The sequence below is a fragment of the Musca vetustissima genome, unplaced genomic scaffold (genome assembly GCF_032173495.1).
Source record: "Musca vetustissima isolate MV318-11 ecotype Yass unplaced genomic scaffold, APGP_CSIRO_Mvet_v1 utg10220, whole genome shotgun sequence".
NCBI lineage: Eukaryota > Metazoa > Arthropoda > Insecta > Diptera > Muscidae > Musca > Musca vetustissima.
The window spans coordinates 141,891-205,322 of NW_026881786.1; the positions used below are offsets into that span (position 1 = coordinate 141,891).

Sequence of the window (63,432 nt, forward strand, 5' to 3'; positions counted from 1 at the left end):
TAAAAAGTGATTCTATGCATATTCTCAAAAGGAACCATGTGTCTATCTCGTTTCCTTTTGCCTGTTACAAACATATGCACAAAGGCATAATACCCTGTACCACAGTGTGGTGATGGGTATAAAAATCAGCTTTGGAAAGGACTGTCGAACCTTAATAAATTCGATTTTAATGTGCAGAACGAACTTCGCATTGACTGGCTTTTCAATTCATTGCAAAACTTCGATCATTAAGCTCGACTCGAAGGAGAGAGAAAAAAGATAATGAATATATACCGTATGTCAAGAATCAGTTTATAAAAATTATATAATTAATAACAATTTATATTTATAATAAACGTAAACTTAATCTTTTGATTTCTTTTGTAATTGTATACATATGTACCAAACTCACACGCTGAGTATTTGGGCGAGCAGGTGAAGCAGCTCTTGGAATATTTGAGAGAAGAAGACTCCGAAAGATCTACGTGCCGATCCACGTCGACGGTGAATATTGTCATCGAATGAACCACGAGTTTTATCATATATTTCTGGGCATCGACAGTCCGTTCGTTTACTTTGCCAGTAACATTTACTCAGTAAGAATTTTACAGTAAAATACGAATTTTTGGTTTCAAGAGAGAAAATTGCAAAAAGTAAACGAATAAAAAGGTTGTATAGACACAGCTGATTAAAACAACAAAAAATTTGGCGCATACAAAAAAGCAGCATTTTTATTAGAAAAATGGAAAACATGTTCTTCACTCATTTTAATGTTTAATGATACAAAATCAATATAAAATTCACAAAACAATAAATTCTCTTTAGAATAATTTTGTTGTTTGTTTACAAAACATAACAAAACAGCTGATATCAGCTGATGGTACAAGAAAATTTTTACTGAGAAAATGTTTACCTTGTAAGAATTTTTACTGAACTTTTGGGTAAACGAACTCATCTCCGCAGTATATGGTACTTATTCTTAGGATCATTAACCTGATAAAATTTTAAATATGATTTGTTGTCCCTGATGAACCCGAATTTCAAAGCACCGGTTATCAAATGTTTTATTAAAAATCTAAATATTTTTGTGAGTCCATCGTTGTTTCTATAAAAGCTAAGAACTATTAAATTCACTCGATTTCAAATGTCAATTCCATAGCGTACACGTCACCTTAATCATGTTCACAAATCCAGTGGATCGAGTGAATTTCATTTTCCCCAACTGGTTGTAATATATTTGGTTAGGGAAAAAGAAATCCAATATTTTTATATGAAGTATAGGACTTTATTTAACATTCTTCGGAATTTCCGATTTGGGCCAAATATGCACCATTTTGTTGTATGTATGATTTGTTGCGATTTTAAATGCATTTCTCGATCATTTCTCCAAATTTTATTGACATTTTCGACGACCGAGGTGCATCTTTAACATCAAAAATTCCTGAGCGGAATCTACGAAACCGAAATTGCACATAATTGGCTGTTACATAAACATCATTCTTTTGTTTGGCATTTTTAATATATCAAAACGTTCTCTTAATTTGTACAAAATTTAAAATTTTTTAACTTCAACTGTGTTAAGAGCGGCATTCACCTAATAGGGTAAGTGCACCAATAGTCGGCACTTTAAGAATTTTCGCTTTTTAAATGTTTCACCATTCCAAGTGCATCTTTTCCACGATATTGTATTTAGGTTCATCTGTTTCGAAATTGTGTTTACTCCCCGATGGAATACAAATTTGTTTAATTAACTTGTACTAAAGTAGATTAAATTAATAATTATGTAAAATAGTGCCTTTGTGCCAATAGTCGGCACATTTTTCCAATTGTCGGCATGTTATGTTCCAATAGTCGGCATGTCACATTTTAGTTAAACAAAAATTATGTATTTAATTGATTTTTCTGCTATTTTCAATAATAAATTATTACTATGGGACGTTTCCATCAGTGTTGTAGTGAAAAAGTTATATAAAATAATATTATTTATTCAAATATTACAATTATAACACGTGGCGCCGACATTGGGTACCTGTTATCCAATTCTCGGCTGGCTAAATAAGGCATTTCAGAGGCTAAAAGTATTTGAGATTAAAATCGTGTCTTCTATTTTAATAAAACAATCAAAACTAATTTTTTATAAGATAATAGTTATTTATAGGACTTAGTTAACATGTTTTCCCATTTTGAGCCAAAATTATCGAAAAGGTGCCGATTATGGGAAAACCTTAAAATTTTTTGTTCCTAAGGTCGGTATCGATAAAAATGTTATTATTAGAAATATTTTTTAATGATTTTTAATTCTAAAGTATTCTGCTCTATGTTCTTTACAATTATGAAGAATATCCTTGTGAAAAAATATAATTTTAATATAGTTACATGTCATTTGAAATCGTCATGCCCACTATTTTTTTTCTTAAGAAACATAAATTATCGCTAGTGTTGACAAACCTCATTGACAATGTGCCAATTTTTGACTGAGTAAATGAACTTAGCTCGATTAAATTTTATACAGAGATAGATTGCAGTGTCATTGAAGATTATTCAAGGTATTTTTCATATTTAGATATAGGATTTTTTAGTTATTTGAAGTTATATAAAAGAGATGCCAAGTATATACCTCTTAATGCGTATTTTATTTGGCTTATGCGTAATGTTATATCAAGCAATTCTCATACGTAGACATCTGACAATTTTTAAAAACTGATATTAATACAGATAGCAAGTTCGTCTTCGGACAGCTCACAAGAAAGACGCATTTAAAGAGTTAATCACGCCTACGGGCTTAAAACAAATTACAAAATGGCGCTGTGTTAAGCCTTCGCTTAATTTGCCATCGATCTAAACTAAAAATATAAAATGACCTTGTTGCATATGGTGTATGGTCCTATACCTTCTATTTCAATAGAAAGTGGACTAGCTGGAGGAGGACGTGCCTCCAGTATTTAAAGAGGAAAAAATAATAATACAGATTGCCACTTCTTGTACGCTTTTGTTGAAGCATCACCACAGTAAATGTTTACAAACGACGACTACAGCAATCAGCTGATTTTGTATTACAATACGTGTGCACTAATTCTACCGGCTATGGGGCTACGTGATTTCTTAGCCTTCCAAGAGTGACATTGTGTAAACAAATAACTGCATTTGGACTATATATCGCAGATAAACGGAAATATATTATATCTCTAATAAAATATGACATCGGCATTTTCAAGTTCAGATACTGCGGTATTAGAGAGGCAAGCAGATTTGATAGATGTAGAGCAAGATATCTCCTTGGAACAAATATGGGGAGATGCTCAACGTGAAAATTGTATTGAATGGATAAAGAAGAACAACTACAAAAGGGTGAGTTCAAGGAGATGGAGATAGGCTGTTAATAAAAAATATATTATTTATGTTACTTTAGGTTTGTCTACAATTTCCCGATAATTATCTAAAATGTAGTGAAACAATTGCGGCAAGTATTCGACAGGCCTTTTCCTTGGCTGACGAAGTGAAGACATTTATATTGGCCGATACATCCTACGGAAGTTGTTGTGTAGATGAGGTAAGTGAAGTCAAGGATCCAAAAAGACAATAGTTAGATTAAGCGACTTGAGAACAAGTTTAATAATGCCGACCACCCGAGATACTGGCATATGTTACACTTCTAGCCATTATGTAGATTTGGCTCAAGTCAAGTTTAAGTACTGATCATCATTCGTTTTGAAATTTTTTACCATAAGTAGTCCTAGGTGCCGACCGTGTACAATGATGTATGGAATTCTTGGATAACATTATTACATTTTTATAATCATATTCCAGATCCATATAAAATTGATGGCCCATATATCCGGAAATGTGGACATATATATCCCTCCATTGGTTAAACAACTTCTTCGGAAAATATAGGTCCATGTTTTTAATGTCCAAACTGAGTGTTTGTAATTTGAAATTTCGTTATTTCAGAAAAGAGCTCAGATTGATTTGAATGCCTACCCCATGTTGGAGGTTCTACAATGTTATAATAAACTTAAACACATAATCTTTGCCCGCGTGGTTTTAAATATTTGTTATATGTTTTTCAGATTGCTGCCGCTCATGTTGATGCCGATAGTTTGGTACATTTTGGCAATGCCTGTCGAAGTAAAGTTTCACGTTTGCCAGTACTATACTTGTATCCCCAATTCGATATCGACATGCAAAAATTCTACGAATACCTTAAATCATTTATCGAACACTCAACCTCACATGTGGTAACAGTTTATCTCGATATTGGCTACCATCAACTACTCAACGAGCCGATCAATGACGATCTTAAGGAAAAATTGATAAATCTTAAAACCAAACGTCTGGACTTAGTGACTTATTGTGGCGACAAATTTGCCACCATTACAGAAGATGGACAATTTGCCATCACATCACAAGGCGACTACACCAAGGAAGTAGATGAAATGAACGCTGAAAGGATATGCTTATTTATTGGTTCCGATAATCAAAGATTCTTTAATTTATCACTTACCACCAAAGCTGGCAAATGGTTTATTTATGATGTTGCAAGCGGAACGGGTAGGGAAAAGAATCCCTTAACTGCCAATTATATACGTCGCAGATATTTTTATATTGAAAAATGTAAAGATGCCCAAACCTTGGGACTAATTGTTGCCACACTCACATCCAATGGCTATTTGGATGTTGTGAAACATCTACAAACCATGGCCAAGGCTAGAGGCATAAAGACACAAATCATTTCCGTTGGACGCATCAACCCCGCCAAATTGGCCAACTTTTTGGAAATAGATTGTTTTGTACTTATCGGTTGTCCCTTCAACAATATGTTTGAATCGAAGGAATTTTACAAACCCATTGTTTCGGTATTTGAAGCAGAAATGGCCCTCAATCCAGCATGGCATATGCGTTATCCTGAATCGTATGTTACAGATTTTAAAGATCTACTACCAGAGGGACGTAGTTTCCTTGAATTCAATGCAAACGACATAAATCCCGAGGATGTTAGTTTGCTAACCGGGCGTATGCGTTTTAATGGTACTTCCAATGGAAATGACGTGGAAGCAGCAAATCTATCGGCTTTATCCGAACAACAGCAGGCAATTGCCACTCAGGCTAGAATGGAGGTGATGACAACAAATACAGGATTGACATTTGAAGATCGTACATGGCGTGGACTTGACCCGGCATTAGGTCAAACAGAACCGGCAAAAATTGAAAAGGGTTTAAGTGGTATTTCCATTCGTTATACTCATGATTAGAATAAGAATACTTTTGAATAATAAGGGAGTATGTAGAATGAAGTGTGATTGAATGTACATTAATTATGTGTAATTGGGTTGATATGATTTTGATTTAATGCAGGTGTTTTGTTTTTCAGATTTCGTCCAACTTTTGTAATACTTAAGTTTTCCCCACATGATTCTGCCCATATTTTTTAATTGACAATATTTTATAATAAAGTTTTTTTTTATAAAAATAAATCATATTGTGCAATTTCGTATTGAAAAAAATATCTTCAGAAGCTGAGAACCTGAAAAGGTTCGGACCTCAGGTTCTGAGGATTTTTTTTCTATATAGAAAAAATTGGTTCTCAGTTTATGAGGAATTTTTTCTATAGAAAAAAAACGAATTTGGTCCTCAGATTCTGACGATATTTAACCCTTCACCACACAGGTACAGGGTATTATATCTCTGTGCATATGTTTGTAACAGGCAAAAGGAAACGAAATAGACACATGGTTCCTTTTGAGAATATGCATAGAATCACTTTCTATGTCGATTTATGCATGTCCGTCTGTCCATGTTAAATTGTAAACAAAGTACACGTCGCATTGATGATCCGAATTGGATGAAAATAAACAAAGGCCACTTATTTGACCCAAGGTCGAACCCTATTGAAATTGGGAAAAATCGGTTCAGATATAGATATAGCTCCCATATATATTTTCGTCCGATTTAAGGTAAATGGTGCACCAAAGTCCCTATAAATAATGCGTCGCATTTATGATCCGAATTGGATGAAAATTAACAAAGGTCACTTATTTGACCCAAGGTCAAACCCTATTGAAATTGGGAAAAATCGGTTCAGATATAGATATAGCTTCCATATATATTTTCGTCCGATTTAAAGTAAATGGTGTACCAAAGTCCCTATATATCCTCCGGTTTGCACGAAATTTGGCATAGCGTACTGAATTGAGTCTACAATGATGAGTGGTAAGTTTCGGAAAAATCGGTTCCGATTTCGATATAGCTCCAATATAATTTTTCGTCTGATTTTATGTAAATGGTACACCAAAGTCCCTATATATCTTTCGACTTACACAAAATTTGGCATAGCGTATTGAATTGAGTCTAGAATGCTGTGTGGTACGTTACGGGATAATCGGTTTATATTTCGATATAACTCCCATATATAAATATATATTCGTCCGATTTGTTTGTCCGAGGGAACATTGATATATACAATATACCCAAAGTGGTGAAGGGTATAGAACAAAATTGGTCCTCAGCTTCTGAGGACTTTTTTCCTATAAAATAAAAAATCGGTCCTCTGATTTTTTTTTTTAAATTTTAAAGTATGGGAAAAGATTGTTCCCCAGCTTCTGTAAACAAAAATTTGGTCCTCAGATTATGAGGACTTTTTTCTATAGGCAACAATTTTGTCCTCTATCTCTTAGGACTTTTTTCTATAGAACAAATTTAGATCCTCCGCATCTCAGAATTTTTTTAATGAAAAAATCTGATCCTCTGCTTCTCACGATTTTTTCTAAAGAAAAAAAATTCTTTTCTATAGTAAAAAATCGTTCTCGCTTACAATGTATTTTTTCTATATAAAAAGCAATAGGTCTTCAGCTTCTGAGGATAGTACCCACCACTTTAACATTGGTCCCTTCCATATTAATACATTCCATTATCGCAAAAATTAAGTATCAACATTTTATTTTTATTATATTTATGTGTTTATGCTGTGAGCAATCTTATTCCTCGGAAACTTACTTAAATTTAATTCATGAACTCAAGACTTACGAAAATAAAGTCTTTTTTTCTTTCTGATGCATCAGAGAACAATAACGAAATAGCAAAAATAACTCAAACTACTATTTAATGATTAAATGAAGAACAAAACTGTATGTTTGTGTGTATGTATGTATATGTAAAATGGCATGATATAATGCAACGATATAAACGAATGTTTTAACGTTTCTTTGTTTTAACTTCTGGTGGATCAATAAGATTGCCCTGGCGTACAACATCAATGTGGCCCATGCGTATCATTTTCTCTTCCCACACGGCAATTTCTTTCCTAGAAATGAAATAAAAAATTTTTTATTACGACAAATTCTTAAGAGAATATGCTGATGGTCTTACTTATATGTTTCGAACTCTTTGCGGGATTCCTGCATGTAAATATCCTTTTCGGATTGTGACAGGGAAGCCCACTTTTTCGTTGCCGTTTCATGCCATTCACGGAACGTTTGCTTCGGCGATTGTGGTGTACGTATTCTCTCTTTGGCAATGAAGCGTATAAATGCTGATGCTGGCTTCTTGGGACGTCCCAAATCCTTAATACGTTTACGCATCATACGACGTTCTTTAGCCTCGATTTTCTCCTGCTTCAATTCCTTAATTTGATTACGTTGTTCATCGGTAATTTTGGAATCATACTTCATTCGCTTCTCGATGTACTCCTGTTGTTCCTTTTTGTACTCTTCCTGCAGACGCTGTTTCAATGAGGGATCAGCTGTTTCCCATTTTTTGGAAACTTGCTTTACCACCTCAATTAGTGGCAAATTGGGACTTTGCGCCAAAATCTTTGGTCTCAAATCGTTCATAAAACGGAAGTATGGGGTCAATGGTTTCTTTGGCCTTACCGGCAGGCCAACTTGCTGTTCTATCGTCAGCTTAGTACTACTGGCCAATGCTGGGCTACTCAGGCTTAAATTAGCTACCGCGATGGGTCTGTTAGTGTCATTGACATTTAGCAAAGGTGTCGTCGGGTTGGGGGTCAGCGTGGTGGATGATGATGGTAGATTTAAAGTTGATAGCGTTGGGGAATTAGATATGTTTGGTTTCAAATTAATCTCTACATGCTTATTGTTCTTAATTCCTACAACTTGCCTGCATTTGTTAATCAAGGAACCCAAAAGGGTGCCTTTGTTTAGCAAAGGTACTGTTAGTAACATTTTGTTGTTGATGTTACTTGTATACCGATCGAACCAATACTATATACACAAATATTTTGGCAACGATAGTGACGGTGATGATGATGCGATGATGAGAATATAGATTGAAAACAAAAATTTGTTAATGCAAAGAATTGGCGAGAAAAAACGGAAAAAAGATTTACAAGGTATTTACATAAGAAAACGAGGAGCCCAGCTGACCGCCAAAAATGTCAAGAAAGGTAAATAAATATTATTTAGGGTATGTTCAGTGTGTGTGTTTGTTGGGTGCACCATAATTTTGATGTGTGCCAATTGGAATGGTTGTTAGTTGTATTTTGGAAAGAGGTCTTCAAAATCGAAGATATATTTTGGAAATTATATTATATTGCCAATAAAAATGAATATCCTATTTAATGAGAATATAACTGAATCCAAGCTGAAAAATATTTTACTTCATGTTAATTGTTTAGAAAAAATTAGTGTTTTGTAGATAGCAAAATTTCTGGTTTGATATACCGGATTGACGCGAAACCAAGCTAACCGATGTAGATGTAACATGTGGAACTTCCGAGGTAGAAGTGCTTAATCACCTTTTAAAAGGTGATAACCTCCCGGCATTACAGGATTTAAATGGTCATCATTAGTTATGACATTCCATTGTAAGTAATGATTAGAGAGGAACAGCGCTGGCCGAGCAACAAATTGATAGCACAACTTTTTGCACTGTGAAAGAGAATGCTTCCACAATGATAAAGGGAGATTAACACAGCTCACCAGGCATCACCATAGAATGATAAATTTCGTGACTTGGTAATTAGTCATTCCCCACGGATCAAAGCGCCTCCATTTCATCATCCCCGTTAATATACTCCAGACTTCATAATTGGTCTGTTCCCGTACTGCAAGAATCTATTATATGTTACTATTTTCTTCGATCTCATAAAGGAAAATTCGTTATCGTAGTAAGAAGTAGTAGATTCTTGCAGTACGGAAAAAGACGAAATATCTGAAGACCGAACTTTCCTGAGCCATGTGAAAACTGGTTGGCAAGGTTTCCGAGAGTTTACCCAATGGCCGATTCAGAGAGCTGGCCATTCCCTTCATATACACTGCTAATGAGAGGAATTTCCGGGTAATCGACACTCGAATACCCGAAGTAAGACCAAACTGACGATATTGGTTAATGAACTTGACGAGAATCGACGTACGATCACCGAACACACAAGAGTATGAGATCCGAAGTGAAAGACCCAATGAAGCCTTTTTAACTGTCAGTTTATTAATGTTTTCAAATGTTGCCAAGATGTTGCCTATAGTGTTAGACGGAGACGGAATTTCCATGGTATTGCTTAAGCATTTGGATGAACTTGGACTTGAATACCTTACATCAGGCCTCAATTTGTTACATAGTTCCTGAAGCCTGGGAACTAGGCAGGCTGGTCCCGCTACTGAAGCCTGGCAAGGATGCCAACAAAGGCCGATTTCGTTACCGTTGCCAGTAGCTATGACACTTGAGACTCTCCATGATAGACCCCCATCTATGAGAAGCCGTTTTCCAACAGCCCTACATAAACATTTCCACATATGCTAGTTGACGACTAAACTGAAACAGACCCAGAACTAAACCGTCATTGTGGCCTACTATACCATTAAATTTATCGAAAGGTTTGAGGACATCAAAATGTTCGAGGACGGCTATATTTGAAACTTTGGAAAAGCAATTATATGTAGGGACACCTGCCATATGTAGAAAAAGAAATTCGAAGACTCGTAGAGTTGAAGAGAGATCTCTCCAGAATTATTCAAATTTATAGCCACACCGTTTACTACTTGAAAGTCTGAAATTAATCTTCCACTGAATCTAATGGTCGGTAGATATGACAGAATGGTCGATGAATAGCAGATTCAGACCACCAAATACGCCAAGATGTTGGGTGTAGTACCGTTCAACAGCCTCTTCAAGTCGTTTGAGCAAGTTGCGATGAGCTGAGACGTAGAACGAAGGTCTTCAGGTTGCTGGCCTGTTGTATAATAAGAGATCAAAAATATCTCCTTGGCAGCACCCAATGACAAGGAGACATTTTTGGTTTCTTATTATACAAAGCGAGCTATGAGGCGCTTTCTACGGAGCCCATTCTAGAGCCTTGGCAAACCCATTATTCGTCTCTGTTACTCTATAAAACGCATATTCCATAATTTTTCACGGAGAAGGGGATCTGCGCTAGGAATAAGCATAGCCGTTTGATGACCAGTATTTAGCGGGATAAATAAAGATAGTCTTTTATGTACAAATTCTACAAAGGTCATGTAAGAAACAATCGTTATCGACAATTTTTGTTTACGGTTTCAAACAATTAAGTCAAAATTGAAAGCATTTTGACAGCTCGTGTAAAATTATCTGACGACCTTATTATTAGATCATGATTGTCCCAATGTCAAAGTTATCACAATAAGTAGAATTGATGTGTGACTAGGCAACTTCGTTTGTTTATTCAAGAACAATTCGATTTGTCTACAGTCACTGAACATACCCCATAAACAATCAGCTAAAAAAACAGCTGTTGATAATTGATACGCTCAGCATAACCAAACCAATTGGTTACCCTATTCCCCACAAACATGACCAACGAGGCTACTTCATCCAAACAAAAACCATCATCAGCAAAACCGTTAGAAATAACTGAAAAAGTGAGGGTACTCTGCTTGCATGGCTATCGCCAAAATGGCGAAAGCTTTAGAAGTAAACTGGGATCATTTCGTAAACATGTAAACAAATACGCCGAATTTGTTTTCATCGATGCACCCCACAAGGCCAAGCCAATGGAAGAAGGTGCCGAACCCCAACCTGATCAATTAAGTTGGTGGTTTAACAAAGATGACGGGTCATTCAAGGGTACCAATAAAAATGGACCAGCCTTCGGCTTTCAGGAAAGCCTTAAACTTGTCGAGGAGGCATGGAAGACACAGGGACCATTTCAAGGGTTGTTGGGCTTTTCACAGGGTGCCTGTTTTGTTGGTTTGATATGTGGATTGGCAAAGAAAAAATGTAAGTTAAACATGTTATATTCTGCAACCTACAAACCGTAATGCTCTCCTTTTCGTTTTAGTAACTTCAATTAAGCCGGAATTTGCCATAATGTCTTCAGGGTTCCTATCTGGTAGTTTGGTACACAAAAGTGCCTACGAAGAATCGGTCATAATACCCACTCTACATATCTATGGTCTCTCCGATGAAATTATACCCAAGGAAATGAGCCAAGAACTGGCGAACCATTTTAAAAATGTCGAAGTATTGGAACACAATGGTGGTCATTATTTCCCCGCAACGTCACAACAAAAACAAACATATATTAACTTTTTCCAAGATCGTTTACAAGAGTATTTGGAAAATCTTGAATTACAACAGACATCAAACGCGGCATTTGTCGAAGAAGAACAGCCACAGAATAGTGAAGAGGTTTCCGATTCATTGGAAAGTGATTAGAGTTTGTATTTATTTTTAGTAGAAAATATATGTAATTATAATATTAAATAGTTGTACACAAGATTATAATAAATACAAACGGCCTCAAACATAAATGTTTTTGGATGAAGGTTTTTTATATGAGCTCTAAATAAGGGTGTATATCTCTTGAAACTTTTCAATAAATATATAAGATTTCAAAATCAGTCAAGTCTACAATACTAATCTATAAAAACGTCCTTTAGCCCGTATTTGAAGACTCCATTCAGCTCGTCTATAAAGACTCCCTTGAGCTCGTCTATAAAGCCTCCCTTGAGCTCGTCTATAAATACTGCCTTGAGCTCGTCTATAAAGACTCCCTTGAGCTCGTCTATAAAGACTCCCATGAGCTCGTCTATAAAGACTCCCATGAGCTCGTCTATAAAGACTCCCTTCAGCTCGTCTATAAAGACTCCCTTCAGCTCGTCTAGAAAGACTCCCTTCAGGTCGTCTAGAAAGACTCCCTTCAGGTCGTCTAGAAAGACTCCCTTCAGGTCGTCTAGAAAGACTCCCTTCAGGTCGTCTAGAAAGACTCCCTTCAGGTCGTCTAGAAAGACTCCCTTCAGGTCGTCTATAAAGACCTATAAAGACTCCCTTCAGGTCGTCTATAAAGACTATTCAATAAAGGCTCCCTTCAGGTCGTCTATAAAGACTCCCTTCAGGTCGTCTATAAAGACTCCCTTCAGGTCGTCTATAAAGACTCCCTTCAGGTCGTCTATAAAGACTCCCTTCAGGTCGTCTATAAAGACTCCCTTCAGGTCGTCTATAAAGACTCCCTTCAGGTCGTCTATAAAGACTCCCTTCAGGTCGTCTATAAAGACTCCCTTCAGGTCGTCTATAAAGACTCCCTTCAGGTCGTCTATAAAGACTCCCTTCAGGTCGTCTATAAAGACTCCCTTCAGGTCGTCTATAAAGACTCCCTTTAGGACGTCTATAAAGACTCCCTTCAGGTCGTCTATAAAGTCGTCTATAATGACTCTCTTCAGCTCGTCTATAAAGACTCCCTTCAGCTCGTCTATAAAGACTCCCTTCAGCTTGTCTATAAAGACTCCCTTCAGCTCGTCTATAAAGAGACTCCCTTCAGCTCGTCTATAAAGAGACCCCGTTCAGCTCGTCTATAAAGAGACCCCGTTCAGCTCGTCTATAAAGAGACCCCGTTCAGCTCGCATATAAAGAGACCCCGTTCAGCTCGCATATAAAGAGACTCCCTTCAGCTCGTCCATAAAGATACTCCCTTCAGTTCGTCTATAAAGAGACTCCCTTCAGTTCGTCTATAAAGAGACTCCCTTCAGCTCATCTATAAAGAGACTACCTTCAGCTCGTCTATAAAGAGACTACCTTCTATAAAGACTCCCTTCAGCTTGCCAATAAAGGCTCTCTTCAGCTCATCTATGAGTCTCCATTCAGCTCGTCTATAGACTTCATTCTCTTTAGAGATCAAGAAATGTCCCCGTACTCTCTTCTCAGATAGTCCCTTAACAAAGTTCATGTTCAACGAATAAAAATACATATTCCGTATTTCTTTTTGTTTTTCATCTTTTCATTTCTTGTTTGTTTTTTTATTAAGAATTAAATCGAAACATAAACGTAATTAAATTAAATTAAATAGAGTTGTTTTAAATAGATTAGAAAATAGTAGTTTTGTTTAAATCTCTTTTTTGCTTAATTTTGTTTTTGTATTTTTTTGTTTGTTGGGTATATTGATTGACTGACTGGTTGGTTGGTTAGTCATTATGAATCAACAGTTCATAATATAGAAATATGCATATTTGTAAATTGATTTAGAATATATACCATTTTTCATATATCATCATATTAGGCTGAGTTTTATATTTTGTATTTTATTAATGAGATTTTTAACAAGGCTTTTATTTAAAGAAGAAGAAAAAACTAACAGATATTCAAATAATTGGTATTGATTACTTCAGATGACCGCAGCATTGTCGAAAATCAATTTGAAGCCATCAAAAAAAAAAAAAAAAGAAGTTTGCAGTTAAAAATAAAAATCAATAACTTAAAATGCATTAAGAGATAGCAAAAAGCCAAGTTATGTAAGAAGGGAAAAAAGAAATAGAAAAATAAGAACCAAACAATATAGGTAGGGGGATAAACTTGTTTTTTTTGTTTTAAATTAAATTGAGCCCTTCTCCCAACTTTCTTTAACACATTCGAATAAATCTAAACAAAATAATTAGCCTCCTTAAAGGAGCTTAGCAGTTACTTTCTTTGCTTTAGCATAAAAACAACACTGAATTTTTAAAGGGGGGCCATTATTGTATATATAAATATATGTATGTATATGTAATATACTTTATTTTGCGCCTCATTGTTAAGGTGTAATTGAATTTTAGTTTTTCGTTTTCTTTTTCATAGAATTACTTTTAATGGATATTGTTTGCCACTGCCTGGTGTTTTCTTTTTTATTTTATTCCTTCATTCGACTTAAATATTAAATAATTATTGGTTTGTGTTAAATAAAAAAAAGAGAATTTGTTAATAATAGATTTTTTGTTTAGGCTTCTTTGAAAGTGTTGTTGTAATTTTACACTAAATTGCTACTGCATTTCTGGTTTGCGTTGCTTTTGTTAATGTTGTTGTTGTTGTCTCATAATGGATATTTAATATATATCTATCTATGCCACCTGTTCTTTGCCATTTGCTGCTTCCTGATTTTTCATAACTTCTGGTAAATCTGGTGGTGATGAATAGGGTGTAATATCAAGGGTTTCAAATTCGCCATTCTCCTTTCTGTAATGAAATAAGAAATATAGTTTAAAATTTGTAAATAATATCGAAAAAATCTATGAAATTAAAATTAAGCAACAAATAGCTTGAAGTCTATAAAGATTCCCATCAGCTCGTCTATAAAGACCCCATTCAGCTCGTATATAAATAATCCGTTCAGCTCGTCTATAAACTCAATTTACGCTCGCCTATAAAGACACAGTTCATGTCGTCTATAAAGACTCTCTTCAGCTTGTCTATGAAGACTCCCTTCCGATCGTCTAAGAAGACTCCATTGAGCTCCTGTATGAAGACTCCCTTCAGCTTGTTTATAAAGAATACCTTCAGCTCGTCTAAAAAGACTCCGTTCAGCTCGTCTATAAAGACTCCCTTCGTCTAGTCTATAAGTACTTTCTATCACCAGCTCGTCTATAAAAACTCCCTTCAGATCTTTACAAAGTCCCTTCAAATTACAAATTCAGAATAAATTCTCAAGCTTTGTTCTTTTAAAAAAAATATTTATATAAAAAGGTAGGATCAAGTTCCTGTGGCATTATATATTACAAACAATTCTTGCTACAAAACCATACCACTGTATTTCTCTACACCCTCACTTGAAGTATGCAATAAAATTTCAAAATTTTTTTTGAAATTATCACATTTATGTTTTGGCCAAACACAAAAAAAAATCCCTTCATCCAAAACAAATCAAAGTACAATTGTTTTTGAAAACCAAAAATAGAACCGGCACATTTTTATTTCATAATATGCGAGGGAAAAAAATTGGCCCTGACAACAACAAAAATTGGAAAAGAAAATGAAATACAAAAATATCCCACCGCACACATTAAATGCTCTGACAACAGAATATCAATAATTTTTATATGTCTTACTCAGTGATTAATGTTTGAGATAAGACCGCCGATCGACCATCGTCTTCCGAATATTAAAACAACACCAACAACAACACGACACCAACGGCAGAAATTAAATTAAAACATGTTGAGAGTAAGAATTTGTATTATCAATAAGCAGGAACTTATATTCCGTCCATAACCTACTGTGAAATGTTGTTGTCGTGCGAACTCGTTGCATTGGTTCCCCCCAATCAGTACATGAAACGTATCATTGATTTTTGAATGTTATTGGTCTAGACGACTCCAGACAGATAGACTATATTGATCTATATATAGAAACTTGCAAGTTGCTTCAGTAGCAGTCAATAACATACCTTAAAGCCAAACCTAATTGAGCTGGTGCTTGCGCCTTAGCTGTTGACATTGTGATGCCATAATCTTGCAAAGTATTGTCATCTTCCATAATATCATTGTCTTGATTGAATAAACGTTGATCTGATGGTTTAACTTTTAAAATACCTGAAAGAAGAAAAAATATGGAATATATATTAGTTAATGAATATTTCTGGTTTGTTATATATTTATCAAAACTTTGTAATGTTAGCTTCTAAATTTCAATTTGTGTGGTTGATATGCGATTGTATGTACAGTGAACGCTCCACATAGGAAAATAACTAACATCAGGATGAGTTGAGATTTTTGAACATTTAATTAATGTAACGATTAAAATATTTTAGCATATCAGAGGAATTAGAGATGTATTTGTATTTTTATGTTGAAGAGAATTGTGAACCTAAAAATAAGTGAGTTTTTAACCCTACGGTCAATAACCGGGTACATTTGTACCTTTTTTTGAATAAAAATGCTGTAAAATTTTTAATAATGGAGATATTTGGATCAAATTTTGAGGAATCATTCTTGAGGTATTTTCACACATAATCGAAGAAAAAAATTATAAATATTTTCCATATACATAATTTTTACAATTTTTTAAAGTTATTACCTACGTAGATCAATAACCGTGGTACATTTGTACCCATCCAAAGATAGCTCTGTAATTCATTAAAAAATTGGACTATCGTGAGGTTTTTTGTTTTAAATTAGTCTATGCGGATCTGGTCTAGATGTAGGAACTCAAAATTATATATACATTAAAATAATATATATTTAAATCCATGCTTAAATGATAATCTATCTAAAACAATCATAGTAAATTCGTTATAGCTTTCGAATGGGTTAAGCTTTTTTTGTTATTTTTTTATTGGGATCTTATTTTGGTGTTCCTCAACCCCTTTGCAAATTTTTGTGGCCCTAGACAACATGGGGCCATCAGGGCGACTCGTGGAAGTCAGAAACTACCCTGGTTTTCCCTTAGTATACAGGGACAAAAACAATGATAATTGTCCGTAATTATCCAATTATTCTTCATATTGGGCCTGAAACGTTTTCTATAATCGAATTAGTCTGATTTATTACAATCCTAAATTGTCGTAAATATATAAAAAAAATATTAAATAATGTTTTAAAGTAATAAATAGTGTTAAAAATGCCCCAATCACAATCTCTAAACTCATAAAATGTGAATAATTGGCAAAAATAGTTGCTTTAGTCCCTGTATACCAAAGGAAAACCAGGGTAGTTTCTGACTTCCACGAGTCGCCCTGATGGCCCCATGTTGTCTAGGACCACAAAAATTTGCAGAGGGGTTGAGGAACACCTAAATAAGATCCCAATAAAAAAAATAACAAAAAAAGCTTAACCCATTCGAGAGCTATAACGGATTTACTATGATTGTTTTAGATAGATTATCATTTAAGCATGGATTTAAATATATATTATTTTAATGTATATATAATTTTGAGTTCCTACATCTAGACCAGATCCGCATAGACTAATTTAAAACAAAAAACCTCACGATAGTCCATTTTTTTAATGAATTACAGAGCTATCTTTGGATGGGTACAAATGTACCACGGTTATTGATCTACGTATACTTTTTTGGTTATTGACCGTAGGGTTAATGTGCTTTTAAAGTTACAACAATTTCAAATCAATATCAATAAATATGTTTGGAATTTTGACGAAATCGAGGCATTTCAGTGATGCTGGCTGAAATTTTTGGACCAACAATGTTTTGTGTTACAAAATGTGTGAAAATCGGGCTAATCTTCAGCACAGGACATTTTTCTTATGTTAGGGAAGATATTTCTCTAATTATAAAAAAATATATATGGGCAATATTGCCAAATTTTAATATTCCATTTTCAAAAAATCAGCTTTTTTGTTTTTGTGGCACATCAATGATTTTTGGTACACATATAAAGAAAAATGTTCTGATTCCGAAACCGTTCGCGATCAAATTTTTGGTTGATGCGCGCAAAAGTTATCGAGGTTTTCATTTTGGGCATAAGAAAAAAATCTTAAAATTACGCCGTTTATTATATTGACCAAAAACGTTGATATATATCTTCCTCCGTAATATAAGAATATGAATATATTTTAATAATCACGATAAAGTTGCACATATTCGCGAAATATGAGAAAAATAAAAAATATATAGCAGATTACATCAATATTTTCAATATATTAATTACATACACACACCTAGAAAATAATTTAAAAATATCTACATAATCTAAACACCATGATGAATCAAACGATATCAAAATCACACAAGTCCGTGTAGCGGTTTCTAAATCAAAGCGACAGCAAAACAAGATATTGAGGAAAAATATTTGTTTTTGGTTCGAAAAAATAATGTCATCATATTTATTTTTATACCCTACACAACTATGTTGTCAGGGTATTATAGCTTTGTGCAGCCCCAAAAGTTTGTAACGCCGCGAAATATTGGTCCTAGACCCACCTTTAAGTATACCGACCGTCATATCTCGACTAGCTGAGTCGATCTAGACATGTGTGTCCGTCCGTCCGTCCGTCCGTCCGTCTGTCCATTATAATTTGTAAACACGATACAGGCCACAGTTATGGACCAATCTTCACGAAATTTTGCATGTAGGATGGGTTCTGGCCAATGAAGACCCCTATTATTTTTGGGAAAGATCGGTTAATATTTAGGGGATGAAATGGACCAAATACTAAATTTTTGTCGGTTTTTCTGGTATCTCCAGAGGCCGTAGTTATGGTCCGAACATCGCGAAATTTTACATGGAGAAGGGAATCGGGTCAAAGAATAAGCATGTCTGTTTTGATAAAGATCGGTCAATATATATCGGGTCAAATGGATCCTGACTTTTGTGTGAAAAATGACAAAATTCGTATTCTATAGCGTATATATTTACACCTGAAGGACATAGACCCGAAAAGTTTATATTATATCCAAGAGGAGTGGTTGACCTTTAAATTAATACCAATTATATTGTTGTATGTGCTCGGATGTGGGAGTTACACCTAAATATTTACAGGTATCTCCGTATTCGTATATTATTTAGTAACCCATTATCACTCTACAGAGGGGAACTATAGCGCTGATCGCTTTGAAATGTTCCATGAGGTTCCAGTTACGGTCAAGGACTATGCCTATAATTTTCGGTGATGATCAGATAATAATTTTGGAATGAAGTGGACCGAAAACTTAATTTTTGTGTTATTTTCGAGTCGATCTATAGACCTCAAATGAAAGCCGAACATCACAACACAACCCACGGTGATGGAAATCTGGACAATAGCTGTACTGAATACTTGCAATATTCGGAAAATATGTCAGTGTGAGGAAGAAGCGCTGTTTACATCTAATCGGGCAAGAGGGTGCAAATATCACGAAATATTGCCCAGTCTCGGAATAAACATCCGCAGAAAATTTTAATTTCGTGGTAGTTGTGTAGGGTATCGTATGGTCGGCCCCGTCCGACTATACTGCTCCGCTCACTGGTTTTAATTGTATACAAGAAATTTCAGAAAAATATGTTGGGGTTATTCGTCTATTTTACCCGAATTTCGCCGAAAAATTGCCATATATAAAAATAATCCCTTCATGTGTATAAGCATACCCTTTGCGGATTGTACCAAAACCCTTCCGATAAATCTTGGGGTTCTATAAATAGGAATAAATCTTAAAATAAAATAATATTATGAAATATACATTTTAAAATGCGTGTAAATCGCGTAATTCTAAAAATCATTTGATGCGCATGCGATTCCCAGGAAGTACTGAAGTTTATCTTCCAATCCATATATATTTTGGGAAATTTCATTTGACGGCTAAGATGTGCCGCACGTTACATTGAAGTACCCAAAAAATCGTAAAACGCGAATAATTTCCGAAAACTCCATATCCCATTTACGCGCATCCGATTTCGGTGTAAACCCTAAAAAAATACATCGATCTATACCGATTTCAATGTGGTCCATTAAGAACCATGGATGTGCCAGCTCACACTATTTTTGAGATAAATTGCGTCTAAATCGCGTAATTCTCAAAATCATTTGATGCGCATGCGGTTTCCAGGAAGTACTGAAGTTTATCTTCCAATCCATATATATTATGCGAAATTTTATTTGACGGCTTAGATGTGCCGCACGTTACCTTGAAGTACCCAAAAAATTGTAAAACGCGCAAAAATTTCCGAAAACTCCATATGCCATTAACGCGCATCCGATTTCGATGTGCACCCTAAAAAAATACATCGATCTATACCGATTTCAATGTGGTCCATTAAGAACTATGGATGTGCCAGCATAATCTATTTTTGAAATAAATTGCGTACATCTCTCTTTCGGGTGAAGTTTTTAAAGTTCTCTTTTCGAAAAAGATCAAAATCCGTATGAGGTCATTTATTAATGCGGAAATGATACACAGAAAACGCAAATAAATCCGCGATATTTTCAAAAACATTTTTTGCCAAATTTCGATGGATTTTCACGAAGAAGATTTTATATCATTCGAAACGTCAAAAACCTTATTGATCGCGGGTACCCATATCATTCAGTTGACAGATCTAAAAATTTGGCCTGAAAAATAGGTTTTTTTAGAAATTTGATCGCACAAAATTCGCACCTTCGGATGAGTACTACTCTGAAGCTGTGCATACTACATACACAAAATACATATCAAATTACGCAGATTCGCGACTACAATAATCTTATAATCGATTTTTATAAATTCCTGTTTGCGTATTAAAGCTGGAAGTAAAATTAAAAAAACACTCAAAATCGAGCTTCAAAATGTCAGCATCATTTAAAGGTAGATGCAGTTAAAATTTTGAAAAATGATACATAAGGGGCGTAGTCCCCATTTTGTTGGCTTCTAGTTTTATTTTGACACGAAGACCGTGCAATGAGTGGCTTAGTCACAAATCGATAGAGAACATAAAAAAACTGGTTCGCCTCAACCTGTTTTTACACATTTTTTACATTAAAGTAGACACAGCTTCCACCAAAATAAAGTTTGGAGGTCAATATCATGAACAGTTTGCAACGACAGATCAATTAACCCAAAACTATTCACTTTTTTCATATACTTAAGTAGTTCCCGAGTTATAAAGGGGTGAACCTCCGCTTCAGCTATGTTAAAAAATTGGCAATATTGCCCATATATAAAATGACTAACATATTGGGAAAACCTTAATTCAAGTGGAGGAAAATTTATCTAATGAATAAATCACATTTTTCCAAATAATGATGATAGCTCTTTGCTTAGGCTCCCCTATAAGGACTCCCCTTAGTACGTTTAAAAATATTCCTCTCCGCTTCTTTATAAAGACTATCCCCAGTCTATATTTAATGAATAAATCCTATTTTTCCAGATGATGCTGAATAAAGTATTAAATTTAATATAGATATTTTGAGGAACCTATTTACGAACCTAAGTACATGTAATATGGTATTTCGTTTACTCAAAGGATTAAAACCCTAATGAAAGATAATTCAGAGAATTTACAAAATAGGTACATGTTTGGAAATAGCACATATAAGGGTCTCGGTCGTTTTAAATTAATCCCGAATGGTAAGAAGTGCAAAAGTTCAGTCGCAGTGTTTTAAATTAATACCAAATGGTAAAAAGTGGAAAACGTTCGGTCTTAACGTTTTCTCAGCTAATAGAGATGTGTTTTTTTTTACAAATATAGGCGTCATGGACCCGAGTATTTAAATTTTTGTGACAACCTGAGCTTCTCATGTAGTTTATATAGTTGGGTAGATAAGTACCTCAATTTGTTGAAAGCAGAAGCTATAAAAATCTTCTGGGGAGAATATTCCCAATAAAAAAACTAAGGGAATTGATGAGAATCGGTGGCGAAATACGAAATTATAGTCTTCCCTGTCTCAGCCTCAGGTTGAAAATGCCAAACATTCCCAACTATAGTTGTTCTTACAAAACAACGAACTGGATTTTAAGTTTTTTATAAAAACGAAGCACAGGCTTATTCATGTTTTTTAACCATTTTGGTTTAACAAGGACTCGTGGAATTCCAAAAATATAATTATCGATATTAAATAAAGCAAGTACTGGAGCTGCCGGGGTTTAGAAATGATATTTGACGCACAAAAATAATCTAAAATTTATCTGAAAACTTGCCACAAGGGACAAACATTTTGGAAGGTATATCCCCGGCCGATGGCCGTCTACCCTCAAACCCTATTCTAATTAAAAGGAGATTCGGTCGCGTAGCCGTAGTGTCCATAGGAGGAAGTCTTAAATCACCGGACGAAGTCCGGGTATCTACAATCACCCATTATGTTTTTTAGAATTGAAGATGGTTCCCGCGAAATTTTGGAGCCACATATCTCAGAAAGTATGGAGTTGTTTGATGAGAATATTACATTTTTGTAATCAGGGCTTCAAACGCTTTAAATTGATACCGATATTGCCATATTGCCTTAAATTTTTAAAATCATGAGAAAATACAAGGTTCCCAACGGAACTTTGGAGGCCCATATCTCCGGAAATACCGATTTCCGCAAGAAAAAAAGTATACCATTGTAATCAGGGCCCCAAAGACTACATGTGGTAAAAATTTCGAAACGATCCGCGAGGAGTCCTAAACTAGACTTATCCTCAATAGACGGACAGACAGGCCGTAAATCGACATAGAATTTTTTTCTGATCAATTATACTTTTTGGGGTCTCCGACGATTATTTCAAGGCACGCAAACGGACTGACAGATTTAATATACACTTCACCTTATTGTGTAGGGTATAAAAATGCATATATTCTGTTCAATGTGAAAACTTGCAACAGGATAGTTGCAATCTATATGGACTGAGTCCACAGGCAATTTGGACAAGTTATATTTTTCCTATGGAAAATATTCTAAGGGGTTATTTTTATTATTGAAATTGAGAATTTCTATAAAGACATTTAAGGTCTAATTATTTTATAGAAAAGAAAATCTTGATACGAGGTATGATATTTTTCTAAAAATATGATATGTGTTCCGCAAATTTATGTGTTCACGCTTACACCTATGGATCTTTCAATATATCATAAATAAATCTCTTGTGGTGCCTGGCGGAGAGAAGCATGTCAATAAGACTATGACAGAGGTGTTCCCGATGATAACCAAACAGATATATCGGCAAAATTTGGATGTGTCGATATACGGATACAATCATCGACTTTCCATGAAGATGGCAGTGGTATGTTATGTACCCGAATTTATAATGATGGCGCCTGGGTGAGGGAAGCAATTCCATAAGACTATGTCGAAGGTGTTAGCGACGATAACAACCAAACAGACACATCAACAAAATTTCGATGTGTCGATAGACGGGTACAATCTTTGACTTTCCATGAAGATGACACTGGTATGTTATGTACCCGAATTTATAATGATGACATTATGCAAAGACAATTTCAACATACATTTGAAAAGTATTGCCAACATACATTCTTAACTTCTTATAATTAATTCGTCAAGTCTCAATATCACACAGGACTACATAGTTAACCCCGGACCAAGTTCGTCATTTGCTTGTGTTTTTGGACGGCTATGACAATTGTGTTATTATACAAGAAGTACATGAACATGTATTCTGTTCAGGATATGCATCTATAGTAGGTTGTTTTTTTTTTCATTTTCTTTATAAATTTAAATAGTTTCGTCCGATTTTTTTGGTACGGGAACACACACATGTCTTCACTTAATATGAAGATCACACAGGCCCACATAGCTAAACACCATGCTCCGTTTAAGAAGAGATTAATATTTTTATGTGATAGATATTTGATTATCCTACGAAGAAGGGGAGAATCAATTATCGTGAAATGTTTTAGAGGTGCGATGATGTCACTGTTATGTCTGGAAAACCTCTAATAACTTTAACGAATAGTATTTAAAAGAAATATACTAGCACAGTGTTTTCTACAATAAAATATTGACAAATGTCCACACAAATATTTAGTCATTAGAAGTGTTGTTGGTAATTTATATATCTTATAACTTGTCTTGAATATATCTTCAATGGCTACTAAAACAAATGATTTATTTATAGATTAGTTTAGCAACACTGGCACTCATATTAATTGTCAAAAAATATTCCAGAAAGCGCGTTACGATTTGTGTGACACAATGATTTTTAATGATTGGTAATTATCAATTGTTTAACTGGAATATAATTCATTCATTCAATATCCTTTCTCATCCTCATTGTGAACATCTTTCAAAATAGTTTTAAAGGTCATTTAAGGTTTTTTTTTTTTGTTTTTACTTTGTCCGTCTCGTACAAACACACAAATATTCTGCGAGTGTCCATTTAGCTATTTTTGCCATTAAACAATTATTTGCTCTAATTTTTTTCAATTTTTTCTTGGTTTCCGTTAATATTTTGTTTACCTTCCAGCATACGCTTTAGTTCGCCCACCGATGTATTCTCTTTGGCATCCGTGAAGATGGTAGTTTTGTGTTTTCTAATCATCAGGAACACATCCTAAAAAACAACAACAATAATAATCAAGTTAAATGATTAATACGAATATAGCAACAAATTGTGTTTAGAAATTGTTTCTGTTTTTTTTTTTTAAATAATTTTTGGTCAAAGTTCATTTTGTGTGTTTGCAATTTGCTGTCAGAATAAGCAGCTCTCATAAAGCATGATCATTACTGCCGGTCTCATTGGTTGGTTGGCTGGTCGGTTGGTTGTTATAACGACAACAAAAGCAGCAACAGCAGCAGCTGCTGTCACACAACACAAATTAGCATGCATACATCATTTTACGAGCACAGGAACTAAACTATATTCATTTGCTTCCGACCGACCGACCAACAGCCAGACAGATGTACGGACACATTCTTTTTTTGGTCTCACATGTCACTTTTAGCTTTGCGTGTGTCAAACCACACAAAGGAATCGAAATCTTCATCTTCCTTTAGTTCAAAGTTGAACACTCACCATGTTGCTTGTGTTGACTATTGGCTTTGTACTGAGACAACTTCGACGACGACGACGTTGACGACCTTGCCTGTTTTTCTTCTTCGATTTGATTCACAACTACTGCTGCTTGCTTGACGTTTCTTTCTTTTTCGGGGGAGATTCACTCGGAGGATTTATAATTACAAAATTTGTACAAGTCTTTTAATTGGATTATCTTTTGTGTGTGTTTTGTTGTTGTTTTTTGGTTAGCTCCCGTTTTACAAACAGCTTTATCGTCTACACTTTTGCTTAGCAAAATAATGATGTTTAATTTATTTTTTTTTTGGTGTTGTTGTATAAAAATATATAAGCAAAAAATTTAACTTTTTTCTAGGGATCTATAAATGAATTTTGTGGCTAATCGTTCTTCTTCTTCTTCTTCTCGCAGTTGTTTCTCTCTGCAGTTTATGTGAAGTGAATTGATGACATGTGCTATCGATTTTGTTTGCCATATGACAAATGAATCGGATAGTATATCGATGTTTGTTGTCGATAGTAGTGGTATAGCGTTGTAATCGTTGTCGTCAGCTGTTTCATTGTGCCTGGGTTGTTGGTCAAATTCAAAATGAGTTTAAAACCAGTAAGGAAAGTAGTAAAGTCGGACGGGGCCGACTATATGATACCCTTCACCACTATGGGTATATTAAACAGGACTATTAGCATGAACTTGAATGAAATAAAATATGTGATATTTATCTAAATGTGAATCTACGTAGATCTATCCATAAAGTATGTAAATCGACTTCAAACAAATATAAATAGGTCATCCGTTGGAAATCGGACGAAACTATAAGTGGGAGCTATATAGAAATCTGGACTGATTTTCATAAAACTTGGCAGACATCCTTCTAGGCTCAATTAAGTACGTTATGCCAAATTTCGTGCAAATCGAAAGATATATAGGGACTTTGGGGTACCATTTACATGAAATCGGACGAAACTATATATGGGAGCTATATCTAAATCTGGACCGATTTCCACGAAACTTTACATACATCATTCTAGACCTAAATGAATAGGCTATACCAAATTTCGTGCAAATCGAAAGATATATAGGGACTTTGGGGCACCATTTACATGAAATCGGACGAAACTATATGGGAGATATATCTAAATCAGGACCGATTTTCATGAAACTTGGCAGACATCATTCTAGACTCAATTCAATACGTTATGCCAAATTTCGTGCAAATCGAAAGATATATAGGGACTTTGGGGCACCATTTACATGAAATCGGACGAAACTATATATGGGAGCTATATCTAAATCTGGACCGATTTTCACGAAACTTTGCAGACATCATTCTAGACCTAAATGATTAGGTTGTACCAAATTTCGTGCAAATCGAAAGATATATAGGGACTTTGGGGCACCATTTACATGAAATCGGACGAAACTATATATGGGAGATATATCTAAATCAGGACCGATTTTCATGAAACTTGGCAGACATCATTCTAGGCTCAATTCAGTACATTATGCCAAATTTCGTGGAAATCGAATGATATATAGGGACTTTGGGGCACCATTTACATGAAATCGGACGAAACTATATATGGGAGCTATATCTAAATCTGGACCGATTTTCTCTAAACTTGGCAGAAATCACTCTAGGCTTAATTCAGTACGTTATGCCAAATTTCGTGCAAATCAAAAAATAAATAGGGACTTTGGGGCACCATTTACATGAAATCGGACGAACCTATATATGGGAGCTATATATATGATTTTCTCGAAACTTGGCAGACATCACTCTAGGCTTAATTCAGTACGTTATGCCAAATTACGTGCAAATCAAAAGATATATAGGGACTTTGGGGCACCATTTACCTGAAATCGGACGAAACTATATATGGGAGCTATATCTAAATCTGGACCGATTTTCAGACATCATTATAGGCCTAAATGATTAGCCTGTACCAAATTTCGTGCAAATCGAAAGATATATAGGGACCGTTTACATTAAATCGGTTAAATATATATATATATATATATATATATGGGAGCTATATCTAAATCTGAACCGATTTTTCCCAATTTCAATAGGGTTCGTCCTTGGGCCGAATAAGTGACCTGTGCCAAATTTCATCCAATTCGGATCATAAATGCGACCTGTACTTTGTTTACAATTTAACATGGACAGACAGACGGACGGACATGCATAAATCGACTTAGAAAGTGATTCTATGCATATTCTCAAAAGGAACCATGTGTCTATCTCGTTTCCTTTTGCCTGTTACAAACATATGCCCAAAGACATAATACCCTGTACCACAGTGTGGTGAAGGGTATAAAAATTAACGGTTATCCATTTAGTGGTTTCAAAAGTATGGGAATTCGACATCTGTCAAACTACATGGTTCAATCCAATATTTTATTCCTTTCAGTTGCATGTCTGACATTGACAAAGCATAAGAATTATCAAAATCTACTATAAAAATGATGATTCTGCCACAGCCACATATCGAACTTATTAAGGGTAGTCTCATTTGCTAAGTCGATGATGGCAACCCCAGCAACTCTATACTTGATTTTGTCATTTTCAAGGTATATTTAATAAGGTAGCCGCATCGGCCCAGATGTTGGTGCAAATAAATGTCAAAAAATTAAAAAAAATATAATGAAAATCTCCGAATTTCGAAAAGCTTGTTTGGCAATACTTTTTTTTAACATTTTCTACAAGAATTTGTGTAAAAACATCTTGTCAAGCTGTTTATTTTGGCGGGAGCGGCCTAAGAGAGGGATGATTACACTCTATGCATGCAAGAACTCCATTGGGAAAAGCTGGGGGCTAAAACCATCGACTATGCACTGGCTGTATACCACTGTGGTGATGCCCATCTGGTCCTATGGCTCTCTTGTTTGGTGGAACTGTAGCCGACGCGATTTTAGTTACAGGAGCCAGAAGGAGTACGCCACAAGCAGCTCTGAACGCAATGCTGCACTTCAAGCCTTTGGGCCTCAGCATTAAGTGTCAGGCCGCGCGTAGCGCCCTAAGGCTGCATGAACAAAAACTCTGGCGGAACTGTACCTTTGGGCATGGTAGTATTCTGAGTGAACCAGGTATGGCATTGGACCAACGCGCTAAACTAAGCGACTATATATCTCCAATCCTGAGATTTGACGACGCAGATGTCGTCATTCCTAGTAGAGACAACTGGAAACGAAGTAACCCTTCTATGCAGACGGATCCAAGATGGAAGAAGGTACTGGCGCAGGCGTCTACTGTGAAAGGTTAGGCCTTGCCAAGCTGGATTGCAACTGTAGTGTTTTCCAAGCTGAAATCTTCGCGATCTGGAAGGCAGCGGAATTGATAAAAAGTCTGGATGCAAAGGTCGTTGAACCGGTGACTATCTTTGTGGATAGTCAAGCGTCTCTTAAAGCCATCAAATCTTGTTACATCAAATCCGAAGCCGGACTCAAGTGCAGAGCAGCTCTGGAAGGACTTACCTATAGCTATCGGCTGTGTTGGGTACCAGGACATTGTGACATCTTGGGTAATGAAAGAGCGGACGAACTAGCTAGACGAGGATCTCAATCCACCGATCTAAAAACTGATGACTCAATCAAATCACCCATATGTCTTTTTTATCGGAAATTTGAGGCATTCTTTGACGAAAGAGCCTGTGAACTTTGACACAACGAACCTAGGTGCAACGTGTCAAGATCCATTTGGCCGATCTGTCTACCAAAAGAACGCACTCACTGTTGAACCTGAGCAAAGCTGAAATTAGAGTGATGACAGGAGTCATTACTGGTCACTGCAACATCAGGGCTTTTACTAGTAAATGGGATCTTGATGCAATTGATTACTGCAGACTCTGCGTTGAAGAAGAGGAAACGGAAACAATTGAGCATCTCCTGTGTCATTGCCCAGCCCTGGCTTACAAGCGGCACAGACTAGTGGGTGCTCATTTTTTACCGAGTCTCAGCAACCGAATCTACGGCATGATTAGAAACATAAAGTGTTTAGTATGTTCCTAACATGACTGCGGCTACCTTGCATATCTACCTTGGTAATTTTCAAATAAAGTTTATATTTGAAACCGTAACCATTTACGTACGACGAATGGCATATTAGAAAATATTGAAATAGCATATCGTCATTTCTCTTGGCTCATACCACTTTCCCATAATCGTCTTCATATTCAGACCGCTCGATTTCGTCATCTCTGAAAGTCGCACTTTCCTTAGCCAACTGGCTAGGATTCAGAGAGTTTACCAACCAGCGCTTCAGAGATCTTTTCATTCCTTCGGATGTGCAGGTAGCAGAAAGGAAATTCCGGGACACAATTGCCGCTAACCAGTACTTTTCATTACTTATGATGCGCAGGTGGATTTATATCTCGAATGCCCGAGATGAGAACTAATTTCCCAGCAGAAGTATTTGGTCTAACAAATGGCCCAGGGTCAGGGAACTGTCGTTGGAGTTCTGCAGATTAGTCGCCTTGCATAAACGGATTAAATGGTTGGACCACCTGAAGAGTTCCAACATCGGAGTCGGTGTAAGTAAACTGTTGGCAATGGTTATGTCGCTCTTGAACACTGGTAAAAAGGATGATAGGACCTCAGTTACATTTAACGACGAAACTGTGACTGATTCGAGTGAGATGCGCCGTTATTTCAGCCGACAGTTTTTCGTGTATACCGAGAGCGATAGGACGAAGTGAAGAGTACTACGTCGTATAAGATCTCTTCCCGCCGAGGTGGTACCACCACAGTTAAGAACAGGTGATCTTGCATGTGTCATTTGGGGCCCGGATGGAATATCCATAGTTATGATGAAACAACTGGATGAGCCCGGAGTTGACTAACTGCCAAAAGTCCTCAATTTGTCGATAGCCACCTACGTCGTTCCCAAAGCTTGGACAATTTACAGAGTGGTTCCGCTACTGAAGCCAGGCAAGGATGCAAAGTTGAATCTTACAGACCGATATCACTTTTGTGATCAGTAGAGAAGTCTCTTCCCAGCATTAAGGAAATCTATCAAGTTGCTATTCATCTGTATGGGTTCCGTAAGTAACACAGCACAACAACAGCGTTGCACGCTATCTCCACTAATATATGCCGAGGACTTAAATAGGACCGACCTATTAAAAGCCTTTGATTCAGTCAATCATGCGACACAGTTTGAGGACATCGAAAAGACTGCCCACCGACCAAGTTTGAAAAGTTGGATAATCAATTATGTGTGGAAGCCAGTCGTAATAAGAAGTCCAAACCCCGTAGAGTGAAGCAAGGAGTCCTCAGGGTGGAGTGATGTCTCCAGAACAGTATACCATCTACCTTTCGTCCGCGCAAACCGCGGTTAAGATTTGAAATCTATGGCGTTATTTTGGTTAAACGGAATTGACTGCATTTTGGGTTCTCATAGATTAGCAAAGATCTCTACCAAAAACTATCTTCATTGCTTCACTTTTTCAACCGAATAGACTGTAATTTTCGTATTTTGGATTCTCGGTGGGTAGCAAGCAACAAAAATTATTTATATTGACTTATGTTGGGGGATGAGACCTTTTTTGCCGCATTTCCTATGGTAGTGACTGTAATTTCGAATTACGGTATATTGGAGGGACTTGAACCAATTTCAAAATAAACGACTCATATTAAAGGGTTTCACCCGTATTTTCCACTGAAGTTAGGGGTTAATTAAGATAAAAAGTATTTTAAGATAAATTTCGATATCTGTCGTTGTTTTGACATATCAACCATGGATCTGTCCCTTCTTAGGTATTCTAATTGAAGTGGCTATAATTCCATAAATTATACAGCATAGGTTAAAGTTTTAAATATCCACCATACTTCAGTTTTCCAACTTGAGTGTCTGTGATTTCTAGAGCAGCCCACTACCACATGCAATGCAATAATATAGTTCCCATATAAAGGTTTCGTCCGATTTAAGGAATTTAAGTGCAACCCAGATTGCGGAAAGTATAAAAAGTTCGGCCAGGTCAAAATTTATGACGTTTCTACTTGTTAAACGATTGCCTTTCCTAATGTTAGGCCCCTGACAAAAATTTCAGGGTATGGCAAATGGAATTATATAATAAATATACTCTCCATGCTTATGATAAAGGTTACCAAAAAAAGCTTCAACTCTTTCCTCAATGATCTCCCATAGGTTACAAAATTAAGTCAAATTTACTGCACTTCCGTTGACAAAAAGAATGAAAAAGGAAAATTCATAACAAAAAGTTGGCGTTCAAGCTGTGTGTGTGAACAAAACAACAATTAATCAAATTTTCTCTCTGTTTTGGGCAAAATTATGGATTATGAATGAAAATATGGTGTCGGCTTCGGGATTTCCTTTTGAATATTTTATTATAAATTTCTTTCTGTTTTGGGGGCTCTCCCCTATTCCCTAATGCTGCTGTGCCATGGCTATCCTTTGGCTAGATGACATTTTCAGAGGCCATTATTTAATCTGTTGTTTTGTTTTTTTTTCGAAAAAAATAAATATTTATCACCCAGTCGAAATGTCCTGGCATCTGACAACCCCATCATATTCCTGCCCACTGAAGAAAACAGAAATGAACAATGGTATGATTCAACAACTCGTTGAATAATATCCAACAACAGAAGAAAGAAACGAAGACCACCAAACATCACAAAGTTACATTCCACCACACTACATGTAAAGCGGAGAGGGTTATCCGTTCGTAGGTCGGTCGCCCGTCCACCATCCATTCATTCGTCCATATCACGTAAAGCCACAAAACGCAATAGAAATGTTATTATGAAAATATTATGGAATGTTGATTTATAGAATCACCAGTAGAATCTGTCATGACAATGAATTATCAACCCTTGTCAAGAAGAACGCCCGGCAAAAACAACCATAAACACACCGACAATCATAAATACGTTGGCCCCAAAAGTTGCAGAAATGTCAGTGGCCCAATATGTGGTTTGTTTTCTTGTTTTGTTGTGGGAAATTATTTAAAATACGATTTAATTTCATCGGTTTGGATTTTCCTAACATCTACATTTGAGTTATATTAAAATGTGTATTTAGGATTTGTTAATGGGTCGTTTAAAACGATCATCCTGAAGTCAATTCTGGATGTCAACAACTAAATTCCATTGGCACAAAACGGAAAGGTGAAGTGTAATGGATAAAGTTGGGTCGTTACGGAACAAATTAATTCAACGGAACTATTTCGCAAGTTTAAAGGAACAACCCGGGCCCTTGAAAAAATATTTATTTTAAAAACCTACGCCTATGGCTATGGAAAAAAATATTTCTTTTAAAAATCTACCCCTATGGGTCTGGAAAAAGAATATTTCTTTTAAAAATCTAAGCCCATGGCTCTGAAAAAATACGCCTAAGGCTCTGGAAAAAAATATTTCTTTTAAAAAGCTACGCCTAAGGCTCTGGAAAAAAAATATTTCTTTTAAAAATTTACTTAAAAATATATATATTTTTTAAAAATCTATGTTGTCTTCGTTCACCCATAAGAACTATAAAAAAATGGATTGAGGCGTCGGGTTAGTTGCCCACTCTCGGAAAACCCAACCTAAAAGCAAAGAAAAAGAAAACCAAACCCCCCTAATGTTGACGACCCCCGCAAACGTATAAAGGACCACGACGGCGCAGTGTTTGCTTTGGCGAATGTACTCAAGAAGTACAAAGCCGATATTATTGCCTTACAGGAAATGCGATGGAATGGGAATGGCGTAATTAATTCAGAGGATTACGCCCTGTATTATAGCTACCATGAAACGAGACATGAATTTGGCTGCGGATTTATGGTCAATGGGAGAATAAAAGACCTCGTCTCCAGATTCACTCCAATAGATGAGCGAATTGCTATAATCCGTATAAAAGCGAAGTTCTTCTACATCAGTCTCATTTGCGACCGAAGATAAAGATGAACAGACCAAAGACATATTTTACGAGCGCCTAGAAACAGCATATGACCGTTGCCCTGGCCATGACATTAAAATTCTGCTAGGAGATTTTAATGCAAAAATCGGAAGGAAAAATATCTTTGACCCCACCGTAGGAAAATTCAGCCTTCATGAATAAACATCCGACAACGGCATGAGGTTGATTGACTTCGCGGCAGCAAAAAACATGGTAGTTATCAGCACCAGATTCCAGCATCTCAATATACACAAGGCCACCTGGATGTCTCCTGATCAAGCAACGAGAAATCAAATTGATCATGTTGTGATAGACGGAAGGCATTCGCCCAGTGTTTTAGACGTCCGATCAATCCGAGGAGCGAATATCGATTCGGACCATTACCTTGTGGCAGCCAAGGTACGCACCCGTCTTAATGTTACAGCAAAGGTGCGATCTAACACAACACGGAAACTCGGCGTCGAAAAGCTGCAAACATAACTGGTCACCGAGGCCTACTCCCCTCAACTTACCCACCTGCTTGAAGAAAGCACTTCTTGTCCCGATAATAGTACAGAAACACAATGGCAAAGAATTACCCACTCCCTACACTTGGTACCGAAAGCAACACTTGGGTACCAAAAACCACCACCAAGAAACCCATGGTACGATCAGGAGTGTCGTAATGCTACTGATGTGAAAAACGCAGCGTATAGGGCAACCCTGCAGACAGTAGCAACACGTAACGTTATGGAGAATTATCGTGAGAAAAGGAGAGAGGAGAAAAGTGTTTTCAGAAAAAAAGAAGAAATAACAAGAAAAACCTGAGCGTGAGCAAATCGAGATGTACAGGAGTCAGAATGAAGTCCGGAAATTTTACTAACGAGTAAAACACCAAACCGAAGGATTTGGTGCAGGCACATCCTCCTGTAGAGATGAAGAAGGAAACCTGGTGACAGATACAGACAGTGTGTTGAGAATCTGGAAGGAGCATTTTGAAAAGCTTCTGGTATCAAATAGTGGCGTTGAAGAAGATATCCCAGAACCAATAAGAGATGATGGTATAGAGTGTATACCACCTACCCATGATGAGGTCATAAATGCAATTTATCGGCTCACGAACAATAAAGCAGCAGGAGCCGATGGGTTACCAGCCGAACTATTCAAGACTGGTTGCCAGATGCTGGTCAGGAGCATCCACCAGCTGATTAGTACAATTTAGCTTTATGCCCAATGATTGGAACCTCAGCATCCTGTGTTCCGCGCGCAAAAAAGGAGACAAGACGATATGTGCCAACTATAGAGGAATAAGTCTCCTTCCCATCGCATATAAAGTGCTATCCAGTGTGCTGTGTGAACGATTGAAGCCAATGGTCAATGACATCATCGGACCATACCAATGCGGCTTCAGACCTGGCAAATCCACCATTGACCAGATTTTCACTCTGCGCCAAATCCTGGAAAAGACCCACGAAAACACATTGATACATACCACCTATTTGGCGACTATAAAGCCGCATTCGACAGCCCTATCCGTTCAGAGGTGTTTAAAGCCATGTCTACGTTCGGCATGCCTGCAAAATTAATACGGCTATGCAGGATAACTTTAAATGACAAAAGGTCAGCAGTTAAAGTAGGAACGGACTTATCGGAGCCCTTCAATATCGAACGAGGATTCAGACAAGGTGACAGTTTGTCGTGTGATCTTTTTAACAGAAATGGCACTATGTACACCAAACAACACATGTTACTAGCCTACGCCGATGACATCGATATAATGGGTCGGACATTGCGAGCGGTAACAGCCACCTTTGAATAAATTGAAAAGGAGCCTGTCAAAGTGGGTCTGTCAGTAAACGGCGAGAAAACCAAGCTGATGGTATCAACGGGCAAGACGTTCATTAGACTCGGACCAACTGAGGAACTTGAGAACTACAGCTTCGAGGTAGTTAAAGATTTTATATACCTTGGTACCGCCATATCAGAAATTCGGAGAAGGATTGTGATGGCCAACAGATGCTACTATGGGCTAAGTAAGTAGTTTAGAAACAAGGTCACCCCCCGCCAGACCAAACTCACACTTTACCCGTGCTATTATATGAATCTGAAGCATGGGTACTTGCGCAAGGAGATGAGGCAGCTCTTGGGGCGTTTAAAAGAAAAATTCTCCGAAAGATCTACGGGCCGATCTGCGTCGACGGTGAATATCGGCGTCGAATGAACCACGAGCTTTACAATTTATGCGCGGACATCGACATAGTCAGTTGTGTTGAGCTGCAGCGACTACGATGGCTAGGCCATGTTGTGGGAATGGCATATAAAAGCGAACCTATTGATGGTTCCCGTGGAAATGGAAGGCTACGAATCAGATGGAAAGACCAAGTAGAAAACAACATCTTGGAACGTGGTCTTCCAAATTGGTGGATTTGCGCAGAAAATTTTAAAATATTTATTTTAATGCCGCTCCATATAGAATATTTTCGCGCTTAACCAGAAAATCTTTAATCTTTAATATTCGATTCCACACATAATAAATTCGACAACATGACCACAACAAATTCCAGGATACAGCAATGTCCTTAATCAAGTTTGATTTTGACACTAAGAATGTTCTCTTCTTCTTCCTCTTCCTGTACACGCACACACAAACAGTTCTAATCACTTCAGCTAGTCGATTTTCATTATGAACTAAACTTCAATACAAATACTTATGTTTGTGTATGTGTGTGTGGTAAATATTTTTGTTTACATATAGACCACATATTAAATTCTTGAAATATTTGCATTTGTCGTCCATCTCCGGACCGGTTTTTGTCCTCTGGTCCCTTATCAAGTTTAACGAAGGTTATGATGATGAACAACAACCACACAATCTCATAGAGAAAAGATTAATGAAACTAATATCAACTTGAGATTATATTTACTTAGGATTTGACTTTATCCAAAAAAAAGAAGAAGAATTTTCTCAACACTGCTGTTGTTGTGGAATTTTTTGGTATGAAATCTGTTGACTTTTTTTCCTTTTCGTGATAAAACTGACTTACCACCTCCACAGAAGAGATGGCGATACAAGCATATGAAAAGCATAACAAGTCGGAAGAATGGAATGTTGGAGTGGATATGCGAATGTTGGGTTATAAAATGCTTTATTAAAAAATAGTTTTGTCATTTACAAAAGATTAGATTATTTGCTATTGTCCCGTTTGATTGGACAACAAATGGACAAAAACAAAAAAACAGTAAGAAAAGTAGTAAAGTCGGACGGTGCCGACTATATGATACCCTTCACCACTTTGGTTATATTCAACAGATGAATCATAACAGACGTCGCATTTTTAAAGAACCAGTAAAATGAAATTGGATCAATAAACAAGTCATTCTGCAACCGATACTAAATAATCAGGGACTTTGATACACCATTTACCTTAAACCGGACGAAAATATATATGGGAGCTATATCTAAATCTGAACCGATTTTTAGATATTAATTATAAGTGAACCTATGCAAACAATGTTTTCTAATGACATCTTGGACACTACTGACGACCAGAACTATTAAATTGGAGTTGTTTTTGGTGGCTGTGATAAAGTTCCACGGGAAACTATATTCTACTGTCGCATCTTATACTATACTATGAATAATGCGCCGGATTTTAATATGGTAAAAAGTGGACCTATACAGATGAATTTTTTTAAAGAATTTTATAAAATTTAAATTTCAACAACTTTTAATGGGAATATGGGGCGAGGACGTTCAGACTACATAAAATCGATTACGACCCTTATATGAAGGCTATGTCAAAAGTATATATCCATTTTGAAAAAAAATACAGGAACAGGAAGTTTTTATCCTCCTCCTAGGTTGAAATATTCATCAATGAAATTTAAAATAACACACATTAAGGGGGCTACGTCAAAACCAGGGTTACTATTGGAAATTATCTGCGAAAAGGTATTTTATCATCCGAGAATCCGAGAATACTTGTTAGGAGGGAAATGGCAAATCACTAATTAAAGGGGTCAATATTTTGTAAAAATAGTAAATTTTCACACCGATAGTCCGAAATGGCTTTCCTAAAGCATTTTCAAAATGTTATTTACGTACACTTCGTTCGTGAAATGCGACTAGGGCTATATACCCTGCAAACTTCACCACCGTTTATACCAATGCCAAATTTAGTGCGATTATAATACAATTGTACCAAATTTAAATTTTTTTCACATCCCCTAAATTTTCCAAATTTGACCCTGTATTTAGTACCATTGAATTTTTAGTACCTAGTACTTTTTAGTACCCTAAACGTACATCTTGGTACAAAAATGTTATGTATACCATAGACCAAGGACAAAATCTTTCTCTGTGATTTTCTATGATCACAAAATTTTAAAAAAAAAGTAAGGTGATGAATGTCCTCTTTTTAAGCAGCTCTTCTATACAGTCGACTCAGCTTTGGAGTCAAATATTGTAATTTCCTTTCAAATCACTCCGTATTACTGAAAATCATGAGAATGAAAGATAATGACTGAATATTTCGCATTGAGGAATATCCTCATCCTAAAAAATATTTTTCTGCTATTAATGATTATTTCCGACATATGGAACGTGTGTGTCAAGTATATACATTTATGTACAAGAATCAACGATGTAACAAAATTTGTTGCAAAATGTACCGTTCATAGGCGAAATGTCAAAATGAGGTCCCATATAATTAACAACATTTGATTATTTAACCTTCACGATGATAACCAAACTTTAAATGGGAACAATGTAAAAATGTGAATCTATAATGAATAAATTTTAAAAGGAAGTATGTTTCTCATTCACCACCCCATATTGCATATTACAGCCAAATCAGCTATTAAACAGATTTAAAATCGGCTAGTATCGTTATATGAAACCTTTTGAATGAAATGGACCCATATTTTCCCTTTTTAAAATCAAACCTAAGATATATCATAAATATTATATTATAGACCAAATAATATTTAAGATAGATCTTAAGATTTAGGATATTTAAGATAGATCTTAGGATTCGAAACCTACAAATTCAATATAAAATATGGATTATTAAAATTTCTAAAACTGAAAAATGTTTCGATTATGAGAAGTTCGGATATCAGAAATCATTTTCAGTTAACCGAACTCCGCTTAAGTGGAAACATCGTTTCAGTAAAGCGGAATCGACTGTATAACAAACGTAAAGTAGGGTATCCTGTAGTGGACCCCGTTGTCAATTATCCTTCCTTGATGTTTCCTTACATGTGAATTCCCCAAAAAGTGGTTTACTGTTCTCTCTGATTTCCACAACAACCACCAAATGACTGGCTTTTGTTATGCAAAGTATTTTGTGGGGAGTTTTGGAATGTCAACATATTTATTTTATGTTGACATTTTTCTCAATATCTAAACACACTGTCACTTGCTATTTATTCCATTTTTGAAATAGCAGCAATCTATTGAACATTTTACTATAGGACTTTAAAGGGATATATTTTAAATTATTGAATAGATAAGAGTTTTGGAAGTTTTAATTTATAAAGTGACAGGTTATAACCACTTTCTATTTAACCCGGTGAGGGTATAATGCTTTCAATTATAATTAAAGTCATAACGAAAAGAATATAATCATAATCTCCCCCAAACATTGATGACACTGAAGGCCAGTTTAGCAGAGTATGCCAATTCGAAATTAGTTCTCTCACTTTGAAACAGTTTTAAAAAAGGCCAATTAAAAATTGATTTATTTCATGCGACAGTCATGACATTGATAATATTCTCTAGAGGGTGTTCACTTTGACGGCCGTTTAACCCTCTTCATTATTAATTATTTTTTTCCTTTTAAATTCTTACAAAAAATGGAGTTCAACATTTCCCATATGGATTGACACATACAAAAACCTCTTAAGAAGATGTTAGATATGAATTGTGGGGGTTGAACCCCAATGTAATTCTTTACAGACAAAATTTATAAATCGTTGATATTAAAAATATTGGGGGGAGGTCGTGTATTTTTTTTTAAATTGGCTGTCATCAAATAAAAATTACTTTGTCTAAATTGAAATTAAATTCAATTAAATGATTCTGTAGGCAATTGTAATGGGATTCGCGCGTAGGCTGTAACATACATCGAAAAACGGAAATTAGACAAAATACGGAATGTTGATAAAGCTAATTTGAAAAGGGTTACTTTTTTAAAGGCGTGAAGGAGTACTATAGATATTAAACTGATGTTAAGCTTATGGCCTGATATTCCTCTTTTTTATATTAATAATCGCATATCTCAAGTTCGTGTGTCTTTTTTATTCATATTTGTGTAAGTCGTAAAAAATGTCGCCCATAAGTTTTTCAACCAACGGGCTTTAGTTAGATATTTGGAGTTCTTATCGAGTGAAAAATGTTCTTACCAGAATATCTGTATTTTATATATTTATTTTAATTTTCCATATTCTTGTTCGTAGAATTGAAGAATTCGCCTTCGATTTTTTTTTCAACTGAAGTATTCCATTTCACGAGTTTTTTTATTGGCGTAAACGTTTTCTGCCTCCATTTGACCATTGTTCTATGGAATTCCAATTATTGGTGAAATATTCTTCAATTGGTGTAAATGCTGTCCAGCATCCTGTTTGTGTGTGGTGTGGTCGTTTTAAATATATTCCGAATGCCGAATACGTTTCACCATTCCGAATAAAGACTGCAATTGTTGTTATAGCTCGGAAGCGCTTGGGAATGAATAAATATGTCCGATACGACAATATGTCTCAATTCGCGTATTTAATGAAACTAAGAGACGGAAATAATTTACTTTACTGTTAAGCCTATGAATACGTATGAGGAGATAATATATTAAATTAGTTACATTTACACCTTCTTTAAAAATCTACGGCCTATTATTGGCCTCGAAAATATATTCTTTAAAAATTTACCCCATGTTATAGGCCTTGTAAAAATATTCTTTAAAAATCTACGCCTTATTATAGGCCTCGAAAATATATTCTTTAAAAATTTACCCCATATTTTAGGCCTTGTAAAAATATTCTTTAAAAATCTACGCCTTATTATAGGCCTCGAAAATATATTATTTTAAAATCTAAGCCTTGAAAAAATACTCTTTAAAAATCTACGCCTTATTATGGCCTTGAAAAAATATTATTTTAAAATCTAAGCCTTGAAAAAATACTCTTTAAAAATCTACGCCTTATTATGGCCTTGAAAAAATATTATTTTAAAATCTAAGCCTTGAAAAAATACTCTTTAAAAATCGAAGCCTTGAAAATCTACACCTTATTATGGCCTTGAAAAAATATTATTTTAAAATCTAAGCCTTGAAAAACTACTCTTTAAAAATCTACCCCTTATTATAGGCTTTGAAAAAATATTATTTTATAATCTAAGTCTTGAAAAATACTCTTTGAAAATCTACGCCATATTATAGGCCTTGAAAAAATACTCTTTAAAAACCTACGCCCTATTATAGGCCTTGAAAAAATACTCTTTGAAAATCTACGCCATATTATAGGCCTTGAAAAAATACTCTTTAAAACTTCCACGCCTTAGATGGGCCTTGAAAAAATACTCTTTAAAACTTCCACGCCTTAGATGGGCCTTGAAAAAATACTCTTTAAAACATCCACGCCTTAGATGGGCCTTGAAAAAATACTCTTTAAAAACCTACGCCCTATTATAGGCCTTGAAAAAATACTCTTTAAAAATCTACGCCCTATTATTGGCCTTGAAAAAATACTCTTTAAAAATCTACGCCCTATTATTGGCCTTCAAAAAATAATCTTTAAAAATCAACGCCCTATTAAAGGCCTTGAGAAAATACTCTTTAAAAAGCATCCTTTAAAAATCTACGCCTTTTTGGTAGGCCTTGACAAAATATTCTTTAAAAATTTACCCCTACCACCTATAGAGTGCATCTCCGAAAATCCATTCCCGTTTTAATCGCTATTGTTCTTCTTATTTTACCAATGTTTGCTTACAATCGCAATTTCTTAAATATTTTACCCCTAGAGGAAAGTGCGCGCGAAAGAGAGTGGCCGGCATTGTTTTCATGTAGTCGAGAAGAGTAAATAAAAACATAACGAAACGTTTTAAATTTCGATATCCGTCGAAGTTGAAATATTCTTCTTCCTCTTAATCACTGCCGTCCGTTAAGTAGGGTTAAATAAATAGCAAACGAAAAACAAAAGAAAACAGCTGAATGGGGAAAAATGCGGAAGAAAATACAATTCATTATTTTTTAATGAGAATATTATAGCCAGCGAACAGAATCGAATAGGATTGTTTAATAACAGAATTGCAGAATAGTTGTAACAATAAAACGGGGATTTCAATTTAAACAAATGAAATTAAAATTAAATAAAAAATAAAAAAAGTTGTCAAATTTGAATTAAATAATTGGTAGTTGAAAGTTTCTTTTTGCCGGGAAAACTGGGCTAACTAAGCGCGACCTGTGTTTTGGAGGCTAAGTTAAAGTACGACATCATTTTGACCCTTTATTGGGCCATTGAACACAAATTAAATAAAAAAACCCACGTATCTGTTGAACAATGAACAAATATATAATGGGCCTTTGAAAAATATTATAGGCCTTTGAAAAATATTCTTTAAGAAATCTACGCCTTGTTATAGGCCTTTGAAAAATATTCTTTAAGAAATCTACGCCTTGTTATAGGCCTTTGAAAAATATTCTTTAAGAAATCTACGCCTTGTTATAGGCCTTTGAAAAATATTCTTTAAGAAATCTACGCCTTATTATAGGCCTTTGAAAAATATTCTTTAAGAAATCTACGCCTTATTATAGGCCTTTGAAAAATATTCTTTAAGAAATCTACGCCTTGTTATAGGCCTTTGAAAAATATTCTTTAAGAAATCCACGCCTTAGATGGAAGTGCTCTGAAAAATATTCTTTAAGAAATCCACGCCTTAGATGGAAGTGCTCTGAAAAATATTCTTTAAGAAATCCACGCCTTAGATGGAAGTGCTCTGAAAAATATTCTTTAAGAAATCCACGCCTTAGATGGAAGTGCTCTGAAAAATATTCTTTAAGAAATCCACGCCTTAGATGGAAGTGCTCTGAAAAATATTCTTTAAGAAATCTACGCCTTTTTATAGGCCTTTGAAAAATATTCTTTATGAAATCTACGTCTTAGTATAGGCCTTGAAAAATATTTTTAAAAAATTATTGTCTGGGTCTACGCCTTATTCTGGACCTTGCATTTATTCTCCACAAAAATCCAGGCTTTCATTGAAATTTTCTTGTTATATATCCCCCATATTGTTTACACGTTACATATTAATCCCGGGACTTCATAATAGCATAATCGTGTCCTTTGCCATTATGACTTAACCAAATTATATTTAGCTGTTAACAAAATACTTGAAAGTCGAAATGACAACAACAAAAACCCAAAGTATTTCCATTAAAAAACAAACAGCAACAACAACAACTAAATGTCACATTGAATTCCACAGTTAACCAAAACAAAACCAATGCACATTTATATGACACTGGGGAACTGGAAAGGATCGATGCCATTTTGTGTTTCATTTTTTGTTGTTGTTGCTTTTCGAAATGATGACAAAAAAGGTTTAAACCATTTAGCCATCACCACCATCAGCATCAGGACAACGCCACGAATGTTATTTCATGAACTTATCTGTTTGTTGGGTCAACTAAAAGGACACAAGGGCAAACTCTGAGTGTCTGACTGTTTTGGTTGGTTGGCTATTGTAACCTTTTTTCTCACACGAACGAAACAAAATAAAGAACAAGAAAAAAACGAAACAAAGTAAATGTTGAAACAAAGTCTTCATGGCGAAAACCCAGAGACAATAATTTTTAATTTGTGTAAAGCAGGAGCAAAGGCAGTGGCAGCATCCGCCATAAACATTCCATTCCATTTCTTGGATACAATTCCGCTTGACATTTCATATAATTTTTGAAATTTGTATTCTCTCTCTATTTCAGCGCTGAGAGCGAGGGAGATTCTTGTGACATTGTTGTTTAAGACCTTCATAAATTCTGCTTTAAATTATAGCCTCCCAACCCGCGAGTGTCCTTTTATTTTTGTGTAGCTTTTATTTTTTTTGAGTGGAAATACTGGTCATAGGCTGCAGGTCAGGTCGCATGTGTTAAATGGATATAAAGTACTTTGACAAATAATGGTCGTTATTTGTTTGTCATTTTTGGTATCTGATTTTTGGGTGTTGAGTTGTGGGAGACCAGCAACAAAAAAATGTCTATAAACAAAAACGGACTAAGGGCCATTATCATTAGCCCTTTCGGGTTTAATAAACTTTTATAACTGAAAAGGCTTTTGTTTGGGTTTAAGGTTATGATACTAAAAGACAGAGAAAGCGGGAGAGGGGGAGGATGGGAGTATTGGGGTTTTTTATGAGAAGAGTTATTGATTTTGTTTATGTGAAGTCGATTAATCTACGTCTACAGAACTAATCTGAGTTATAAGCATGGAATTTTATACTCTCAGCTTTATGGCTTTTTTGCTACCACAAATATGTCTTCATTGAAATATTGGAATTTAGACCTAATGTTTCATTGGGCCAAATCTGTATCAGATAATCATCAAAGGTGACAGGAGAGGACCTCATTCTTGGGGTGATGGAAACCATGATGGTCAGTTGAGGATCTGCAAACATCAACGCAAGCCTCCTACAAAAAGGTTATTTTTTCAAGGCCTATAATAAGGCGTAGATTTATAAAGAATATTTTTTCAAGGCCTATAAATAGGGGGTAGTGGATGATAGATACCAAGCAACGGCTCTGATTGTCTTTAACATGGCGAAGTCCAGGCTTATATTGGTCCCTCTTTCATCTCAATTGTGGACACTGACCTCCCCGCGCTGCCACCTGGGAAGCTATTTTCATCACCCGATGAAATAGTAAGCTAATATGTGCCGCGACTTCACCCATAAGAACTATAAAAAAGGGTTGAGGCGTCGGGTTAGTTGCCCACTCTCGGAAAACCCAACCTACTATGAAAAATCAAAGAAAAAGAAAACCAAACCCCCCTAACGTTGAAGACCCCCGCAAACGTATAAAGGACCACGATCTGCGAATCTGCACTTGGAATGTGCGCACGTTGTACAGAACAGGATCAGTGTTCGCTTTGGCGGATGTACTCAAGAAGTACATAGCCGATATTATTGCCTCACAGGAAATGCGATGGAAAAGGACAGGCGTAAGTAAATCAGACTATTACGCCCTGTATTATAGCTGCCATGAAACGAGACGTGAATTTGGCTGCGGATTTATAGTTGGCAGGAGAATAAAAGACCTTGTCTCCAGATTCACTTCAGTAGATGAGCTATTTGCTATAATCCGTATAAAAGCGAAGTTCTTCTATATCAGTCACATTTGCGCCCATGCTCCGACCGAAGATAAAGAAGAACAGACCAAAGACATATTTTACGAGCGCCTAGAAACAGCATATGACCTGGCCATGACAATAAAATTCTGCTAGGAAATTTTAATGCAAAAATCGGAAGGGAAAATATCTTTGGCCCCACCGTAAGAAAATTCAGCATTCATGAAGAAACATCCGACAACGGCATGAGACAGATTGACTTCGCGGCAGTAAAAAACATGGTAGTTAGCAGCACCAGATTCAAGCATCTCGATATACACAAGGCCACCTGGATCTCTCCTGATCAAGCAACGAGAAATCAAATTGATCATATAATTACCTTGTGGCAGCCAATGTACGTACCCGTCTAAATGTAGCAACAAAGGTGCGATCTAACACAACACGGAAACTCGACGTCGAAAAGCTGCAAACACAACAGGTAGCCGAGGCCAACTCCGCTCAACTTACCCACCTGCTTGAAGAAATAACTTTTTGTCCCGATAATAGTATAGAAGCACAATGCAAAGAATTGCCAACTCCCTACAAACTGCAGCAAAAGTCAAACTTGGGTACCAAAAACCACCACCAAGAAACCCATGGTACGATCAGGAGTGTCGTAATGCTTCTGATTTGAAAAACACAGCGTATAGGGCAACCCTGCAGACAGTAGCAACACGTAAGGTGATGGAGAATTATCGGGAGAAAAGGAGAGAGGAGAATCGTGTTTTCAGAAAAAAGAAGAAAGGACAAGAAAAGCGTGAGCGTGAGCAAATCGAGATGTACAGGAGTCAGAATGAAGCCCGGAAATTTTACCAACGAGTAAAACACCAAACCGACGGCTTTGGTGCAGGCACATCCTCCTGTAGAGATGAAGAAGGAAACCTGGAGACAGATACAGACAGCGTGTTGAGGATCTGGAAGGAACATTCTGAAAAGCTTCTGGTATCAAATAGTGGCGTTGTAGAAGATACCCCAGAACCAATAAGAGATGATGGTATAGAGCAGAGTTGAACCTGAGAGAACATCAACAAAAACGGCTTACGTAAAGAGAAAGAAAGAGAATACATGGTTAGCCATCACCGCTATCGTACTATTTTGTGCATTAGTGGTATAGAGTTTATACCACCTAGCCAAGATGAGGTCATAAAAACAATTAATCGGCTCAAGAACAATAAAGCAGAATGGAGCCGATGGGTTACCAGCCGAACTATTCAAGACTGGTGGCCAAATGCTGGTCAGGAGCATGCACCAGCTGAATAGTACAATTTGGCTAGAAAAATGCATGCCCAATGATTGGAACCTCAGCATCCTGTGTCCCGTGCACAAAAAATAAGTCTCCTTCCCATCGCATATAAAGTGCTATCCAGCGTACTGTGTGAACGACTGAAGCCAATGGTAAATGACATTATAGGACCATACCAATGTGGCTTCAGACTTGGCAAATGCACCATTGACCAGATTTTCACTCTGCGTCAAATCCTGGAAAAAACACATCGACACATTCCACCGCTTCGTCGATTATAAAGCCGCATTCGACAGCCCTATCCGTTCAGAGGTGTATAAAGCCATGTCTGCGTTTGACATTCCTGCAAAATTAATTTAACAAGATCAGCAGTTAAAGTCGTAAAGGACCTCCCGGAGCCCTTTAATACCGAACGAGGATTCAGACAAGATGATAGATTGTGGTGTGACCTTTTTAACATCCTGCTGGAAAAGGTCATACGAGAGGTAAAAGTGAACAGAAATGACACTCTGTACACCAAACAACACATGTTACTCGCCTACGCCGATGACATCGACATAACGGGTCGAACATTGAGAGCGGTAACAGCCACCTTTGAACAAATTGAGAAGGAGTCTGCCAAAGTGGGTCTGGCAGTAAATGGCGAGAATACCATGCTGATGGACTCGGACCAACTGTGGAACTTGAGAACTACAGCTTCGAGGTAGTGAAAGACTTTATATACCTTGGTACCGCCATAAATAAAACGAATGACATCAGTTTTGAAATTCGAAGAAGGCAGGAACAACTCAAAAGCAAGGCCACCTGCCCCCAGACCAAACTCACACTCTACAAGACGCTGATACTACCCGTGCTGTTATATGGATCTGAAGTATGGGTACTTACGCAAGCAGATGAGGCAGCTCTTGGAGTGTCTGAGAGAAAAATTCTCCGAAAGATCTATGGGTCGATCTGCGTTGACGGTGAATATCGCCGTCGAATGAACCATGAGTTGTACCAGTTATTCTCGGACATCGATATTGTTATACGTATTGAGCCGCAGTGACTACGTTGGCTAGGTCATGTTGTGAGAATGGATGAAGATTCCCACCCCAGAAGGCATATATAAGCGAACCAGCTGATGGTTAATACGATGGAAAGATCAAGTCGAAGGCAACATTGCCGAATTGGTTTTTCAAATTGGGAAAACTGCGCAAAAGACCTACCCGCCTGGATATCGTTTCTAAGCTCGGCTTATGGAACGAAGGTTCTATAACAAGCCAGCTTAGTAAGTAAAATAAGGCGTATATTTTTAATGAATATTTTTCTAAGGCCAATAATAAGGCGTAGATTTTCGAGGAATAGTTTTCAAAGGCCTATAATAATGCGTAGAGTTTTAATGAATATATTCATTATGTATTAACAATGATTATTTCCATTCCATTACTAACTTTGTATCGGAAATAATTTCCCTTTTTGATTTCCTCTTAAAATAGATTTTTATCAAGGCTTCATATTGTGTTTTTACCATCAGGAATGATGGTATATTTCTGGTATCCAAGGTTAGGTTGTTCCAATAGTAGATACCCTACGAAGCAAATGAATAAAATAAAATCAAATAATAGAAATAAAAATATCCCCCTACTCACCTTCTTGAAAGGAAAACTTTTCGGCAGATTGCCATATTTCCAAAAATTATGTATCCAGGCAGTTAAAAATTTCCCCCTACCCTTGTCCAAGAGATCACACACATTTGTATCATATTGTAGTAGACGTCGCAGCTTCTGCGTTCCAACATCTTTAATGCTCAACGTTAGCGCTATCCATGGATCGTGATCAAAGGTTTTGGCAATTTTCAAATAAATATTCAACGAATCATTGCCAGGATTAATTTGAACCGTATACACTTCTAAATAGGCGTTATTATAGGATTTTGCAATTGATACAGCATGCATGCCTTTGCTTGTTATTAGTTGTGGTAGTAGAAGGGAAATTAGTAGAGTCCGCAAGGTTGATCGTTTCAGCATTTTTTAATTGATATTCGAATGGTCAATGAGCTCATATGTATTTTGAACGGAATGTTTTTTGGTTTCGGCAAATTATTATGGAAAATAATTATAAAACAATGACTCTAAATATCATATAATCCAAAATTAATAATTATAAACAGATGCGGCAGGGACGAACTTTTTATACCCTCCATGGATTTTTGAAAACTGGCTTCTAGAAAGTTGATTATGCTCTAAGAAAATTTCAGACAATCGGGTTAGAGGACTAGGTTAGAAACTACAGCGAGACCTTTGTATGAGGGACTAAGTAAAAACTTGGATATGTAGTGGATATTTTCAGGACAGATCTTTTCTAATTCACAAGGCAGCCGAAATTTCAAATTATATTCACATCCATGGGGAAATGCAGCTAAAACTTTGAAAATATAAAATATTGGTCAGGATCTGCAAATAGGTTTCTCACCCTTCAAGAAGCCTGGAATGCATATTGCAGATTTTTTGATGAGAATATGCGACTAAAACTATTCAAGAACGGAACTATTCATGAACGGAAAATACCATCAAAGTACCGAAAACATGATCTACAAATGGTCTACACTTTTCTACAAAGTTTTTTATTTATTCTCCAAGAACCCGGAATGCCAAATTACAGCCAAATAGGAAATGCGACTAAACCCTATAAAATATAGAAAATTAGGCGACACCATTATATAGAGGATATGTATGGACCCAAAGCGATCATTTTCTGCAAAGATGTTTTCATCTTCCAAGAATCCGGAAAGACGAATTACATTATCTTCCATTGGTAAATGCAGACACAACTTTCAAACTACAATAAATAAGTCGGAAGCTACGTCAAAACCTTCACCCTTATCGAAAATTTTTTACAAAAATGTTTGTTTCCCTCCAAGAACGCTGCTTCTTATTTCTTTATATAAGAAGACCAGGTCAAAACGAAGCGTCTGAGATCAACTTCGTCAGTCAGGAAAAAGTCTTTCAGGTATCGGTCAATGATTTGGTTTTCACTTTCTCCCTCTCAATCCTAACATCGTCGATACAACCGAAGCAGTTTGTTGCGCTAAGTCGGCCTTTTCACGGCTGATTTCCGTTAGGTTCCATTGATGTCAGCATCAAAGCGAGCTCATCTTGCTTCGCGTTCGCCCCTTTGTATAATGTTTGGGACTCGTCAAGGAACTGTTTCACTATCAAAACCCTGGGACTGGAGTTTTAACAGTAGACCAGTTTCATTCAAACGTCACGTTGAAGGTTCTGGTTGAGTAGATATCCCTGGCTCCATTTCCCAAGTGGAATAGTAATTTTTTCATAAAAAACATCCTAAATTATGTTATCCGGATAGGTTATGGTGTCTTTAAGTTTTGATATCGGAGTAATTATTAGTAGTGACTCGTCTTCCGAAAGTAGCGTGTTCTATATTTTTATTGGTAGACGGTAGAACGAATCTATTTAGACGGTAGAACGAATCTATTTTCATGCAGAGGTCCATTGATGTGGTTAAGTTGGGGGTTCCACCTCATCCCCTGCATACGTCCATGGCAATCATGACATCATCCTCATCCGACAAGGCAGAATCATCCCAGAGGTAATGGGGAATGTTTTGCTATCCCAATTTTCTCAAGCCTGAGGCTCCAGATATCAAGATGGCTCAGTTCGAATTCAGTCGGAGCCATTCGGTGCAAACCGGGAATCTCTGATCAGCGTTAAGAAGCTCATTTTAGATAGGAAGTGACATAAGATCTTATGTTGAATTGGTTATTGGTTGGGCGCCAGTTCCACCTCAACGATTTTCGTATCATGGTCATTTCCTACGAGAGTCTTCCCAAAAATCCGCTGACTGCACTCGACTATTTATTTTCAGGGTTTGAGGTCTACCAGCTAAGCTTGAAAAGTATGTCGAGGCTACCAGATATCAACATGACTCCTTTTGAATTCAGTTGGTATCCTGAGTGCAAACTGTAAAAAAATGAGTACGCCTAACACCTAACATCCCAGACCTAGGGAGTTCCCTTTAGAGTTATACGACTTAAGATCTTTAGATTGTGAAGCAGTTCCATTTGTATTTATTGACTGAGGGTCCCAGATATCAAAATTGATCCATTCGAATTAAGTCGCTACCCGGATAGTCGCCTAACACAGAAACAAATATGTTTGGGCTCCGAGATATCAGCATGGCCGATTCGAATTTAGTCGGTACCATGAGTGCAAAACCCGTGAAGCACTGAAGGACCTTAGGACACCTAATACTCAAGCGTAAGGTGGTCTCTTTATAGGACCTTTCCTTGGAATTTTTTCCCCAAAAATCTAATTTGGAGGGTTTGAGGTTGACCTAGGTATGGACTTGGCAATTACGTCCATGAAAAATATGGTCCACAGCCATCAACAGTGATATTTTTGAAGGTAGGATTGTAGTATTGGTTATTTAGGTCGATCATGACATAGTATCTAACGATGAAATGGACAGCTAAGCCGGTTGAGGCTCTCATGCATCAACAAAACTGAAGCGCAGAGGTCCTCAGTGTTAGGAAGATGACGTTAGGTGGGATGTGACCTAAGATATCATTTAGAATTGGTTATTTAAGTCGATCATGACATAGTATCTAACCAAGGAATGGACAGCTATGCATGCAGCAACAAGGTTCCTTTCAAATGCAGTAATACCACAGCTTGATATAGTTCATTTTAGGTAGGATATGGCATAAGACCTAAAGTAGACTTTAGTATTGGTTGGGTGCCGACTGTTTTGAGGTCGATAATAGCACAGCCTTTTATCAGGGCAAGAACTAGAAAATGATCTAAAATATCATGTAGAATTACTTATTTGGTCGACCACGCTGTAGTATCAAACCAAGGAATGGACAAAGTTCCCTTCGAATACAGTAAGACCCCATCATTAGGAAGTTCATTTTAGGAGGGAAATGACCTACGACCTTATGTAGTCTTTGTTATTGGTTGGGCGCCAATTTCGCCTTCGACAATCTTGGGATAAAGGGCTCTCGGTTATTTCCTCAAAGTCTGACTGTTTGAGATTGACAATAGCATAGTAACTTATCTTTGCAAGGACTTGGCAGCTGACCTTGAAAAACTTGTTGGGGCACATTGTAAAATGCTCCGTTCGAATATGGTAAACCATCAGCATTATGAAGGTCGCTTGAGGTGGGATGTGACTTAAGACTATATTTTGAATTGGTTATTGATTGGGCACCAATTCTGCTTCTATGATTTTAGATATAATGGGCAATCGGTAATTTTCCTGAAGTCTCTTTCCTAAAACATTCTGATTAATTTGTTGGGCTTTTCACTATCCAACAAATTGTGGACACGTGCGATTGGATTCAGCTTTGCTTTCCGGAAACGAACAGTAGCTTGCTCATGAATGATCATGTGGAAGAAATAAACTATGAATGGAATTATAAAAAACAAACATGTCTGAATTGTGTAGGACGGCAAATTCAAGCTAGGTCGTATTTATATGAGCTCTAATAATAATGCCATTTTAATTGGCAATTTGCAGGTTAATATACATGGTGCATATCAATTTTCAATTCTTGTTGAATTATTAACATCTGAAATCAATAGTGTTTTATTGTCTCGGAAAAGTTGAATTTTCAAAATTTTAAATTTTGCAACTAAAATGTTATTGAAATTACTAATTCCTATGGTCCTATTAAATCTCAGCCAAATTGGGGCTCACAAAGCTGTTTATGCCGTTTCAATATCGCTGAACTTCAATATTAACTTCAATATTAAAATACCTAAAACATATGTATTGGACCCATGGTTGAGGATCACAATTAAAATGCGAAAAACAATACATTCGAAACAATCTCGACAACTGCTAGAATATGATATAAATTTGTGTCAATTATTGGGACGGGGTCAGGGTAAATTTTTAACCGCCTGGGTTCATAACTTTTTGAAATATGGTAATTTGCCGAAAAGTTGTCCCATCGAGAAGGTAAGTATTTTAATGGAATTTTTTTCATAGATAGAATAGCTTTTGTATTCTCTTTTTTTAAGGGTGAATATTATTGGAATAATCTGTCAGTGGATACGAAAAATATACCATCGTTTGTGATATCATCGGCTTATTATGAGGCAGCAATTAAAATATATTTTAAAAAGCGATAAAAAATGGACATGATATCGAATACAACGTTGTTAATGGAGTGGAAATGAGAGGGGGTTAGAAGGAGTAACATTTTGTAAATATGTTTGATATTGTTATGATTGTAACACTTTGAAATATTTGTCGAAGATCCCATTACGAATATATGTTATCTCTGTATATAGACAAACCGTAGGTCAACCTTTAAATTTCTTTGCAGGTCTTCAACGGAATCGATGACTATTAAATTTTTGAAGGTTTGTCAACAATGTTTCAACCAACAAATTTTACGAAGAAAGCTAAGTTTCTGAAGCTGTTCGACCTTTTTCGGTTCGCTCCGCAATGAAGTAGGCCATTCATTTACTTTCATTGTTCATGGGTAGATGTCAGTTAATTCGGTCAATGAATGGAAAGATCTAAATGGAAGGCTGATGCAAATAGGTGAACGATTGAATCGGATCTAGTACCGATCGTGCCTTTTGCTGAATAGTTTCTTTGAACTCGTATGACCCAACTCTAAATTTATTAGAAAAATATTCTTTAAACCGGTAAGGAAAGTAGTAAAGTCGGACTGGACCGACTATATGATACCCTTTCGGTACTTTCGGTATATTGTACATATCGACGCCTCCGAAGAATAGTATGCTAAGTCTGAAAAGTGAGTTTTTCAGCAGAAGCCCTCAAAGTGTGAAAGTTTTTTAAATCTTACGTGCCATGCTAAGTACATTTTTGCTTATAAATTTGGTTTGGATTGGCCGATGATTACCAAAATTTCAGAGAATTTAAATTAAGGACCGTAGTATCTAAAAACGTAAAGAACTTTAAAACATGCTAAGTCGACTTAGCATACTACGGTTCGGAGGCGTCGATATGTATCCTAACAATTGTATGACAGTGTTCCCTCGAAGGAACATACTCATGTCTTTCTAAATTTAATGTCATTCGTGCACATTTAGAGTCGTCTGCGTACCGTGGGGCTAATTTATGGAAAACGATTTATAGCAAAATTGATACACGCTATTGGGTACGACGCACTGTTAAAAATTTAATTTAAATCAGACACCCGATCGCAATACATATGGAAGCTATGGCTATATCTGCACCAATTTCAACATACCACAATAACGTCATTCAAGTCTCAATTTGATACGTAGTGCAAAATTTCGTTTTAGGAGTTTAGTGCACCATTTATGTAAAATCGGACGAAAATATATATAGGAGCTATATTTAAATCTGAGCCGATATTTACGAAACTTAGCACACATCATTCGTTGGGCCAATTTTCGTGCAAATCGAACGATATATAGGGACATTGGTGCACCATTTACATTAAATCGGACGAAATATATATCGGGCTATATTTAAATCTGAACCGATTTTCACGAAACGTAGCACATACCATTTCTATGGCATGGCACATACCATTGTAGACTCAATTCAGTACGCTATGCCAAATTTGGTACAAATCGAAGAATATTTAGGGTCTTTGGTGCACCATTTACATTAAATTCGACAGAAATATATATGGGAGCAATATCTAAATATTAACCGATTATCACGAAACTTAGCACACATTATTCTATTCTTAATTCAGTACGCCGCACAGTGGGTTAGAGTACCATGTTTTCTTGGATCAAATCAGGGAAGCTATGTAAGAATAATTTTTCTTTATTTTTCAGTTAATACCATTAAAATAAGTTAAAAAATGTTTTCTAAGTATATTTGAGTATAGTTTTATTAAGTAATGCCAAATATCAGTGTAGGTATATAGTGTAAGGAGTACAATATGATAACATAAACATTGAATTTTATATATCTTAAAGTTAATCATCCACATCATCATCATCCATGCAGCCAGGGATGGTCCGTATGACGAATTTTCAGGTTTTCGACTGTCAAAAAGGTGTAAACGTCGAAAACGTCATATACCTGTATAAAATGTAGTAAACGTCATTTATTTCAATATTATCACCATATACAGTAATTTTCAAGAACATATATTATTTTTAATGTATATCTGGCTATTCTTTACTAGAACTGATAATAAATTCTGAACTTTTTTAAGAAAAAAATTTTGAAATTCGATAAATGTAAATAGATATTTTATCAAAAACCTAATGGTTTTGAGTGGGTTTCCGACGTATGTATTATACGTCGGAAATGTATGTCATTAACGTCACGGTTTCTGACAGGCCATCTATGTCGGCAGCATCACCAACTTCTGATAACTGCTCAATATGTAAAAGGGCATTTGACACAATTTCGAATCCGTGAATAAAAAACTTGTGCAAAGTGGTAGGCATATTATACAAAGGATACGTTTCAACAAAAAGTCGTCCTGTATTGTGTGCTTATATTTGAAATTTTTCACTATTAATCTTATGGCCACTGGATACAGCTATAACCGACACGTGAATTGTTTATTAAATTAACATCTATTTTTGTTATTTCGGTAGATTTTTTTTAGCGTTTTGGTGCGTTTTTTTTTTTTTTTTTTGATTTCTTTAGCTAAAAATGTCATCTTGTCATTCATTGTTTGAGCCCTCGAATTCACCATAAGCTTCGACGATCATAAAAAACAGCTTTCGAACTTGTATCTATAAAAAATGCTAATAAAAAACCCTTTTACCCGATTACTTGAAACTGCACAACACTATCACTATTTGTCAAAACAAAGAATATTATTAAAATAAACAAAAACAAAATATTATTGTAACAAAGAATATTATTAAAAGAAACAAAAATAACACCAATAAAATAATTAAAAATAACATGAAAAATAAGAAAACACAACACTCAACAACAGCACCAGTCACGAGATCAATGTGACTTTTAGCTAATTTGACTGCTGCAACACTTGTATTAAACAATGCGTAGCTTCTAAAAGGCACAAAAGGGCAGCGTAAAATTTTGCAATATGACACAGATTTATGTCCTCTTTAAGATAAACCAAAAATTATGAAACGAATGTGGACGAATAATAACTATTTATCCATTTAAAATATAGAAATATTATTTTTTTTGGCATTTTCAATATAAATAACTACATTTAAATCACTTCCAAACACAATTTGATACTAAAATGTTAACGAAATATTTGCAAAATAACCTGAACTTCATGGTTCCATTGAAAAATGTTTAACTTTTACAATACTTTTTAAAATAAATAAAATTTTCTAGGGGAACTTTTTCACTTTTTTCAGCCTTTTTTGGCACAAAAATTTCTATAAAGTTTGACTTTGAAGTTTCACTACAAAAACACCAGACCACTTTTGACATTTATTTTAACGACAGGTGTTACAGAATTTTATATACTGTAACCGGGTGCAAAAAATTTTAACGATACTTAAAATTTTATTTTTTAATTAATCCAAGAAAACAGGGTATTCTAACCCACTGTGCGCCGTGCAAAATGAAAGATAAATAGGGACATTGGTGCACCATTTGTCTTAAATCGGACGAAAATATATATGGTAGCTATATCTAAATCTGAAGCGATTTTCGCGAAACTTAGCACACATCAGTCTAGTACTAATTTAGTACCATGTGCTAAATTTCGTGCAAATCGAAAGATATATAGGTCATTGATGCGTTATTGACATTAAATCGGTGGAAAATATATATGGAACTATATCTAAATCTGAACCGACTTTTACGAAACTTAGCACACATCATTCTACTCTTAATTCAGTACACTGTGCAAAATTTAATGCAAATCAAGAGATATATAGGGACTTTGTTGCACCATTTAACTTAAATCGGACGAAAATATATATGAGAGCTATATCTAAATCTGAACCGATTTTCACGAAACTTAGCACACATCATTCTTGGCTTAATTCAGTACACTGTGCCGAATTTCGTGCAAATCGAATAATCTACAGGGTCTTTGGTGCACCATTTACCTTAAATCGGACGAAAATATATATGGGAGCTATATCTAAATCTGAACCGATTTTCACGAAACCTAGCACACATCATTCTAGGCTTAATTCAGTACGCTGTGCTAAATTTCGTGCCAATCGAAAGATATTAGGGACATTGGTGCACCATTTACCTTAAATCAGACGAAAATATATATGGGAGATATATCTAAATCTGAGCCGATTTTTCCCAATTTCAATAGGGCCAAATAAATGAGCTGCGCTAAATTTCATCCAATTCGAATCATAAATGCGACCTGTACTTTGTTTACAATTTAACATGGACAGACAGACGGACGAACGGACATGCATAAATCGACTTATCGATTCTATGCATATTCTCAAAAGGAATCCTGTGCCTATCTCGTTTCCTTTTGCCTTTTACAAACATATGCACAAATACATAATACCCTGTACCACAGTGTGGTGAAGGGTATAGAAATACACGCCTGTTCTAGAGCTTAGAAAAATATTCGTTAAAAAGACCACGGCTATTCTAGTGCCTAGAAAAATATCCTTTAAAAATCCACGGCTATTCTAGCGCTTAGAAAAATCTTCTTTAAAAAAACCAGTGAGCGGAGCCTATACAACTTCCACGGAACTCTAACTTTCTGCGGATGTTTATTCTGAGCCTGGGCACCCTCTTGCCCGATTAGAGGTCAACAGCACCTCTATCTTACACTGAGATATGTTTCGATTATTAACAATATACAGTACAGCCCTTCTAATTACTTGTCCAGATTCCCCTCACCGTGGGTTGTGTTTTGTGTATGTTCGGCTTATAACTGTGACCTACATATCGACTCGAAATAAAACACAGAAAAAATTAAGTCTTCGGTCCACTACATCCCAAAATTATTTGTCCTTGACAACTGGAAAATTTCAGAGCGACCAGCGCCATATTTCTGCCCTCTAGTGTGGTAATGGGTTACTAAATAATATCTTAGTACGTAAGCACCTGTAAATATTTAAGTGTAACTCCCACATCTGAGTACGTACGACCATATAATTGGTATCAATTTAAAGGCCAACCACTCCTATTGGATATACAATCAACTCCTCGGGTCTGTGTCCTTCAGGGGCAAATATATAGGCAATAGAATACAAAATTTGAAAATTTTCACACAAAAGTCAGGGTCCATTTGACCCGGTAAATATTGACCGATCCTTATCAAAACAGGCTTGCTTATTCTTTGGCCCGATCCCCTTCTCCATGTAAAAATTCGCGATGTTCGCGCCATAATTGCGGCCTCTGGAGCGACCAGAAGAACCGACAAAAATTTAGTATTTGGTCCATTTCACCCCCTAAATATTAACTGATCTTTACCAAAAACAATAGGGGTCTTCATTGGCCAGAACCCATCCTACATGCACAATTTCGTGAAGATTGGTCCATAACTGTGGCCTGTATCGTGTTTACAAATTATAATGGACAGACGGACGGACGGACACACATGTCTAGATGGACTCAGCTAGTCGAGATATGACGATCGGTATACTTAAATGTGGGTCTAGGACCAATATTTCGCGGCGTTACAAACTTTTGGGGCTGCACAAAGCTATAACACCCTGACAACATAGTTGTGTAGGGTATAAAAACAACATTTATAATAGTCCTTAGAAAATATTCCTTAAAAATTCCCTCTCTGGTCCTTGAAAAATATTTTTTTAGCAAATTAAATTTTCCTTTTTATTTGCGTTTTTTCATTTCCAATAGGGTTTTTCAAGCATTTGCCAGTAATTACCTTTTTATTGGTGTTTGGTAAAGATCTTAATGTCGATGTCAGTCAGTTTGCCGGTGTGAATGTGTGTGTTCCTTTCCTTTTATTGGTATTACATTAAAAATTGAGAAATTTCATTTCCACCTTTCAGTTCAAGTGCCCAGTTTCCAGCCGCAATACAATTCCGAGAAATGAAAAGAAAAAATCCAATTCTGGGTGAATGCTTGTTCTCGATGTAATCGTTACTTACTCTTGAGGGTCATTGTTGGCATACGAAGCAGAGGAGGAAGAAAGCCAGCCATCATGTAAAATGTTATATGTATGTGCGATTGGGTCGAAACTTTTATAACCTACACATTGGGTTATATGTGGAATTAATAATATTTTTTGGGAGGGGAAGGGTTGTGACTGAATATCAAAAAGTGGACCGTAATACAAACATGTTTCTTAAATTTTCTGGTTTTCCCTTTAACCTGATTAAAACCATTGGGGGACCTAAAAAATATGCCTAATTTTTTTAAATTATAATTTTCAAGAAATTTTGAAATAATAAATTCCCAAACGAATACAAAAATAACAACAAACTTAGAATGCCCTTTCATAATGCACCATGGGTTTCTAACAGCTACTTCAAATGGAATGTGGCTATTTTGTGGTACAACTTGTCCGCACAAGGAGACGAACCATCGATGAAACGTTCAAGTTGAAACGAATTGAATCGAACCGAACTGAGCCAGTCGCAATGAAAGAAATAGGATTCTTTTTCTTGAGTAGATTTCAAGTGGAAATAAGTTGTTTTGTAAGTGATGTGTTTTGGGTGTACGGTTTACTTTTAGCCATTGTCGATGTCTTGTTGTCGATGTATGTCAGGAGGTCATACCAATTGATTTGAAATGCATTGCAAAGTGTGTGTGTGGGCCAATAGAAAGGAAAATGGTAACATTTTGAAGTGGCAGGTTATTTGTTGTTCTTTGTAAAAGTAAGTGGAAGTCAAAACATTTTGCAATTTTCAATTCAAAATGGCCAGGTGATATTGTGCCATATTGTGCTCAATGGTAAACAGTTGTCAGACTCAAAACATATGTTACTCGAGAATAAAATCTCTTCACATGGAAATCGGATTCAGGTTATTCGAAAATATTATGATGATCAAAATTAGCCACCGAAAGATACTTTAAACACCAAAGGCCCATCACAGATTCAAGAGGATATGGAGGACGTTGAATAGTCACTTTCTAGCAGGATATGGAAAATGGGGCATATTGATCCACTCCTTCGGTTCAGAAATGTTCAACACTTGAAAATTTTTTTAAAGCACATTTTTCTAAGCACTATAAAAGGCGTGGATTTTTTAAGGCATATTTTTACAAGCATTAGAATAGGCGTAGATTGGTTAAAGAATATTTTTCTAAGCACTAGAATAGGCGTGGATTGGTTAAAAAATATTTTTCTAAGCACATTTTGAATCTCCAACCTTAAGCGTGGATTTCTTAAAGAATATGTTGAAGCTCCAAACTTAAGCGTGGATTAAAGAATATTTTGAAGCTCCAACATTAAGCGTGGATTAAAGATTATTTGAAGCTCCAACCTTAAGCCTGGATTAAAGAATATTTTGAAGCTCCAACCTTAAGTGTGGATTTCTTAAAGAATATTTTGGAGCTCCAACCTTAAGCCTGGATTAAAGAATATTTTAAAGCTCTAACCTTAAGCGTGGATTCCTTAAAGAGTATTTTGAAGCTCCAGCGTGGATTTCTTAAAAAATATTTTGAAGCTTCAACCTTAAGCCTGGATTAAAGAATATTTTGAAGCTCCAACATTAAGCGTGGATTAAAGAGTATTTAAAGCTCCAACCTTTATGTACATTTTGAAGCTCCAACCTTAAGCGTGGATTTCTTAAAGAATATTTTGAAGCTCCAACTTTAAGCGTGGATTTCTTAATGAATATTTTGAAGCTCCAACCTTAAGCGTGGATTTCTTAATGAATATTTTGAAGCTCCAACTTTAAGCGTGGATTTCTTAATGAATATTTTGAAGCTCCAGCGTGGATTTCTTAATAAATATTTTGAAGCTCCAGCGTGGATTTGTTAATGAATATTTTGAAGCTCCAACCTTAAGCCTGGATTAAAGAATATTTTGAAGCTCCAACTTTATGCCTGGATTAAAGAATATTTTGAAGCTCCAACCTTAAGCCTGGATTAAAGAATATTTTGAAGCTCCAACCTTAAGCCTGGATTAAAGAATATTTTGAAGCTCCAACCTTAAGCGTGGATTAAAGAGTATTTGAAGCTTCAACCTTAAGCCTGGATTAAAGAATATTTTGAAGCTCCAACCTTAAGCGTGGATTAAAGAGTATTTTGAAACTCCAACCTTAAGCCTGGATTAAAGAATATTTGAAGCTCCAACCTTAAGCCTGGATTAAAGAGTATTTTGAAACTCCAACCTTAAGCCTGGATTAAAGAATATTTGAAGCTCCAACCTTAAGCCTGGATTAAAGAATATTTTGAAGCCCCAGCCTTAAGCCTGGATTAAAGAATATTTTGAAGCTCCAGGGTGGATTTCTTAAAGAATGTTCTGAAGCTCCAACCTTGGGATTTAAAAAAAAATTTTTTTTGAAGGACCTATCTTAAGCCTAGAATTAAAAAAAACAGTAAGGAAAGTAGTAAAGCCGGGCGGGGCCGACTATATGATACCCTTCGCCACTTCATACCCTTCACATATTCAACAGATGAATACTAACAGACGTCGAATTCTGCAATCTATACTAAATTTTCCATTTGTTCAGATATAGGGTTGCTTCTTGCTATGGGACAAAATTACCTAAAATCGGGAGAAAATATATATAGAAAGCTCTATCCAAATCTGAACCGATTTCAAAACTTTCCACATTTCAAAACTTTAGTACGTTGTGCAAAATTTGTGTCAATTTTGTGTAAAATCAGACGAAAATATATATGTAGAATTTATATCAAAATCTGAAGCGATTTCAATGAGAATGGCAGAGGTTAACTTATTAACTACAGTTTATTGTACAAAATTGTGTGGCAATAGGACAAACTTTGGGTCTTTTGTGCACAATTTACATAAAATCGGAAGAAAAAATATATAGGAGCTATATATAAATCTGAACCGATTTTCAGGAAATTTTACACACATCTCTCCAGTCTCATTTGGTACACCATATACATTAAATCGGACGAAAATTTATATAGCAGCTATATGTAAATCCAAACCGATTTTCACGAAACTTAACGTGCACTATTCTAGACTTAATTAAGTACGCTATGCCAAATTTCGTGCAAATCGAAAGAAATATAGGGACTTTGGTACACCATTTACCTTAAATCGGACGAAAATATATATGGGAGCTATATCTAAATCTGAACCGGGTTTTCCCAATTTCAATAGGGTTCGTCCTTGGGCCAATTAAGTGACCAGTGCCAAATTTCATCCAAATCGGAACATAAATGCGACCTGTACTTTGTTAACAAAAATACATGGACGGACGGACAGACGGACATGCATAGATCGACTCAGAAAGTGATTCTATGCATATTCTCAAAAGGAACCATGGGTCTATCTCGATTATTTTTGCCGGTTACAAACATATGCACAGAGACATAATACCCTGTACCACAGTGTGGTGAAGGGTATAAATATTTGTTAAGCGTAGAATTAAAAAAAAATATTTTTATGCGTGGCTTTTTAAAAACTTTTTTTTTAAGCGTGGAATTCAAAAGAAATATTTTAAGTGTGGATTAAAAAAAAAATATTTTTTGAATCTATTAAAAAACATTTTTTAAGGTCCATATAGGCGTGGATTTTTTTGGGAATATATTTTAAAGGTCAATAATAGGCATGGATTTTTTTCGGAATATATTTTAAAGGTCCCTAAAAGATCCTAAAGATCCTGAAATCGAGCATAACTGACTAAAAAAGAGTCTCATCTTTCAGTTGAAAACTGTGATACCACGCAAAGTTAATATTTGTTTTCCCATTCAATTTATTTATGAACTGCAAACGAAGATGACTTAGTTTCTATACAAAATAATTGATTTCGAACTGCAGTGCACTTATGAATTATAAAATTGACGCATTTTAGTATTTATTTTGACATGAGTAATCATAATAAAAATGATATTCTATATTAACTCTCTTAACTCAATAAAAAAATGGGGGAGAGGGACGAAACTTGTCACCTCACCATTTTCACTCCTCACAGAAAATGCGAAACAATCGATCTGCTTTTGTTCTCTGCTATTTCGATGCAGAGTAGCAGTATTCCGCTCCCTCGTATCAGTTAAAATAAACAATTCACCGCAAGCCAAAACACTACTCTACTCTACCGCATCGAACTGAGCGACTTGGTAATGATGTGGGCAAGTGAAAAGTTTTTAGTACAAAATAGCACGGGCACTAAGTAGGACGTTGTTAATCATACGCTCAACTGAAATAGTTCAGCATAAAAATAAATAGATAGCAAAAAAAAAAAAAGAAACAAGATTTTTTTATTTGTATTTTTAGAATAATCAGAGAATCCACGAGAAAGAAAAAAAAACAAAACAAAATGGTATTGAATGAAAATTGATTATGTGAAAATAATCCCCCGGGAATTGGTGAAAATAATAATAATAAAACTGTGTTTTTTTCAATTTAATTTTAGTTGAAATTTTATGTAATTTTGAGTGTGTTATTAATTGGAGCATTGGCTCAGGATATGCCACCACCAGAACTGGAACCGGAAACAACGACAACAGCGGCACCGGAACCTACAACACCAGAGCCAACGACACCAGAGCCAACGACACCGGAGCCAACGACACCAGAACCAACTACCCCTGAACCTACAACGCCAGAGAAAACCACTCCAGAACCCACAACACCCGAACCCACAACACCTGCGCCAATCACTCCTGAACCCACAACACCTGAGCCCGTAACACCAGACCCCGTAACACCAGAACCTGCAACACCCACACCCGAAGAACCAAATGTAACAACCGAAGTTAGCAAACCAAATGATGCCACCCCACAAAATCCTGTCACCGATTCACCTCATCGACCAACATATCCCAATTATCCTGGTTATCCGGATTATTACAATAAGAAATGTTATTTCAAGAAACAATACGGTCATGCTCGATGGGTATGGACCTGTAGAGGTAAGGCATCAAATCAAAACAAATACTCACCCCGCATTATGATAACATTTAATTTGCATAATTTTCTTCTTTGGGATTTTTATTCCGAATAGGATACCAATATGTTTATCCTGTCGAATGTTATCATTGTTGTCTATATCCGTATGCTGATTTTGCCGCCTGCTACCGAGTGCATTCGAATTATTGTAACAGTGTGAAACGTTATTAAGTGTTGATGATGCGAAAAATAATGTACATACATACTGATATATAAACCCTGTATATAATTATACATACATATATATTTACTTATATATACGACTTATCAAAATGTATTTCCCCATGTGGAAAATGACAACCAAACTCGAATTTTAAATGAAAATCATTTTTTTTATTTAAGTATAATTAACCTATTTAATTGAAATCTTATTGTGTGTGTTTGAATGATTGAAATCGATCAGTATCGAATAGCTGAAAACTGATAATGGGGGGAATTTCCTTTAAGAAAAAATGACAACAACAACAATAAAATGTGATGAGCAGAGAAAACAACAACAATGTAAAATTCTTGGTAATGCTTCAATTGTTATTGATTTTTTCCTAGAATATTTTGGTTGATTTCAATTTTTCAGTATCATAATAATAATTTATATACATTTATTTATGATCTGTAAACATTTTGTAATAAAATATTATAGCTGAATTCATAAAAGATTTTTAAATATATTTTTTTGAACATCTAACTACTAGCTTGTATATAAAAAAAATATTTTCATGGATTAGCTAAAAAATATACTTTTGGTTAAAAAAAATTTAGCCATCATAAGTTTCGATTTTTAAATACTTTTTACAAATTATGCTAATTTTTGTAGGTTTTCTATAACGATAATCATAAGCGGGAATTTAATATATATATATAATTAAGGACTATCAGAAGATGGGATTTAAATATATATATATATATATATATATATATATATCGAGGATCCTAATAATTTCTATGCACTATAATAGACGTGGGTTTTTAAATAATATTTTTACAAGGTTAAAGAATTAAAGAATATTGTTCTAAGCATTGGGTTGGATTTTTAAAGAATATTGCATTGAGGATTGTTATAAGCGAGGATTTTTTACGTGTATTCAAAGAATATTTTTTGAGGACTTTTTGGTCGTGTTTTAACATAACATTTTTTCTAAGGACTATCAGAGAAGTGGATTTTTTAATAAACATTTTATTCTAAGAAATATCAGAGGCGTGTTTTTTAATAAACTTTTTTCTATGGAATATCAGACGTGTGGATTTTTTAAAGAATATTTTTTAAGGACTATAATAGGAGTAGATTTTTAAAGAATATTTTTTTCTAAGGACTATCATAGGCGTGGATTTTTAAAGAATATTTTTTTCTAAGGACTATCATAGGCGTGGATTTTTAAAGAATATTTTTTAAGAACTATCATAGGCGTAGATTTTTTTCTAAGGACTAT

The 63,432-nt window shown here is 35.7% G+C and overlaps 5 protein-coding genes across 5 annotated transcripts; 3 read left to right on the forward strand and 2 right to left on the reverse strand.

Annotated features, from left to right (window-relative positions):
- Positions 1–3,174: 3,174 nt before the first annotated feature.
- On the forward strand, positions 3,175–5,233 carry LOC133327793 (2-(3-amino-3-carboxypropyl)histidine synthase subunit 2). The gene is made up of 3 exons (XM_061536330.1): positions 3,175–3,327; positions 3,389–3,529; positions 4,050–5,233. The coding sequence occupies exons 1-3, from the start codon at positions 3,175–3,177 to the stop codon at positions 5,229–5,231; spliced, it is 1,476 nt and encodes a 491-aa protein (XP_061392314.1). The 3' UTR covers positions 5,232–5,233.
- Positions 5,234–7,170: 1,937 nt separating this feature from the next.
- LOC133327797 (transcription factor A, mitochondrial) lies at positions 7,171–8,222 on the reverse strand. Its single transcript, XM_061536334.1, has 2 exons — positions 7,345–8,222; positions 7,171–7,279 (listed from the first exon to the last, which is right to left on the reverse strand). Exons 1-2 carry the CDS (start codon positions 8,157–8,159, stop codon positions 7,171–7,173), a joined length of 924 nt encoding a protein of 307 aa, XP_061392318.1. The 5' UTR covers positions 8,160–8,222.
- A 2,523-nt stretch (positions 8,223–10,745) lies between these two features.
- Positions 10,746–11,625, forward strand: LOC133327795 (esterase GA18864). Its single transcript, XM_061536332.1, has 2 exons — positions 10,746–11,187; positions 11,249–11,625. Exons 1-2 carry the CDS (start codon positions 10,761–10,763, stop codon positions 11,623–11,625), a joined length of 804 nt encoding a protein of 267 aa, XP_061392316.1. The 5' UTR covers positions 10,746–10,760.
- A 2,641-nt stretch (positions 11,626–14,266) lies between these two features.
- On the reverse strand, positions 14,267–24,679 carry LOC133327796 (elongin-B). Its single transcript, XM_061536333.1, has 4 exons — positions 24,574–24,679; positions 24,018–24,111; positions 15,599–15,743; positions 14,267–14,391 (listed from the first exon to the last, which is right to left on the reverse strand). Exons 1-4 carry the CDS (start codon positions 24,574–24,576, stop codon positions 14,277–14,279), a joined length of 357 nt encoding a protein of 118 aa, XP_061392317.1. The 5' UTR covers positions 24,577–24,679; the 3' UTR covers positions 14,267–14,276.
- Positions 24,680–50,856: 26,177 nt separating this feature from the next.
- On the forward strand, positions 50,857–61,803 carry LOC133327794 (proteoglycan 4-like). Its single transcript, XM_061536331.1, has 3 exons — positions 50,857–51,015; positions 61,470–61,742; positions 61,792–61,803. The coding sequence occupies exons 1-3, from the start codon at positions 50,857–50,859 to the stop codon at positions 61,801–61,803; spliced, it is 444 nt and encodes a 147-aa protein (XP_061392315.1).
- Positions 61,804–63,432: the final 1,629 nt, after the last annotated feature.

Bases quoted from the DNA above. Each gene is read 5' to 3' on its own strand.
- LOC133327793 (XM_061536330.1), top strand. From the start codon at position 3,175: ATGACATCGGCATTTTCAAGTTCAGATACTGCGGTATTAGAGAGGCAA. The intron at 3,328-3,388 runs GTGAGTTCAAGG...ATGTTACTTTAG, and splicing joins AGAAGAACAACTACAAAAGG to GTTTGTCTACAATTTCCCGA. The intron at 3,530-4,049 runs GTAAGTGAAGTC...TATGTTTTTCAG, and splicing joins GAAGTTGTTGTGTAGATGAG to ATTGCTGCCGCTCATGTTGA.
- LOC133327797 (XM_061536334.1), bottom strand. From the start codon at position 8,159: ATGTTACTAACAGTACCTTTGCTAAACAAAGGCACCCTTTTGGGTTCC. The intron at 7,280-7,344 runs GTAAGACCATCA...TTTCATTTCTAG, and splicing joins AAAGAGTTCGAAACATATAA to GAAAGAAATTGCCGTGTGGG.
- LOC133327795 (XM_061536332.1), top strand. From the start codon at position 10,761: ATGACCAACGAGGCTACTTCATCCAAACAAAAACCATCATCAGCAAAA. The intron at 11,188-11,248 runs GTAAGTTAAACA...TTTTCGTTTTAG, and splicing joins TGGATTGGCAAAGAAAAAAT to TAACTTCAATTAAGCCGGAA.
- LOC133327796 (XM_061536333.1), bottom strand. The intron at 15,744-24,017 runs GTAAACAAAATA...TTCTTCTTTCAG, and splicing joins ACTAAAGCGTATGCTGGAAG to GTATTTTAAAAGTTAAACCA. The intron at 14,392-15,598 runs GTATGTTATTGA...ATTTCATTACAG, and splicing joins CAATTAGGTTTGGCTTTAAG to AAAGGAGAATGGCGAATTTG.
- LOC133327794 (XM_061536331.1), top strand. From the start codon at position 50,857: ATGCGAAAAACAATACATTCGAAACAATCTCGACAACTGCTAGAATAT. The intron at 51,016-61,469 runs GTAAGTATTTTA...ATTTAATTTTAG, and splicing joins AAAGTTGTCCCATCGAGAAG to TTGAAATTTTATGTAATTTT.